Source organism: Pan troglodytes, chromosome 9 (assembly GCF_028858775.2).
Source record: "Pan troglodytes isolate AG18354 chromosome 9, NHGRI_mPanTro3-v2.0_pri, whole genome shotgun sequence".
Taxonomy (NCBI): domain Eukaryota; kingdom Metazoa; phylum Chordata; class Mammalia; order Primates; family Hominidae; genus Pan; species Pan troglodytes.
Window position 1 is genome coordinate 97,065,658 of NC_072407.2, and position 72,089 is coordinate 97,137,746.

Below are 72,089 nucleotides of genomic sequence, written 5' to 3' on the forward strand. Positions count from 1 at the left end.
CTCCTCTCACCTCCTAAAGTGCCTCTGAGAGCTAGGTCAGGTGAGAGAGAACAGGACATTTTAAAAAATACAAAACTCCTAAAAGGGCCCTGTATAAAGATTTCAGGAACACAGATGTATGTGGAGGCTCTGTGGGAGTGTAATTTAGGAAAGATGCTGGTGACACATCTACAACATCACCACAAATAACAACAGCACCACAAATAAAATGACACCAAGCATTTACTAAAAGATGACTCCGAGGTGGATCCCATTTTTTCCATGCTTGACCTTGGCCAATATCCCACCCTTCCAAAGCTCTACCTGTCTCCTCTCCCAACATGAGTGGCTTAATTTAATTAGTCCTATTTCTTTTCTTTTTTTTTTTTTTTTGTACTTTTAGTAGAGACGGGGTTTCACCATGTTGACCAGGCTGATCTCGAACTCCTGACCTCATGATCTGCCCACCTCAGCCTCCCAAATGCTGGGATTACAGGCATGAGCCACCGCGTCCGGCCTGATTGCCCTATTTCTGTATAAGTACCGCGCGCTAACCGATTGCGCCACTGGAGCTCTTGATTGCCCTATTTCTAAGAAGGTGCCCTAAAGACAGGACAAGCCCTCCCCTGCCCACTGGTGCCTGTGCTTCCGGTATCCAGCAGGAAACTGACCCAGCAGGACCTGATCCTGGGAGTCCTGCCAGGATCTTTAAGTTGCAGCTTTTCCACCCTGCCTGTATGGGTACCTGCCCCTCCCCAAGCCTGTGCCCATGCCTGCACCAGAAGTAGGCAGCAGAGAACCTGTCCTGGGGAGTCCAGGAGGCAGGGACCTCATGTGACCCAAGCCTCCAAGCCCTGACACATGCTCCACTGTTCCATAACATTTTATTACAAAACACACATTCAAAGATAAAATTATGAACAATTTTAAGACAGCAACGGCTGAGCATTATACCCTGAACGTGGGCTCCTCCTGAGTGTGGGGCGTGAGCAACTGCACTGGAGCCAGGATGCTGATTTGGATCCTCAGTTAATACTTTTCCTCTGTTTTAGATGATTGGAAATTTGGGTGAGGAAGACAAAGGAATAATCACCCCCACCCTCCAAGAGCGCCCAACAATTCTATAAACTAGGTACTTGTATCACCTCTAATCTTCAGCTTTTTGGGGGAAGTGTTGTTATTGTCACTGTACAAAGGAGGAAACAGGCTTAGAGATTTAAATAATTTGTTAAGGCCATAAGGCTGTCAAGTGGCAGAACTAAAATTTAATCTAGTTTCTTCAGGCTCTTGTGCTGTTTCTACTCTATTATAATGTTTCCTCCAAAATAGCACATATTTGAAGCCACCCAGTTTTTAGACAGGCCTTGCTGTGTGCCCAGCATGGTGGAGAAGATGCAGGTACTGCCCCTGAGGAGTCCGGATTTACAGCTGCAGTATCTTTGGTTTCCAGGTTTTATGTAACATGTACAGCTGAATATGTCAAGAGATTGTACTGTCAACGTCTTCCTGTCTGTGCCCACATTTGTTCCAGGTAGCCGGGTTCCTGCCCACTGCTCACAGGACCAGCTTTGTCTCAGGACACAGAGGCTCTATTGGCCGGTGGAGCTATAAAGACATGAAGTCCTTCTATCAAGGAAGCCAGAAGCATGAATGAGTGACCTCCATTTTTGTGGTACAGAAACCAAGTCTTGCAGAAAAAGTGGAACAGACAAATAGAGGGAAACCAAGAAAGAGCTGAACAGAGGAAATGCCTTTTAAGTCTTCTAAAGGTAAGTCTTCATTTTACTTGAGTGCTATGACTGAGTTTCTAATCCTAGTGACCAGGCAATGCCTGTCTCGGCCATACCTATGGCCCAACCAAAGTTCTGAGGGGTCAGGGAGCCTCTTAATTCAGAATCAAACTTTATGACAGAACAAAACAATAGGCTTTTGAACTTTTACACAGCCTCTGCTAAATGCTACTAGAGATAGGTGAATAGACATGCATGAAGTTTACTATGTGCCTGCCAGATATTTAAACCTTGTTATTTAATCCTCACAAAACTCTCTCATGATTGTCCTATTACTATTGTTCCATAGGAGAGAAAACAGTCAAAAGGGCTCATTAACAGAGAAGCAGTCAAGCAAAGCAATAAAGTGGATGGGCTTAGAATAGAGTTCTAGGTTTCAATCTTGGCCCACCTTCCTTACGTTTATGACTTTGCTTGTTTTTAAACTTCTTACAAATGACAGTTTCCTTATCTATAAAATGGGGAAAATAATATCAGCTACCTAATAGGGAGTGGTGTCAATTAGATGAGTAAAGTACAAATGCAGCTGGTGAACATTCAATAAATCTTAGTTCTTTTTTTTTTTTTAATTTTTTTTTTTTTGAGACGGAGTCTCACTCTGTCATGCAGGCTGGAGTGCAGTGGCACCATCTCGGCTCACTACAACCTCCGCCTCCTGTGTTCAAGCAATTCTCTTGCCTCAGCCTCAGTAGCTGGGATTACAGGCACCAGTCACCACGCCTGGCTAATTTTTTTTGTATTTTTAGTAAAGATGGGGTTTTGCCATGTTGGCCAGGCTGGTCTTTAACTCCTGACCTCAAGTGATCTGCCCGCCTTGATCTCCCAAAGTGCTGGGATTACAGACGTGAGCCACCACACCTGGCCAATAAATGTTAGTTTGAATAAAGCTTGAAGTGGCACAGATGGCTTCACACCATGTCCTCCTGGTTTCAAAGACCTCTCTTTCCAATCAGCATCAGCTTTTGAAGGGATAAGACAGATTCCACAACCACTCCAACAAGAGGTATTTTACAAGGAGGGTGCAAGGCAATTTAGCTAAGTATGTTGTTACTCGCGCTGTAAATCTGAAAGCTAACAACACATTTATGTATCTCCTGGGTCTGACTCAGGTTATAGGATGTTTTACATTGAGAAACCACAGGGAAAGGAAGAAAGAAATCAATGAAATCAGCTTTACTCTGATTCTTCCTAAACCTTTCAGGCTCAAATAGGGAATCTGAAACAAGTGGACCCTGGAGAAATAGTGCACCTAAGTCAGACCCCTGGCCCTTGAGATGCTAAAAAGTGCAATTCCAAGAACCACAGTTTTAGAAGTCTGATAATGCCCATTACATCTATAAGCATATTTTTATGTAATTGTAAGGTGCTCATACATGATCCATCATGCATTAATCCTAAACAAGTTACGTGGCTTGAGCTTCATTTTCCTCAACTTTGAATAACACAGCACTTCCTACCTAAGGTTGCTATGAAGATAACCAAAAATGAATGTAAATTCATTTTCTTTTTTAAATTTTTATTATTTTTGAGATGAAGTTTCACTCTTGTCATCCAGGCTGGAGTGCAACGGCACAATCTTAGCTCACTGCAACCTCCGCCTCCTGGGTTCAAGCAATTCTCCTGCCTTAGCCTCCCAAGGAGCTGGGATTATAGGCGCCTGCCACCACGCCTGGCTAATTCTTGTATTTTTAGTAGAGACAGGGTTTTACCATGTGTAAATTCATTTTCTAAGCTGTAAAGTTGGAGATAAAAAGGTTTTAATATTAAAAGCTTCTTAAAAACACTAGCTGAAGTATCCAAAATTTTGTTTAGGAGCTCAGTTTGAAAAAATTTAGAATATAAATGTGGAATCCAGACCTGGGCTCCATTTCCAGCTCTACACCGGACTCAGGATAGTTATAACCAATGTCCAAGCTTCCACTGGGAAAATGGAACTTTCCATTTAATTAGGAAATGAGGTATTAATGGACTTAAATAGTAACATATTATTTTGCTTTAAAACTTCTATCTTTAACCTTAGGAACCTCAGTATTTTTCATGGCTGAGGAAGCCTATGAATGAGTCTCTATCTATAAAAGGCTCAATTTCTGGTCTCAAATTTTCTATCAAAAGTGGCCTTCTTAAATCACAGCCTAGGTTCACAAAAACTTCATTTTCCAGAACTACTGCTTTTAGTATAGCCTAGTCTTCCTCTCACTTCGCATAGATACATCCTCCAAGATGATAAAACTGTTATTTCCAAAGGTTTTATTTTATATATTGTTTGAAGCTTTCTCAGGCTTTGCACTAAATGCATGTCAGGTGCATATTCAATCTCTTTCAAAGGAACATGGCAGTTGAGTATCCAGAACACAAGTGAGTACCGTATACTTTAAAAGAATGCTTACAGAGCTCTCCTCTTCGGCCATGAGAAAAAAAAAACAAGTACCTGCAGAAGTGAGCGATACCCAATGCTCTCCCAGACACACGCTTGGGGTGCTTACTGTCAATGACACTCCTCCACACCAACATGTGGTCCAAAATAGAATCCCTCTCATCTTCCATTATACTCTTTTAAAAAATGCAGAGAAAATATGAATTAACTCATCTTAAATGTGAGAGAAACAGGGGGAAAAGGGCAAGTTAATGCACAAGCACAATACACAATGGTAATTTTTCTTTTCAAAAGAAATTATGGAATGTATTACTAGCAGCATAAATTCCAACAAAAAGTTGGGCACCCAGATTTGGTTATTTAGATTAAAAATATTTATTACAGGCAGATTTGCTTTTCCCAGGAAAACATATCACTGGAAACATTCGGAGAATGCAAACTGGGTTAAACCTATTCCCAAGTCCATTATCAAGTAAGGTATCACTAAAGAAAAAGATAGGAGTTTAAAACTGGGGAAGCCCACACACAATTTAGACAGGGGAAAAGAAAAAAAAACTCATAAAAAAAGTCAGAATGATCCTTTACGTTTTACAGTCTTTAATTAAGCACATAAAACTGTACTATTTAATATATTTCTCCATGAACTTTTTGTGAAATTCAGATCGCAGTGTGTCATTTACAAATCTTTTGTCTTTCTTCTGGTCATCTACACCTTTTGCACAGTTCTTGAAGACAACGTCATCATCCCACCTGAGGAAGAAAAAGCAAACAGAACGTCTGAAAATGTTTGTATCAGGAGACAAGAATACTACCTGCACTGCAAGGCTTAGTCAGTTACACAGAAAGATGCTCAACATGTGTATCATCTGATGCAGCAATTACACTCAAAAGAATAATGTCATCCTTAATATATAATCTTGCTTTCTTATAGCAAGAATGGCAATTCCTACTTAGAACATTAAAACATTCTTATTATTTCTCCAGTAAAAGAAACTTTTGAGTTAAAAAATAGAAATATATAGATTTTAATTGCATAAATATTTAATGTTTTTAGGTCTAATAGAAAGAAGCAGCACCTAGGTCTACCCTAATATTAGTGTAGGCATCTGTACATGATAGTAGCCAATCAATTTAATGTAGTTTAGATTATGTGGTTTTGAGGATTGTAGATATTCCTCTTTTATCAGTTAATGTTTAGTAATCATCTACTGTAATATTCACATTATAGGCCAACAAAAGGAGAAGGAATCATTGGGGTATAATAATTAAGGCTCAGATATGGCCCACATGTACATTAACCAAGGAGAAGTACCAGCTGAAGAGCTCAGAGCAGAACTCTGGTTGGATTCCATAATGTATAAGCACGAAAAAAAAACACCCATAAATAAGTTATAAAATACATGTGTTATAGAAAATAAAAAGCATGATTTCAGAATATCACCTAACATATAAAACACAGGCCCATATACATAATATTGATACCCTCACAAATATATATAAAACACAAGCCCATATAATGTGTGTGTTTATGTGTGCGTGCGCTTACATGTCAGGAGAAACTGCACATGGGAACAAATGTGGGAAAGTGCACAATGAGCAACAAATGTGGGCACCTTTGGAAAACAGTGCAGTAAAGTCATCACTGATGCAGTACACAGAAGCATAACAAGCTGAGCAGATCAATATGACTGGGATATAAGACATGTTTCTATCTCCAATTCCATTTACATTCAAAAAAGGCAAAAGAACAAACTATATAGCTTTATTTTTGTATATAATCAGTACAGTTTTTTCTGTATCCGGTCTTTCCTCAACTCCAAACAGGCTTTTTGTCCCTCCTTCCCAACACCAAAATGCTCTTTCCTGACATTAGTATTTGTCCTCGATGATCACTCCTCTCCTCCTGAAACACTTTGTTTCACTTCTTTCAGTTCTCCTCCCTTCCCAACTGGCTGCTCCTTGTTAGCCTAGACTTTTTCATTCAAAATTAACTCAATCAATATTTATCAGGCACTTGTATAATGTTTAGAGGTTGGCTAGATGATTAGAACAGGTACTGGTAACTAATAATCTACCTAACCTCTAAACATACCAAGCTCAGTTCTGACTTCTCCTCTCTAGCTATACCCTTCCCTAGGTGACTTCATCCTGTCTTATGGCTTTAAAAAGTTTATCTGAGCCGATAACTTCCAAATCTACTATCTCCAGCTTGGACTAATTCCCGAACTGTATCAGGAGTACTGCATCACTCCAGAGGGGAGAGCAGTCAGCAGTACTGCATCACTCCAGAGGGGAAAGCGGTCAGCAGTACTGCATCACTCCAAAGGGGAGGGCAGGTAGCAGTAATGCATCACTCCAGAGGGGAAAGCGTTCAGCAGTACTGCATCACTCCAAAGGGGAGGGCAGGTAGCAGTAATGCATCATTCCAGAGGGGAAAGCGTTCAGCAGTACTGCATCACTCCAGAGAGGAGGGCAGGTAGCAGTACTGCATCACTCCAGAGGGGAAAGCGTTCAGCAGTACTGCATCACTCCAGATGGCAGATAACAGCAGTAGAGGTGGTGAAAAATAACGAATATGGTTTAAAAATTAAGCACTGTGGTTCCTTGACGAATGCATATAAAATAACAACCAATCTTCCTCCCTCAGCATTTCCTGTAAGCTTTTCTGTTTTATTTTATATATCACCATCTGAAGGATTTACAGTATTTACAACTTATATTTTCTCCCTTTTCAGCCCTCCTTTTTTACCCCTCCAAACACACACACACTGTACAGAATTTAAAAAGCAGACCTAGTACTACAATCCTTAGAAATGCCTGCTTGCAAGGCTGGCCCCTGGGTGGCATTTGAAAATTTGGATCTAAGAAATCTTCTGTTACTGTGCCTATAATTTACAAATAATGTGGTTTACACTGAACACCTACTATCCTTTTAGGAGTCCGGACTTTGGTATGTGCTAAGCAAAAGCTGCGTAAATGACTAGCCACTCCCAGTAAAAACCTTGGGCGCGGGATCTTTAATGGGCTTCCCTGGGCAGAAGCACTGCACACGTTGCTGCACTGTCCTTGCTGGGGGAAACAATGTGCTGTGTGACCACTCATGGAAGGGACACAGCATAGCGAAACCTGCACATGGATTCCTCTATTCTCTGTGTGTGTCTTTTCCCTTTATAATCTAGCTGTGTGTCTTTATTACCTTAGCCAAGCATATTAACTATACACCAAGTCCCCTGAGTTCTTCTAGTGAGTGTCTGAATGTGAGAGGCCATCTTGAGGACCCTTGATATGCGCACCTAAAATGTAAGGGCCTCAGTTTATTACTCTGTCCCTAGTGCTTACATCATTATCTAGTACACAGCTGGTTATTGCAACTATCTATTGAAAATAAGTTTATTTTCTTTCATTTGGCTTCTTCCATTATTCCTAATTGAACAGAGAAGAGTATCAGTGAATGGACGGTGGACTTTTAGAAGCTTTTTACAATGCACCTTGCTATCCAACTTATAATCTGCATGCCTGTGTGTATACACATACACACACACACACACACACACACACACACACACACACACACTCCATTACTCCGTTACTGTATAGTACCTTCTTTTAACTTTGAAGTTGGCCTGAGGCTGGGATGGGCCAGTGAGATTAAGGAGAGGGTTTCCGCTCAGAATGTTTTCCATACGAATCCTCTCTTCTTCAGCTTTTTGTTCTTGTTCCTGTCAATGACAAAGGAAGATTAACACTTACTTATTTTAACTCTGGGTTCAATTTTTTTTATATTAGCTCACTGAAAAAAAAAAAAAACTGATCATTAGGATTTTATGGCAACAAAAGCATCAAGGCAGGCTTTTTTTTTTTTTTTTTTTTTTTTTGGTTTTCGAGGCATACTAGAAAAGTCTCCCTCATCAAAATAAAATAATTTAGCATTTTTATTATAAATATTTCATGGTTGATATCATACAGTAATTAGTCTCTTCCAACTGTGAAATGCTACAGATCCATATTTAAATCTATTTTCTTTCTTGAAGTACATGTCAAATTAATTGCTTTAAATTTTAAGCATATATCAATAAGCATATTCTAATAATTTAAGAACATATTGAATATCAAAAAGATACATTTAGCAAAACTATTACCTCCATTTTAAAGGGTCATACCTAACTGTGATTAATTTTAATCTTATTTTGAATTACTAATAATGTAAACTTGCATCTCTAGGTTTGGTGACAAGTTATGAATGAAGAAGTAACTCCTAAAATAGGACAAACTACCATGTACAAAATTATATCCAGTTAACATGAATTTCTACTAATTTACCTGAGGTTGATCTGTTTTGTTTTTATTGACTTATCGAGTTTTTCTTTTTTTTTTTTTTTGAGACGGAGTCTCACTGTTGCCCAGGCTGGAGTGCAATGGCATGATCTCAGCTCACTGCAACCTCCACCTCCCAGGTTCAAGTGATTCTCCTGCCTCAGCCTCCGGCACGTGCCATCATGCCCGGCTAATTTTTGTATTTTTAGTAGAGACGTCATTTCACCATGTTGGCCAGGCTGGTCTCGAACTCCTGACCTCGTGATCCGTTCACCTCGGCCTCCCAAAGTGCTGAGATTACAGGCGTGAGCCACCGTGCCCGGCCTCAGTTTCTATTTTTATACCTCCCATCCTTTATCAGTTACAACACTGTCTTTCTTCACTTTTATTTTAGCATCAACTTCTTCAAAGTCAAATCACCCTGAGTTTCCTTCTCAGAATGTGGAATATAAAATGTCTAAAATCCTTAGCTATCACTTCTAGATCTACCTGTTAACATGTTATCTTAAGCCAAATATAAATCCCATTTTGCTGTGTTTTGGGGATAACAGAAATTGATGACTTAATAGATCAAGGAAAAACAGATGGTATGGAAGTCATTTAAAAAAGTTATTATTTTAATAATCTAATTTTTCACACAGGTTACTGATACTTCATTTCAATATTCAAATGTAAACAATGAATTTCATTTTTATGAAGAAAAATAAAAATCAAAATGGGAGGTGAGAAGATCTAACTTGTAAGGAAATAGGAAAATTCCTTTATGTCACTGGTCAGAACTTAAATCAGGAACTATACATCACAGAACAGGTGGCTTTCTAAAAGCTATATATTTATTTGTAACAAATTATACCGATGCTTAAAGGGAAAAGATATTTCTCTGAAATACTAGAAAAATAGGAGCTTAAGTATACCATATATCCAAACTTATAATGTGTATGACATATAAAGGTTATGGACATTTTATGTTTGGAATATTATTTCCTTTGGGGTTACTGAATGATTGCCACACACAGCACTGGGAAAAAAGGCATAAACTCTTTCTATATTCAAACAGCAGGCATACTATGTTTCATAATATAGGCTATTCATCAGATGGCATGTAGGTCAAATCCTAACTAACTGTTTTTGTAAATATTTTATTGGAACATTGCCACACTTGTTCACTTATGTACTCTGTGGGTGTTTTTATGTTATAACAGTGGAGGTGAGTAGGTGTGATAGAGGCTCCATGACCAGCCAGCCTAAAATATTTACTACCTGGCCCTTTACAGAAAGGGTGCTGACCCCTGACAAGGGCTAAATGGTTTGAAAATCTTAAATTTGGAACATGGCAAAAACCAGCCAATAGAAAGGGAAACAGGGATAAAAGAAACTATCATTCAACCGCAAGAAATATCAACACATTTTAATACAGATATTAGATGAAACTCACAAAACTGCAAGGCCTTCTGTCTAAAATGTTTATCCTCCCTCAAGGTCAACCAAAAGCATTTAAATTGCTCATCTCTATGTGTCCAGAACTATTAGGCAAGCTAAAAAAATTTGGAACAATTGCCCTCTAGTGGTATGCAAGTGGGACTGGGAATGTTTTTATAATTCTTTGACTTGTAAAAACTAGATGTAAAAACTATAAGCTATTACAGGAATTATGCTCTCTTATACAAAACTTTGATGAGAATTGTATTTTGAAATGCTTTTCTTCTTCCAATCTGAATTCTAAGTCTTCAAAGTCTATCCCAAATTCTACCTGTTTTCTGAATTCTTCCCTGGTCCTCCTGATTCACATGAAGTCTACTTCCCTAGATTCCTGGTATTGACCATGCAGTATATTTTCTTACTTTCTTTTTTAAAAACAGAACAATTCTTGCCTCAAATAAAATTTTACACAGAAATCTATGAAAAAGCTGTGCTGCTCTGGTTGAAAACAGGGGCAGACAACCCTACCTGAATGTCTCACAATGTGTCAAATTTAACATGTTCAAAACAGAACTCATCAACTACCTCTTCTCTCTGCCTAAATATGGCAATTCTTTTGCATTCCCTGTATTGATGGCACCAACATTTACCTAGAAAGTGAGGGTCCTCTCTGCTGCTACAATCAATCAGTCACTATCTGTCAACTCAACCTCCTTTTTTATTTTTTCCTGCTCCCCTTCCCACTTTGACCTCCTTGATAATCAGCTTTATCAGCATGTAATTACTTACCTCAATTCCAACTCCTATCATACAAGCTAAGAGTCTCTTAATTGGGAGGATTACTGGAACAGCCTCCTAACTCAGTTTTTTTTCCAATCCATCCTGCATATTTTGCCAGAGTAATCTTTCTAAAATGCGTATCCAATTTTATCAATCTCCTGCTGAAATCAACCAGCTCTTCATGTCCTTTAGAAAAAATCTAGACTCCTTCAGTATTGTTTTGCAAACCTCTAATGCTCTGACTTGCACTTGCCTCCTCAGTTTCACCTCTTATTATCACTCTGGGTAATTTATTCAGAATTTTAACTATCTTTGAGTTTTATATTTTTTCCTCATATTGTGTAAACAGAGAGACTGTGGGGGCTCAGAGAAGTTAGGTAGCTTGACCTAGGTTATATAATATCTACTGACTGATTGCCTTAATAGTACCTAGGCAGTAGACAAGCAGAGAGATAATCTTTGTAGACCACAACTATATCTTGATCATCTTTGATTCTCCTGTCAATTAACAGATATCGACTAAATGTTGAACAAATGAATAAACAAGTAAATGACTAGCAAGCCTGTGAATATTACTCAGTGCATCTGAACTATTTGGAAAGAATTTCTTACATAACGAGGATACCTAGGATGTCATAAAAATAATCACATTTATAGATCTACAAGTGCTATAATATTTAGACACGGTAAGGGAGATTTCTAATATAAGAAGATATTACTTATATTCAAAAAAATTTCTACCTTAGTGTATGTGAGAAGATAGATGTAAATATTTAACACTTTGGTTTTACCTTCCTGGCCTGCTCTTCAGCTCTTTCTTTTTTAATTTTTTCCAGTTCTGCAAGAAGAGCTGCAGTATCATCATCATCACTTTCTTCTTCAAAATCTTCATCTTCCTCCTAAAAGAACAGTGAGAGCCCAGAAGATTGGAGGGAAAATACACACTACCAAAACACAGTACATATGTACAACGTATCACCCTAAGAAAGTCAAAACAATTTTATGTAGCTCAAAACAACTTTAAGCTAGCAGCAAAGATACTCAAAAGTGCAAAAAAGTGTGCTAAATTCTCAGAAGAAAATAATTTCAAATGAATAATCATTAAATTTCAGTTGAAATTAGGTTTCCTGTTTTAACTATTATGAGTAACTCCATCAATTAACTCTAGAATTAACGGCTGATATGTATACATAGTTAGATATTACTCATTGGATGCCACTCAGGTTTTTCACTGTCCTGTATGTAGAAAACTGCAAATTGATTATAGGCTCTAGGGTCCCACAGAATTTTAACATTAACTGATGTGCTAATCCTTAAAAACCTTCTGCTTAGATTACTTCCCTCCCTAAGCACAGTGGGAACCATTAAGTGTATTGCACTTATAGAAGGGGACATATCTAATATGGAAAGGCCTCCAGGTACAACTCTAGAGGGCACTGTTTATAGGAAGCCCAGTATGAAGAGTGCCCTGGAGAGGTGAGGTGTGTAACACAGCAGTAGTGCAGTAGTTTAGTACAGGACATTATTTTGGGGGAAAGCATATCCTTTTATAGATTCCTTCCATATTTGGTTCTCTAGAGATCAAACTTGTTCTTAAAGTCCCACAAAATAATACTTTTGGTTTTAAAATCAACTATAAAGTTTAGCACTGAGGTCAGGGCTATATTTGAATAACAGTAAGTAAACATAAATATATGTCACTTCTTAAAGCAAAGACATAACAAGTATTTTAGAAAAACATGGTAAATCAATTATTAGAGATGAAAGGAGGAAACAAAACATACATCTGTTAGAGGGTCATCGGCATCAAGGTTGGCGGCAGGAATCTGGTCTAACCGTGGCTTTTTTGACACTGAAGAGGAGGTTGTATGTTCTGGGGGGAAACAAAAATCATTTAACTTAGTAAAACAAATACTTCATTTCTTAAAATGTTTTAGGGACCTGTGGGCACAAGGAGCCCACATTAAAAGCATTATCCACAGTGAACTCACATCCACAGCGCCTGGGCAAATAAGCCTTTGGTAAATATTTGTTGTTATTATCTCTAATGACCTAAGAAAGTAGTACAGCTCACATCAATCTGTAAAAGTAAATGGTTAACATTTTCCAATTGCTACATAATGAAAAACTATCAACAACATAATTTTATGAGACAAATGTCTTGGATAGTGTTGGTACCTCGGGTTGGACGATCCCTATTTTTCTCTCTTGCAGCAGCTCTCTCTCTTTCTTCCAACTCTCTCCTGAAGTCACGGTTACGAACCTCTTCAGGGGCATCCTGAGTAGTCTGTCTAAAGTAGAAACAAACCAGGGCAAAAATGTTACTTAAACACACACACACACACAGAGACTGTAGTAATGGAAGACAATTCAGGAATGAGACTTTGTCCTTCGAGCAGAAAAAAGGGAAGTAGACAAGATCATAATTTAATGTGAAGGTTACTAACAGCCACTCTTGTGATGTTCCCAATATTTCAAGAAGTCCAAATTCAATCACATATTTTCCTATAATAAGGCTTTACAGTGATTAAAATGTCTTTAATTTTTATTAGGATTATATCAACTCAGAACTTAACAGTAATACTTTTAATATACTGATTGGTGCTCATAGTGCATAATCTCTCTGAGGCATTATTATTTCTATTATTTATTGTTCTATCTACATATGAAAATTCCTGGTTAGTAGGAATTTCACGTTTTAAAATCACAGCAGAATTTTAGTGTTAAACATCCTATTGCATTCTATTCCTATGAAAATAGATAAGTGACATAACTCAAACATACTACTATATCATGACCACGCCATTTAACAGATCTGGTCTTGTTTTGTGAACAATAAAAAAAGAAAGTCTTACTACCTGTATTTTATCTTTGTATGAGAGGGTAGGTCTCTGCTTGAATACTGCTTTGAAAGTTGGCTCAAATCACCTTCTCCTTTTCCCCTTCCACCTCTTGCAGGTTCAAAGGTTGGCCTGGCTGCTGTTGTCATCTTTTATGCTTTGAAGAAAAATATAATCAAGTTATTTCCAACATTACAAACACTCATTTTATAGAGTATTAATCAATATCCATACTGGTAAAGTAAGTTCTAAAACTCATTCCCCAAAACCTGCTTAATCTTCTTAAACAAAAGTTTTCAAGAAAACAAATTATGAGGCTTAGGCTGTACAAGGAATATGGCTTCTCAGGCTTGCCTTAGTACAAAAAATTCTGTCATGAAGATCTGAGTTTGCATCCCTATTCTCCTTCTGACTATATGGGCTTGAGCAAGTCACCTGGCTTAACTTTGTCATCTGTGGAATGGAGATATTCCTCATAGATTATAAGAATTATGACACTTGACATGTCAAAACCCTAGTAAAATACAGTACTGCCATGACTGAGTTTTAAAAATTTCCAACTCAACCTTACTCTACCAGACTCTGTAAGGTTTGCATTTTATCTAAACTTCACACAATAGCAAATAGGCTAGTAGAAACAAAAGCTAAAAACAAACAAAAAATATCACTGACAAAGTTACTAAATGTCCCAGAGAAAAGTGTGTTAAACTTCAATGACAGTTACACAGAAAAAAATTCTTAAACAACCGTTTGTTGAGCCAATTTTCTCCTACAACAGGCATCATACTATAAATCAGATCGTTTGTGGGTTATAATTTAAGGCCTGTTCAAAAAAAACAAGAACCTCACCCCCAGAGGATTCTGATGCCAAAAATCAGGGACTCATTCCTCAAGTTACTTTCTGCTTGGAGCAGTCACAAGAATACTGTGTAGCAGATGCAGTCACTAAAACCCTGTTAGTGTCGGAAAAGCAAGTGTGTGGGGAGGGTGGGCGAATTGGGAGGATTTTTTGGGGTGGGGGGGGGCGGTGCTAATTCTCTCAACTTTCAAAAAGGGTAGAGACATGTCTACAAAGAAGAAAACAGGGTTATCTGGCGCTGGGGGCGCCGCCCCTTCCCACACACCCACGGAATTATCACTCCGGCCTCCCGTGAGCTAGTCTTTGGCTATAACCAGAAACTCGCTGCCTCTTCACCCGTGCCCAGCACTGCAGGGGTGCGAAGGGTAGTGAAGGGAGGACCTGGGGTTCGCTTTACGCAGTAGGCGAGCTGCCTTTACGCTGCGATCTCCTCGGCGGGCCCGAGAGCTCCAGACGCGCCTGACAGGCACTCGGTTCCGCCCCTAGCCCGCTGCTCCAGGGCCTCCACCGCCCGCGCTCTGCACTCTGCCGCCGACTCCGACCCCAACTGCCCTTTCCCGTCCCATCGCGATAAGAAAGATAATCTCCTATCCTCTTGCCGCTCACACTGGCCGAGGTCCGATGCAGCAGGCTCCGAAGATCATACGGACGCCATTACCACTCTTGGCTCCCAGAAACCTCTGCGCCCAGAGCTAGCGCCTACGACCCGGAAGCAAAATCCAAGCGCTTCGGGGGCGGAAGCAACGACCAATCCGCAGTGGCCGAAGTGGAAGTCGGCGTAACGGCACTAAGGGGCGGGGCCGAAGCGGCCCAGGGGGCGGGCGTTTGAATTCAGTGCCTTAGAGTAGACCCTAAACCTCATTTTATACCTTCAAGAACCAATTACTTAATGTCTCTTCCGTCTTTTCCGTCCCCGACCCCCTCCCAGACTCCTTCATTCCGGTACTGCGTGGACGGAAAGCCCCGGGTAGCCGACACCACGTCCCCGGCTAGCGGGAGAGAGCGTGGAAAAGGATTACACCAAACTGTTTAAATCCAACGACTCCTGCTTCCATCCTTTCTCCTGAGCTAGAACCAACAAACCTAGAGAGTTGGGCTTCGGAAAAACTAGTGTTTTCATTTAATTGGATATGAAGAAAGAACAAATATGTACGGGGCAACCACGATCTTTACAAAGGTACCATTCCTGCAAAAATATTAACACTTCAAAGCAAAGGTTGTATTCGTAATGTTTGCTAAAATTTCTTATTTAAAAAACGTTAGTTTTAGTGGGAGGGGAGATGTCAGTATTTACGAGAGCGTTTACAACGGTGGGCCCAACTACCAGGAGCACAAGATGTAATTATTAAGATGGCTACTTAAGTGTTAAGTTTTAATAAGACAACGAAAAGTAGAAAACCCGAAAACCAAAAACCCACCAGTCGTCTCTCCTCCCTTCCATAAAAACAAATTCTGAGAATAGAGATCTTGGTTGTTTAGCTCATCTTGGTATCTCATCACATAGACCTTGACGTATAGTAGCTGCTCAATTAATATTTGTTAAACAAATGAAAATTCAACTTCCCCAACTTAGTTTAAAATGTAAGGAACTCACAAAATTGAATATTTAAATGCTTTCTTACCCCTAAATTCTTTGCAACTTTTTAATGAAGAAAGAAAAGCAGAAAAAGCCCTTTCAGTCATAGAGTTCAAGATGAAAATCCTGATTTTTCTTACCGAAGGTATCCCTCCTCCAGTCTTAACACGTCTCACTAAAAGACGCGATCATCACGCTAGTTACTCAAACCAAAATCCCGGAGTGCCTACTTAAATTCCTTTTCATTCACTCTTCACATACGGTTCATTTACAGGTCTTAACAATTCTACTTTTAAAACTCACCCGAAATTTTATTCTACTGCCACTACCCTTGCCTTTGCCAACACCATCTCCTACCTGGATTGTAATTGCTTCCTATTATATCTTCCTGCGTCATCTTTTATCCTACAGTCAGTGTTGCATATAGCCAAGAGAGTGATCTTTTAAAATTAATAAAATGGTGTTACTATCCTGTGTACAATTTCACTGCACTTAGAATAAAAATCACATTTCTTAATGTGACCTGAGACCCCACGGAGTCTGGCTCCTGCCTACCTTCCAGACTTCACTTCCAATCAGTCACTCGCTTACGCACTAAGCTCTAGACATAGCCAAGTGGGCATTTCTGTTTTACAAAACAGGGCAAGATTCCTTCTATTTTAGGGCCTTTGCACTGGCTTTTCTCTATTGCCTGTGCCCCAAGATAACTGTATCACCATCCTTCATGTCTCAGGTATCACAGTGAGGTTTTCCTACCCCCCACCCCTCCAACACTTGTGTTTGTACACCATCACATCACCCTGTTTCATTTTTCATACCACTAAACATTACCAGAGTCTATTCTATTCATTTTTTATTTCCATGTCTCTCAGGAGACAGCATGCGAAGGTCATTAAGAGAAAAGGATCTTCAGCCTGCCCATTTTTGTTCTAAATTCCAGTTCTGCCCTTTCCTAGCTCTATAACCTTAGGCAAGTCATTTTCCCTTTCTGTGCTTTCAGTTTCCTCACGTGTAAAATGGGCGTAATTCTAGTCCCTAACTTGTAATACTACTCTAAGGATTAAGTGAATTAATACTTGTAAAGTGCTTAGAACTGTCTCAGCAAATAGTACTTGCTAAATAAATGTTAGCTATTATTATTATTAATATTATTTTTATTATTATTGTCTATCTTCCTATATTAGAACATAAGTTCCAGGAAAGCAGGAACCTTGTCTCTCTTGTTCACTGGGTGTATCCTCTGCATATAGAACAGTGCCTGGCACATAATAGGTGCTGAGTAAGTATTTGTTGAATGAATGAATGAATGAATGATGCACTATGAAGTAGAGGAATGACATAACAATGGCAAGATGGTAACACAATTATAGGAGATACCCACAGTTTTTATGTTCCAACTGTCCTCATTAGCCCGGAGTGAATCACTTCGTTGATTTAACTCCCAGCCCACTAACCTAATCTTTTGGTTGCCAGTGGTGATAAATAGCCACCCTATAATTTCATTAACACCAATATACAATATAGTCAATCCACAAAATTAAAAGCTTTTGACTTAAACGAAAGTGCTAATAAGAAAATGAAACTAAAGCTTTTGACTTAAATGGTTTGAAAGTATTAAGAAAAAGAAACTTAAGTTTACTAAAATCTTGAAATTCATCTGATCAGTTAACCTAGCTGGCAAAAATCATATAACCTCCCAAGAATTCTTATGTTAAACCTGTTACCACAAAATCTAGTTTGGCCCTTAATTCTGCCTGCCAGTCCTCTTATGCTCTCCTAATTGTTTATTTTCCCCCTCTGCAATAATATAATTTCCCACATTCCCCTTTCTTCAAGTCTACATGCCTCTTTCACCTCCTTTTCCCTCTGCATTCTCTTTCCTGGCAGTAGATCTTCTCAGTTCTCTGAGAAAACAGAAGCTCTTAAACAAGGACTTCTCATCTCCTTTTTTCCGCAGATCTATCGAGCTGCCTTTGGCTATTCCTGTATCCTCAGATTCCCATGTATTACTGGAGATGAGGTGACCCACACTCTCCCTTGTGCTCTGGGTCCTAATTCCTCCAGGTTTCTTAGTGGCTGGCATTTTGCTATATATTTTCTCTTTCTTATGATCTATGAGGCCATCCCTTTCAGATCATTTTTATCAGCTTTTGGACATGGTATAGTATATCTTAACCTTAAAAAAGGCTCTTTCATTTTAGTATGCCAAAGGTAGCATTTAATTAAATGTGAAAGGGATGTAGTTTGGCCCTTGATTGCAAAACTTACTATTTTTATGGCAGGAGTAGCATAGGAATTCCAGTTTAAAGCTTAAACAAAATCAACACCTAAAAGGGAAAATAGAAACCATAAAAACCTAAGAAGAAAATTTAAGAAACTATTTATAGAACCTAGAATTTGGAAAGACCTTTCAATCAAAGCAGAACACCTTAAGAGCTTTAAAAGAAATACTTTTAAAAATTCATTTATCCAACAATTAATTTTATAGCAGTAGATGCCAAAAACAAGTCAATAAATTCTAGATTCGCAAATAAATTTTGTAATGCCTATAACATATAAAGGATTACTGCTACTGCTAGTGATACACATAATATAAAAATCACAAATTACCCAATTAAAAATTGGACAAAAGATATAAGCAGGCCATTCAGAAAAAGCAATTTCAAATAGACAAGTCAATAAACATGAAAGACACTCAACCTTCTAATGAGGAAAATGAAAGTAAACTAAAAATGGATTATCACATTACAGCATCCGATTGGCAACAATTAAAAAAATTAATAACATAGTTGGATGGGATTGAGAGAAAAGGGGATCCAGTCAGACAGCGGGGGGCATTGGTCCCCCATTACCCTCACAGTAAAAGCCAAGGTGTTCACAATGGTTTCCAAAGTTTTCTATGGTCTACCCTTTCCCCTACCTCTTTGACCTCATCACTTGCTCATGCTTTTCATGGCTACCTCCTTCCTATTGTTGCTTGGACACGCACACAGCTGCTCCTGCTTTAGGGCCCTCACACTAGCTATTTTCTCTGCCAAGGCTATTCTTTCCTGTCTTACTCAAGTCTTTGTTCAAATGGAGGCCAATGAACCTTGGGCATCTCTACTTAAAATTGCAACTGTTCTCCCTCTCTGTCCCCTAACATTCTGTACTCCGTATCTCCCTTCCCCTGCTTTCTTCTTTTTATCTTTTAAAATTATATTATATATAATGACATGGCATTTATCATCTTCCATGACCCTATATAATTTAGTTATGTTACATTTATTGTCTCTTTCTCTACTTCTCCCATGTAGAATATAAGTTCTAAAAGGGCAGGGATCTTTGTTTTGCTCAGTAATATAGGCCAAGCATTAAAACAATGCCTGGCACCAATAGCTACCCAATAAACAGTTTCCATATGAGTGAATAAAAGAAAGAATGAATGGACGAATGAAAGAATGAATTAGTTTTAAGAGGAAAAAATTGTGTTCTGTTGTAAAAAGTTATTGCCTTAATCTATTTTATATTTTAAAGGAAAAAAGTAACTTACATTGTATTAGTCTGAAATCCCGATTTCAAATGAAGATATGATAAGACCCAGAAATATGACTTTCTTTCGGGAGAGAATCTCTAAATGAAAAAAATCATATGAGATCAGGCTTTATATGTACCATCAAAATCCTAATTAAATCAGCCCTAATCCAATCACAACTCTAATCCAACTCTCTTCATCTCTTCCAGTTGAATCACTGTCTCCAATTCTACTAAACTCTCATTTACCAAGTTATTGGCCCACAAAATGTGAACATTTCGCTTAAAAATGTTTCTTTGTGGCTTTTAAATAGGAATATGAAAAAAAAAATGCCCACCTCAGAAATTACATTTTAAAATAAAGTAACATAAATAATGAAATCTACTTCAAATTTTTAACCTGAAAATGACACATTTTCTAATATAAAAAACTAGTGCTTTCTTTGATGTTTTGACAAGTGAGAATATAAAAATAAAGTGTCTAGCCCTCTACCAACAAAATCTTGATTTTAAATGAAGACATTCTAGGGCTTAGAGAGATTATTTCCTGGAGACAGCCTCCAAATGAAATATCATTTGCTGATGGTCCAGGCTGGGTTACTGGATAATGTCATAAGTTACTCACCTCTCATCTAATCTAATCACATAAATACCTCACCAGCTGACCAGTGTACTACTGCGAAGACAATTAAAATCAAACATATTAAAAATAGTTAAAACTAAAAAACTAAAATGTAGAAAATAGAGATAGAAAAAGACATGCCAGGCAAATTCTAATTTAAAAACCTTGATGTAGCAATGTTAGTTAGCAAAAGTATTCTTAGGTTGAATAACATTAATAGGGACAAAGAAGTGCATGTATTACATTACGAAGAAAAATCCACTAGGAAAATTACTATCGGACATGTATGCAGCTAATGACATAACTTGAGAAAATATGAAGCAAAAGTAAGAAAAAGTGACAAATCTAAAATCATGGTGGGAATTTTTTTAAGATAAATTTCTCTCAGACGAGCAGATCAAGCAAACAACAACATTGATCTACTATATAAGTTATATGTGTGTACATATATGTGTGCATTATATATGTATGCTTATTGTATTTCTATGTGCATGTAAAAAGTTCACTGTAATCAGAGCAGAATATATATTCTTTTCAATAAACATTGAATATTTACAAAAAGTAATCAAGTATAAAGCCCCCCCAAAATTTCAACAAATGCCAATGTATGCATTTCCTTTTTTATTTATTTATTTATTTTTTTGAGACAGAGTCTCACTCTGTCACCCAGGCTGGACTGCAGTGGCACAATCTTAGCTCACTGCAACCTCCTTCTCTCAGGCTCAATGGATTCTCCTGCCTCAGCCTCCCGAGTAGCTAGGATTACAGGTGCGTGCCACCATGCCTGGCTAATTTTTGTATTTTTAGTAGAGATGGAGTTTCACCATGTTGGCCAGGCTGGCCTCGAACTCCTGACCTCAAGTGATACACCTGCCTCGGCCTTCCAAAGTGCTGGGATTACAGGTGTGAGCCAGCGCACCTGGCCCAATGTGTGCATTTCTAAATGATAATAGTCTTGCCAATTTTTAAATTTTATATAAACATTCAAAATGTTTATGTAAATGAATATGTATTCCTTTATGTTTTTGCTTTATTCCTCCCACTTAATGTATGCTATCTGTAGCTCTGATATACTATTTAGGGTTTCATTGTATAAAAATACACACCATAACTTGTTAATTCTAGTAATTATCTTTTCATTGTAGTGATAATTGCAAATAATGCCACAATGAACATTTTTGTAAATGTGCAAAGGTGCATGTGTGTGCATTTTTCATATATATATTTCATCAACAGGAGATGAGAGTTCTTGTTCTATAATCTCACCACACTTGATTGTCCGGCTTTTCAATTTTAGCTCATTTGGTGGGTATATAGTGATATATCATTGAGGTCTCAGTTTGCATTTCCCTGATTATTAATTCACATGTTAATTGTCCATTTGGATTTCTTCTTCTGTGAGGTATCTGTTTAAATCTTTCTATTGAATCATCTTTTCTTTATGGATTTCTATGATTTCTTAAGTTTAGGCATAGTTCTCTGTCACTTATTTGTGCTGCATATACAATTCGCCACTTCTCTGCTTCTCTTTTTGGTGTATTTTGATATACAACAATCTTTAATTTTAGAGTGGTTCAATTATCATTCTTTTCCTTTTTGTTTAATGCATGGTATTTCTTGATTATGAATGTCCCTACTTGGGAAGTCATAATGATATTCTCAGGTATTATCTTCTAAAGGTTTCATAGCTGCACATGAAATTCATTTTTGTGCGTGGCATGCTGGAGAAGGGGCCTTGAAATCCAATGGAGCAGATATTCTTACCTTGTCCCACTTTTATAAGAGTGGCTTTGCTATTCTTGGCCCTTTGGACTTTACTATAAAATTCAGGAGCCAATTGTCAAGTTCCACAAAAATACTTTTGGAATTTTAATTGTGATAACATTTAATTTACAGATTAAGAAAACATTCTTAAAAATGTAATGACATTTTTACAATACTAAGTCTTCAAATCTATTAACAGGTTATATTTTTCCATTTGTTTAGGATGTCTTTAGTTTATATTAATATGCTTCTCTAAGTACATTCATATTGTTGTCTTCATAGAAATTTTGCAAATTTTTGTTAGCATTAGTCTTGTTACTTAATGCTTAATGTTATTATAAATGGCGTCTTCCTTAAATTTTGGTTGTCTCATTGTTGCTGGTGTGTAGAAATATCATTGATTTTTATATGTAGCTATTTTAAATTCAGAGAACTTGCTAAGCTCTCTTATTAATTCAAAGGGTCTATTCAGAGATCTTTCAGATTTTGTCACATGTACAATCATGTCATCTGCCAATAGTGACAGCTTTGTTTCTTCCTTTTCTGTTTTCCTTCTTTTTTCCTTGCCTTCTTATGTTGGTTAGGACTTCCAAGATAATGTTGAATAAAAATGCTGATAGCAAGCATCCTTGTCTTTTTCCTGATCTGCAAGGGAAAACGTATAACTTTCATTATTAAGTATGATTTGGCTGAAGGTTTGGATAGATGCACTTTATTAAGATTTTTGCCTACTATTTTTAATTTGCTGAAAGAATGATGAATTGATGAATTTTATCAAATACTTTCTCTGCATCTAATGAGATTCTCTTTAGTTTGTTAATATGTGCTATTACACTATTATTTTTTAAAGTTTCATCCTTTCATTACTGGAATAAACCCATCTAGGTCATGATGTATATATTGCTGGAATCAATTTGCTCAGATTTCAGTTAGGATTTTTTCATCTATGTTCATAAGCGAGATTGACCTATTTTCTTTTCTCATAGTATCCTTGTTGGGGATTTGTACCATAAAATGAATTGGGAAGTATTCTTTCTTTTTCTATTCTCTGAGAAAATTTATCTAAGATTGGAATATCTTTCTTGAATGTTGACTAAAATTTCTTGGTGTAGCCATCTGGGCCTCGAGTATATTTTCTGGGAAGAGTTTTACCTACTGCTTCAGTGTCCTTGAGGGTTATGGATATATTTATTGTTCTGTTTATTCTTTTGTCAGTATCACTGTTATATTTTTCTAAAAATGTATTTACTTCATTGAAATGTTAAACTGTATTGGCATAAAGTTGTTCATACTTCTTTGTTGTCTCTTTTATGTCTGCAGCATCTGTAGTGATGACTTCTTTATCTTTGTTGATATTGGTTATCTGTGCCTTCTATTTTTGTTCTTCCTCATTTTCACCAGTCTTTTAAATTTTATTAGACTTTTTAAAAAAAGCCCAACTTTTGGTTTTGTTCATCATATTTTATATTGGCTTTTTATTTCATCAGTTTCTGGTCTCTTATTATTTCTCTTCTTTTTCTTTCTTTGCTGTTACTTTTTTCTGACTTCCTCAGATGGGTGCTTAGCTCATTTAGTTTTTTTAACCTTTTTCCTTTTCTTAAATATTTATTTAAATTTATAAATTTCCCTTTTAATGCTATTTACCTGCATCCTACAAGATTTGAAATGTAGTATTTTCATTTAGTTCAAAATATTTTCTAATTTCCATTTTTTATTTTCTCATTAAAAATTTATTTAGAAATATACTTTTTATTTTATAAATTTTTGGGAATTTTTTAGTTATCATTTTGATATTACTAACTTCATTGTTTGTGGTCAAATAACATATTCTGACTGTTCTCAACCATTTGACATTTGTTAAAGCTTGTTTTATGGCCACAGTTATGGTTAATTTTGTAAATTTTTTATAGAACTTGGAAAAATATATATTCTGCAGCTCGGCAGAACTGAATTTTATATGACTATTGCTTTTTAACTGCTTGATCAGTAGGGTCCAGATTTATGCCTGTCATCCTTGGGTCTCTGTTATTCTCAAAAGTGTCTCAGCTTAGATGGTAAATGATAGGATATAATTAATGTCAAAGTTTAGAGCCACTCTTATTAAAATCTTAGATGAGTATAGAATTTCTACCAACTCAGTCAACATTCAGCATTTTGCTAGAGATCATATCTAGTTACTTAAGACTTCCCTATTTCTAAAAAAAAAAAAAAAGAGACATGACTATTAAAAAAAGAAGAGATTTAATTTTTATGATTTTTTTCCTAGAAAATATTATCTACGTGGAAAATTCTAGAATTAATGGCCAAGCTAATAGTACTAATAGGAAATAAGAGGTACAAGGTTTGAAAAGGGATGTAAGATCAATAAATAATAAGAAAACTTAATAGAAAAAAATTTCCATGTACAGTACACTCAAAAAATTATAAAGTTCCTAAGGTTTTATCTAAGAAAACAGATTCATTATCTTTTTGATGCAAATCTGAAGCTTCATTGATATACATGCAACAAGATCTGAATAAATGTATAAATATACCAGTTAATTGGTGGGAATGATCAATGCAGGAGCTATGAAAATACACCTCTAATTTTCCTTTAATTTCAATGCATTCCCAATTTAAATTAACAGTATTTGACAGAACCTGACAGATTTATTCTAAAATGAATACTGAAATTTTACTCTATAAATATACCCAAGATAATTTTGAAAAAAGTTGAATAAGTACATGGAGACTTGCCTTACCAATTATCCTAAGTATAAAGCTTTAGTAATTAAAACAATCTAACATTGGCATAGAAATGTACAAATAAATAAATGGACCAGATGAAGAGTTTAGAAAGACATCTATCCTTACATTGTAACTTAGCATATGTGAGAAAAGGATTCCAACTGAATGGGGAAAATGGTGGCAAACAACTGGATTTCTTAAAAAAAAAAAAGTTCTGTTTCTTACAATAACAACACAGTATTCTAAATAGGCAAAACAAATAAAAGTGAAAAGCAAAGAAAACAATGACAAGAAAATATGATCTTTTTGACCCCCAAAGAATACATGGATTACTTAAATAGTACACAAAGGCACAAATCATAATGGAAAAGATCAATAAATTTGACTACATTTAATTTTTTCAAATATCAAAAAAACATAAACAGTAAATGGAGGTGGTGTGCTGAGATAAGTTATTTGCAACAATACAATAGACATAAAATTATCCCAAACATTTAAAGAACTTTTAAAAATCACTAGAAAAAGAAAGCAATTTAACTGAAAAAATCGGCAAAAGGTATAACTGGTAATTCAGAAAACCGAAACCCACAAAAGAAATAAATCAGTGAAAAATTACTTGACTTCACCAGTAAACAAGTCACACAATAACAACAACAACAACTACAATAATAAAATAAAAGGAGATAAATCATTTTACCAAATTGCCAACAACTGAAAAGTTGACATTATCAAATGCACCTGGAGGTGTGGAGAAACAGAAACTCCTATTAGTACATAGGTTTATTAGGATAGCCACTAGGTAGAGCAATTTGACATTGCCTAGTAAAATTAAAATGTTGTTTCTTTATCATTTAGAAATGATAATTCAAAGTATCTACCCTAGATAAATTGTCACATATAAGAAAGAGAACACACACAACACTGAAAGTAATAGGAAACACTGGAAGTAATGTAAATACCCACCAATAGGAAAGTGCAATAATAAAATATATTTTTATAACAGACCATATATAGTGTATGTATGTGTATGTATGTATATATACATATGTGTACCTATGCATATGTGCGTGTATGTATATATGAATATATCTTGAAACTGTTAATGTTGAATTTAAAAATTGCAGAAAATGAGGCCAGGCACGGTGGCTCATGCCTGTAACCCCAGCACTTTGGGAGTCTGAAGCTGGCAGATTGCTTGAGCTCAGGAGTTTGAGACCAGCCTGGGCAACATGGCAAATCCCTGTCTCTACAAAAAATAGAAAAATTAACTGGGCATGGTAGCCTGTGCCTGTGGTCCAAACTACTTAAGAGGCTGAGGTGGGAGGATGGCTTGAGCCTTGGAGAGGGAGGCTGCAGTGAGCCAAGACTGCACCACTGCAGTCCACCCTGGGCAACAGAACCAGTCCCTTTCTCATAATAAATGAATAAAAATAAAAATTGTAGAAAATGGGCATATTTAGCCTAAAATTATTTATATGAAATAAAAATAGCAGGCCAGGCATGGTGGCTCACACCTCTCATCCCAGCACTTTGGGAAGCCGAGGCGGGCAGATCACCTGAGGTCAGGAGTTCGAGACCACCCTAACCAACATGGTGAAACCCCATCTCTACTAAAAAAAAAAAAAAAAAAAAAAAAAAAAAAAAAAAAAAAAAAAAAATTAGCCAGGCTTGGTGGCAGGCACCTGTAATCCCAGCTACTTGGGAGGCTGAGGCAGGAGAATCACTTGAACCCGGGAGGTGGAGGTTGCAGTGATCCGAGATCGTGCCATTGCACTCCAGCCTGGGCAACACAGCAAGACTCCATCTCAAAAAAAAAATAGCAGATACACAAAACAGTATTATTGATGGACACCCAAACATGGACAGTGTAGCCTATTCATGACTGTAGTTGCTTATAGGCAGGGGGAGAGAGAACAGGATTTAAGATTCAGATCAGAGAAGGAATCCCATTTCATCTGAAATATTTATTTATTTCTACTTAAAAATACTTGTAGCAGGAGCAAGATTTTTAATGGATATCTGTTTTTACTACTTTATGCAGCATTACACTGCCAGGGTAATTAGGCATGAGAAAGAAGACATTCAGACTGAAAAGGAAGAACTAAAACTATCTTTATTGACAGATTGCATGATCTTATATATAGAAAGTCCTAGGTAGCTTGCTAAAAACCACTAAAACTAAAAACGAAGTCCAGCAAGGTTGCAGGATACAAGATCAATATACATAAATTGATTTCTGTGCATTAGTAGTGAACAATGTGAAAACGAAATTTAGAAAACAGTTCCATTCACAATAGTGTCAAAAAGATCAAAATGCTTAGGAATAAATTTAACAAAAGAAGTGCAAGACATATACTGGGGACTAGAAAATATTGTTAAGCTAAATGGAAAGACATTCCATGTCAATGGATCAGAAAACTTAATATTATTAAGATGGTAATGCTCTACAAATTGATCTCCAGATTGATGCAATCCTACCATCATTCCTACTGGCTTTTTTCCCCCAGAAATTAAAAATCGGTCCTAAAATTCATATAGAAATATGAAGGAACCAGTATAGCCAAAATAATCTTGAAAAAAAAGAAAAGACTTTGGAGGGCTCACACTTAGAAAAGCTCTAATAGACATTGCTAATTGCTATAAGGATAAACATGGTTCAATGGAATAGAATTGAAAGTCCAAAATAAACCCTTAGGTTTATGGTTAACTGATTTTCAACAAAAGTTTCAAGACAGTCAATGGAGAAAGAAAACAAATGGTGCTGGAACAACTCGATATCCACATACAAAAGAATGAACTTGGATTCCTACCTCACAGCATACACAAAAATTAAGATTGATTGTGAGCCTGAATGTGAGCTAAAACTATAAAACACCTAGAAGAAAACAGGAAAAATCTTTGTGACATTGAGCTGGGCAATAACTTCTTAGACACAAAGCCAAAAGCACAAGCAACAACAAAAATTGATAAGACGGGCTTCATCAAAATTCAATTCTTGTGCACTTCGAAAGACATAGTCAAGAAAGTGAAAAGAACACCTGCAGACCTGGAGACCACATTTTCAAATCATATATCCAGTAAAGGACTTGTAACCAGAACACATAATGAACTCTTGCAACACAGTAATAAGAAAACAAAGAATAAGCAAAGGATTTGAATAGAAATTTCTCCAAATATATATATGAATGGCCAATAAGCTTATGAAAAGATGTGCAATATCATGAGTCATTAAGGAAAGGCAAATGAAAATCACAATGAGGCCAGCCTTGGTGGCTCGCACCTGTAATCCCAACACTTTGGGAGGCCAAGGTGAGAGGATTGCTTGAGCCCAGAAGTTCAAGACCAGCCTGGGCAACGTAGTGAGACCCTGTCTCTACCAAAAATTAAAAAAAAAAATTAGCCAGGCATGGTGATGTGCACCTGTTAGTTCCAGCTACTTGGGAGGCTGAGGCAGGGGGATTACCTGAGCCTGGAAGGTCGAGGCTGCAGTAAGCTGTGATCATGCCACTGCACTCCAACCTGGGCAACAGAGTGAGACCCTGTCTTAAAAAACAAAAAATTAAAAACCACAAAAATTATGACTTTTTACCTGCTAGAATTGCTGTAATGAAAAAGACAATAACAAGTATTGATGTGGATGTTGAGAAATTGGAACCCTCATATATTGCTGGTTATAAATGTTACATTTACTTTGAAAAACTGTGTAGCAATTTCTTAAAACGTTAAACATGGAGTTATCACATGGCTCAGCAATTATACTCCTACGTATCTACCCAAGATAAATAAAAACACGTTCACACATAAACTTGTACATGAATGTTCATAACAGTATTATTCGTAATAGTCTCAAAATGAAAACAACCCAATTGTCCATCAAATGATGAATGGATAAGTAAAATGCAGTATATCCATACCATAGATTATGATTTGGTCATAAGAAATAGAATACTGATATATACTACAACATGGTTGAACCTCAAAAACGTGGAGTAAAAGAAGCTGGACACAAAATATTACCTATTTTATTATTCCATTTATATTAAATGTCCAGAGTGGGCAAATCTATAGAGATAGAAGGTAGATTAGTGGTTGCCTGGAGTTGGGGGTGGAAATGAACTGTGAATGCAAATGGAACAAGGTTTGATTTTGAAGTGATAGAAGTATTCTAAAATTAGGTTTTGGTGATGGTCACACAGCGTTGTAAATATACGAAAAATCATTGAAGTGTACACTTAAAATTGATGAATTTTGTGTTGTGTAAATTATATCTCAATAAAGTTGTTTAAAAACTACTTGAAGCAAATTTGATAAAATATTAAGGTTTCAGTTCTGGCTGGTTGGAATGCAGGTTTTTGTTTCTCAAAACAAAAACTCGGACACCACAAATTTGGGCCCCAATATCAAAGGAGATAAACATATAAATGTAGAGTCTTTTCATTATAGTCTTATCTTCAACTACTGACAGGTGCCCCCATCTTCAAAGGAAATGAATAGGTTCCTGTAGGAGCACTCTCAGTGATGCCTACCAGTCATACATAGCAAACGCAACTCTTCAGTGCCTGACTCAAATACAAGCCAAGAATAACTAGACATACGAGGAAAACGTTTAACATGAAAGACAGAAACAAAGACATTGTGGAAGGGCAAACTCAGAGGAAACAGACACAATGTAGAGAGCAAATAAAACTTAAAAATTCTTATAATACTTAGAGAAGAGAAAATCTGCAGCCATGGAAAATTTCAGAAATACATGATGAAAGGAATATTCAGAGAACAAAAAAAATTCCTGGAAATTAAAAATAATTGCCAGAAGGTGTGGAAAATAGTAACAAAAGAAAAAGCATTAGGAAATGGAGAGTAAAGAAAATTAGAGGATCAATCAAGAGGTTGCTGTCTAACAGTATTTGCTGTCTAATGGTATTTCCAGAGAAGGAGAAAACTGAAAATATAGAAAGGAATGCCAAAGGAATAATGTGAGGCAATTTCACAGCAAGGAACAACATGAGTTTCTATATTGAAAATTCTAGCACAATGATTGACAAAGAAGACTTACCAATTATATCTTAATGAAATCTCAGAAAACAAGGAACAGAAGAATATGCTAATACTGTTTAGAGAGTAAAGACAGATTACAAAAAGGAACAGAAAACAGGTTTTGGATTTTTGGAAGGTAGAATTCAGCAGAACAATGTCTTGAAAATCCTGAAAGAAAAGCATGAGGATAGAACAAAGACATTTTCAGACTCAGACATGCATACTTTGGGAGAGAGTTGTGATATTTGTGGCCATCAAATAACTTTAAAATTCCCTTTTTATTTTTCGGTAAACCTCCAACTTTATGACCCCTGCCTCATCAAGGTCAAAGCCGGAACTCAATTATCCAGCACCTATTGCAGTGAAGACATAGAGATATGACCTAGACTCTTCCAATCAGACATTCCCATGGAGGACTATAATGTAAAGAAATATGAGGAAGTAGATTTCATGAAGGATCTGTTCCTGGAGAAGGGTAGTGAGAGACAGTGACCTTTCAGAGGCAGCAGTAGCTTAGACTCTAATTGGAAATGTCCCTTGCCCAGAGTCTTTGGTGTCTTTGACCAGAGGATGTATAGGAATATCTAACTATTGTTTGTTGGGTAATCTGGATATTGTTCCTGGATACACAGGCTCCAATCCCTAGTCTCTGGTCCTGCTGAAGATTCTGTGAGCTACTTAATAATCTCTAATGAAGCTTCTAAGGATGCTTCTGGTAGACATGCTTTACCAACACAAGGGAGTAAACCAGGAAGGAGACTTGAGATGGGGGGAATCAGGATCTAACATAATAGAGAGGGAAAGGGAACCCCCAGGATTACAATGACTAGAAACCTCAAGATGCACGTCATGCAACAACCTGAAGACTCATCAGTCTAGATTTAAGTAAGCATCTGAGGGCTCCAGTAAGAATATTTCTGAGAAAAGAAATCTGATTCAGTACCAGATGTGTTTTATGCATTTAGAAGAGATTTACCTTTCTGGAAATGAATCTGGGAATGAATTAATATAAAGTGTAAAGCCAAGCAAATGAAAGAATGAGACAATTATTAACTGCAGAATAAAGAAAAATTTATACATGTATATAGAATTCACTTTAAGCCAAAGGGGATTTTTTTAAAAAGCTAAAAAAGTTATTGAGTAGTTTACAGAATCTCTGGGAGAGTCCATGTAAGTCCAAACTTACATGCTACTCAAGACATGTATTTAAAATGTATTGACAGTCCAAAGAAGCATATATTAGATAATTCCTTAAAACTCAATGGAGTGGTGTGTCCTTGTAGATGGATTCAGCAGGAAGACTTCTGGCTCCTGCCTCTCTCTGCTGCCAGATACCACTGTTACTGCTGCAGTATCCATGCAACAGATGAAAATAAAGATGATTTGAATGAGGTTAATAATCCCATGTTCAATTTATTATATGTCAGAATGAAATAATAATGCTGCACTTAAGATGCTGGATTTAAAGGCCAAGTCCCAAACTTTGGGTTTTATGTCACAGTTTATGCTGTCCATGCCTGATACTTGCTGCCGTGTGTCTTTCTCCTTTATATCCACACTCCTCTAGATGTTCATAAAAAGAAGTCCACACCAAATATTGGCATTTGTAGGCACAAAAGGTACAGGAAAAGTTGCCCTTTAACCTTCTTTCTCTCTCTCTCTCTCTTTCTTTTTTCTTTCTTTTTTTTTTTTTTTTGACAGAGTTTCACTCTTCTTGCCCAGGCTGGAGTGCAGTGGCGTGATCTCAGCTCACTGCAACCTCCGCCAGGTTGAACCTCCCAGGTTCAAGTGATTCTTCTGCCTCAGCCTCCCAAGTAGCTGGGATTACAGGCCACCACCACGTCCAGCTAATTTTTGTATTTTAAGTAGAGACAGGGTTTCACCATGTTGGCCAGACTGGTCTTGAACTCCTCACCTCAGGTGTCCCACCCGCCTCGGCCTCCCAAAGTGCTGGGATTACAGGCGTGAGCCACCATGCCCAGCCTTACCTTCCTTTTCTCATGCAGCTTATCAGGAAAGGTCTGTCAAAGCTTTTGGGTCAGAGACATGCAGATATTTTGGAGAGAGAAGCAAGCACATCTCATGGAAGAGACTTATTCCCTTAAGGCAAGTGCCCATTAGAGATGAAAGCTGCTTGTCAAGTAAGACACATTCTGGAGAGCTGCCACCTCAACAGCTTGTATTAAGCACCAAATAAATGTAGCACTCATGGAGTATAGAAGATAGAATTCTCACCAAGGTCTGAGGTTGGTATAGAAGGAACCCTGATGTAGGAGAGCCTCAGATTGGTCTGGAAGGCAGAGTTTATAACTTAGAAAAGAGAAGGAAGAGATAAGTGAAGCAAGGGAAGAAAAGCATAGAGTCAAGGACAGTGATTAGGACCATTTGACTGGAACTACGTTTGTATAAGAAAATTGAGAGAGAAATTTGGGAAACAAGAAGCAATAAAGATGTGGTTTAAACACAATCATTTACTTTGTTCCCTTTCCAAACCTCACTAAAGTGACAGTAACAGGATTTTTGTTTTAAGAAATGAACTTACAAAGACAGAAAATGGTAAAGGAAAACAGGTAGTGGCCAGTTTTGGAAATTGGAAAGCAGATGGACAAGTGTAAACTGATTTATCAAACACTGGAAAGTTGAGTCCTAAATTGGCAATGAGGAAAGCCAAGAAGCAACACAATTGTCTCTACAGAACCCAAAAGGCTTAGGATGTCATGGCATTAGGTACCTCTGGGAGTGACAGTTAAAATGAGGCTAAGGAGAATTTGTTGAAATCTGTCTAACAAAACAGAGCCCTAGGTTCCCACCCTCCTCTAAGCAGCTGGATAAACTGTCCCTCTTACACCCTGGCAGAAGATTGAGCTTCATTTTTTCTAGAGTGGGGAAAAAGGTGGCCTCTGGACTGGGAATTTCCAGATACTTTTGAGAGTGTGGTTGTCATAGGGAAAATAAGTTGATAAAGTGAACTGTACAAGTAGGGTACTTTTAGAAATGTGTAGCCTCTTTTGCCATTTGGGAGGGAAGTCAGACCTGTACTCTCCAGGAGAAAGACTGAAGCATCTTTTGCATTGAATATGACCAGCTCTAGAAATATCAGTGTTAGGAGTTCACCTAGGAAACAGCCCAGTTAGAATATCATGCAGGGAAGCATAATCACTAAAACAATTCATGTACCCTGAGCTTCTAATCTGCCTTTTTTGTGCTGTACTTTTATATATAAGGCAATTACTAAAGGCTACCAGACATGTGAGGAAAGCCTTAAATATGAAAGAGACCAAAGCAAAAAAAAAAGAAAGATAAAAAGGACAAAAGGCAATTTCAAAGAAACAGACCATGCAGGGAGAAAAACAAAACAGAATTTCAAAAACCATTGAGATTTTAGTATTTCTAGAGAGATAAAAGAAGAAATGCTCCCATGAAGCAAGAATAAGACAATAAGAAAGAAAAGCAATGTACATACATGCAGGAACTCTCAGGTAACAGAAATGATCACTGGAAATTAAAAATTTGATTGGAGAAATGAAAAAGACAAAGAGAAAGGAAGTTTAGAGATAAAGATGAAGAAATTTTTTAGAAGATAAAATGTAGTGATAAAGGAATAGAAAATTTGGGGGAGGGGAAAACAGGTAAACATTAGAGGTCTAATCCATGAAAGGTCCAATATCTAAATAAGAGGAGTTAATACACAGACGAAAAGGAGTAGAGGAAATCAAAGAACTAAAAAAAAAAAAAAATCCTAAAATTAACTTCATTTTTGAGATGGATAAAATGTAAGAATATGGGTTCAAAAAAAGCTTCTATAAACGTTGATAGAGAGACAAACAACCTAAAATAAACAACACACATAATGAACAGGTCATCTGTAAAGAACCAAGAATCATATTCATATCCTCTTCATACTCATGCTCACACCAATACCCACACAATAATTTCAAAAGTTAATAACCCCCCCTCTCCGAAATACAGAATTAAAAGTATAATTAAAATCAGAATTAAAGGTACAATTAGCATATACAAAGGAAAAAACTATAGGATAATATTTATCTCCATCTAGATGAAGAAGTATTGTAACTTTCTAAACATGAAAAGCATGAAAAATATTACAAAGGAAAATAAAATATTGTAAGTCAAAAACATTTTTGTTAAATAAATTTAAAGAAATACAAGTTAAATGACAAACTGGCAAAAAAACTATTAACATATCTAACAAAAGGGTTTAATATGTAAAATATTCATGTAATTAATATGTAAAATGTTTATATAAGTAGGTAAGAAAACACCCTGGGACCCTATTAGAAAAAAACAGGCAAAGGATATGAACCAATACATAAGATGAAATCCAAGAGACTAATATTTATGAAAAAAATCAAAATCAACCTTAGTGGTTGTCCAAGAAATGTAAATTAAAACTTGATCTAACTTTTTAACTTACCAAAATTAGTAAAATATATATTTTTTCAAAGTAAATTTGATCAGTGTTCAGGATGTAAAATATATTTTTTCTTTAAAGTTTTGGCAACGTGTATTAAAGATCTTAAAATATTTAAATTCTATAACTTATAAATTTCATTTATAAGTATCTAATCTAAGAAATTTCATTCATTCAACCAATATTTTACGGGATGTACTATTTTAGATACTGAAATACGGACTACATATTTAAGTAAAAGTGATTAGTAATAATCGTGCAAAAGTAAAAACAAAATAGCTGTCCAATAATACAGGATAAGTTTAATCACTTGTCTACACAGAGTAGAATTTTTTCAGTTATCAAATATATTATGCTTATAAATTATTTTAAATAAGTAGTAGATTTTCTAACTGAGAAAAAAATTTGATTAAGCATAGCATTTAGATATTGACTGTCAGAAGAAACAAGGGCTGATGTCTGAGGCATTTTGTTAACAATCCCCCACTTGAAGTAATAGATTTGAAATACATATGCAGCAAGAAACACGAACAGTTTGGGCAAGGGCTGCAGTGAAAGGGACTGTTAAACTTACTCAGCTTCACTTCTTAACTTGCCCAGTTTAACACCCCCCAACACACACACACAGCAAGAAGCTTAGGAGGCATTATTTCTAAAAGACCCGAAGAAAGACTTTCTAATTTCCAGAAATCCATTAATTTTAAGGGATCAAGTATTATTTTTAAATTATTCTGATAAGAAGAAAATACTTTTTCTTTGGTTGTCAGAACTGTCAAGTTTTCTTAGATGACGAATTCTGCCTTATTGTGATTACTGTGGGTAAGGGTAAAATGGAAGAGTATCAAGTGACAGTGTAATTATTCTCTACTGGTAGCTATGGTTCCAGTTGAAAGAAGCAAGTAGTCTCACAACAAAAGCAACCATTGAAGACTCATAGAGAAGTGACACATTTGGCTAGAACACTGAAGGATCACTCCATCATTGTACCTGGCAAATTCTAAGCAGTTTTTTTTTTTTTTTTTGGAGCGCAGTCACACTTACAAATTGTAGTATTTTCTTTTGATATGCAACATCTGAAGACTATATGTATAAGGAGACATTGCATCATTCTTCCTAGAATCCTTAGAAATGTAGAAAAGAAGTAACGCAGTTTATAAAACAGATGCAAAGTGCTCAACCCAAAGCTTATTTTACTTGTATATTCAAAAAAATATATAGGTTTGTGTGATTTTCATAGTCAGCATTTTGTTACTTCTTGAGGGAAAGACCCTCAGCATGATATTTAAGTTTCTGATATTTAATTATCCTTCTAAATTGTCTCACTTTTCTCTTTTCTTTTCTTTAGAGCAAGTTTTCTAATAGAAAGAATGAAATATTTTATTTTATATTCCAAAAATATAAAGAATTTATAATAAAATCATTGTAGAATAATTTTTAAGATTAAAAAATTGGGATGAGATTGGGAGACTATCATATGATACAGGTAATCTTGTCACTTGTACATCCTCAGTGTCTCGCTTGAGTGGTGACAGCTTTAAGTAGGAGAGGAAGACAAGCTGGATTCTTGGGTTCTTCTATAAGGAAGATAAAGAGAGCACACCCTGGGGTGTCTAGATGTCCTTGGGGCCTCATGGAAGACTATCATTGGATCCTCTGACAGGCACTGACCATATGTCTGGGAAAAGGGAGATGTAATAGTCAGTGGTGACTACGATAACACATTATTGCCCTTGATAGAAATAAAAGACATATAAAGGAGTAACTTAGTTTCAGGAGAAAGATCATCAATTTGTATTAAACCAGTTGACTTTCAGGGGCTCACTGGGCCATCTAAGTTGGAGAAGGAGAGCAGAAGCTTAGGAGAGAGTCAGTTATTGGAGAAAGTTATGACAATAAATAACATGTTTAAAGGGAAACAGCATGGTACTAACAGAAACCCTGAATATAAATAGGAAATTTTAAGAGAGAAAGAAAGTTAAGAGGGATAAAAATTGAACTTTGAGATGTCTGCATGTGTGTGGTAGAAGAGGAGGTAGAACCCAGAAGAAAGAAAAGAACCAGTGTTAAAAGAAGTATCAGTGCCCTGGAGGTTGTAGGAGTTTTAGGAGGAAGGGGGAGGTGTTCCGTGAACCAGTGATGTTCTGTGAACCAGATGTTCACAGAACCACTGGTTCTGTGAATCAGTGAAGTGTAACCCCTGGAGCAGAATTTGGGAGGCAGTTTGATGATTTATGGAGAACAATGTCAGTAGAAAGGTGGGGGCAGGACCTGGGGTTGGGTGGGGGAGAGAGAGAGAGGAGCCTGAGAGGAGGGAGAGAGGGAGTAAGGACAGTAGCTTAAATTAGGAAAGAGATTGATGACTGATGATTTAATAAAGAGAAAAATAACTGATTATTTAATTCAACATAGTCCTGGACCAAGTGGTAAATGTTGATTTAAGGAGTTCAAATGGAGAAATTAGCCCTAGAAAGCAGTGTTTTCTCCTGAGAGGACGGAGAACAGTGAGAAACATGGGGTGTAATCAATAGGTGACAGAGGGAAGTGTGTGCCAACTCATTTAATTATTTAATAAAAATGTTTTGGGTGCCTACAATATATAAGAAAACCAATATTCTTGGAAAACACAATAGTGAACAAGACACAGATCATGTTCTCAATACTTTTATATGGAAGATAAGTCAAGGATAGACATAATTGTAGAGACTGAAAACACAAGCTATTGAGTTAGTTATAAATTTCTCTATACCTTGGTTTCTTCCTTCATAAAATGGGGATAATGATAGTACCAACTTCATAGATTAGTTGTGAGTTTTGAATAGAATACTATAAAGTGCTTAATAAGGGGTCTGTCTAAATGAAGTGCTAAATAAAAGTGACACTGTTCACATTATATAAGGTAGAAGTGATAAGTGGCAAGAGAACTACAGGATATGAAAGAAGATGTGCTGTTTTGTTGGGACAGTAAAGGAAGATGAACAGTCAAGTTCATCTACTTGGGAAGGAGTGGAACTTAAGAACTGACAAAGAAGGGAAAGTTTGGGAGAGAGAATGTGGGAGGGGAGAAACAGTTTGAAGTTGAATAATAGCATAAAGTCAAAACTCAGGAAGATGTCAAGACATCAGTAAAATAGGCACTCAGTTAAAAACTGCCCCTAGTTTAAAAAATCTGTTTCGAGCATCCCAATCTTTTTTGAGCTTCCCTTTCCTAGTGTCCTAACAGGACTATTTGACCAAATAGAGAAATCTAGCCCACGAACCTCCCTCAAGTTCTTATTTCCTTTTTTATCCAGGATAGATATAATGGTTCATTCTCCATTCAACCCATCAACAACCTTATCCCTTTCTCACTGAGGTATACTTGCCTGGAAAAATCCTAACCCTGATGGAACCTTACTATCTGCTTTCTTCATCTCTTTTGAATGGCCCTTCTCTATGGGGAAAATTCCTGTCATGCTAGATTGGTCCATGTAGGGCTGATACCAGTTGTGCGAGGGATAGGGGACACATACTGCAAAGTCACACAGTATGAGTTAAGGAAACACATCATCTTTATTCTTTGTTAGTTCCGTACCTTTCCTCTTTCTTTCCCTTAACTCTAATTTGCTGCCTTTATCACTTGAATGTATAGTTTATTTTCAGTCGTTCTTTTTTTTCCTTTTAATACAATGAAATATGCCTCTTAGTTGTCTTTAACGCTTTTCCTCCTAAACCCTATTTTTAAATGAACATACAGAAATTTGTGAAAATCATCATACCTTGATGAATTAACACAATGAGTTATTCTGATGGGTATGAAACTAGCACCCAGGTTCTGAACAGATTAACTTTACTCAAGAGATCCCCTCAAGCCCCCCTACACAACAACCCCTCTTTTCCCAAGGTAGCCACTACTCTGACTTCAAACATAGATTACTACACTTGATCTTAGCCAAGAGGCCAAGAAGCAATTCAAACATAGATTACTTTGCCTCCTTTTCATCTTTATATAAATGCAATTGTGTAATAGGTATTCTTTTGAGTCTTGATAATGTTACTCAATATTGATCTTTATAAAACTGCATTTTCATGTGGCTTTGGTTTATCTTCATTGCTATATGGTATTCTGTTGTGTGAATATACTGCAGTGTACTTATTTATTCTATTGCTGATGGACATTTGGGTTGTTTAAGTGTTTGGCTACCAGAAACAATGTTGTTATGAACATTACTGGATGTGACTTTCAGCTCACAACCATACACATTTCCTAGGCATGTGGAACAGTTGGATCACAGAACATATGTATGTTCAGTTTTAGAAGAAACTGTCCAAATAGTTTTCCAAAGTGATTATAGTGCTTCATATTCTCTGTAGTAGGGTATGAAAATTCCCACTGTTCCACATCCACACCTCCACTTGAATTATCAATCTTATAAAATTTTAGCCTCTCTTTGTAATATTAGTATTCTATTCTGGTATTTAATTTCTGGATGCCTAATACTTTTTTCCAAATATTAATTTTTATTCTCTGTGTATTCTTTCTTTTAGATTTTGTTCTAAACACTGAGGACATTCTCTGCTACATTTGGGTCGTACCCCCAGGTCTGAGTAATTCAATAGACTTAAGAAGACAGAGCCCAGCAGCAACCGAAACATAACAGAGTTGCAGGGTCAGCTAACATCAATGCCTGGGCAAAGCTGCTGCCCAGAGTGGAATCTCACTAGTGAATAAACAAGCCCAAGAAAGATTATCATCTCATTTGCAGAAAAAAAAAAGTACGCTGGTAGATCCTGCTACCTCATAGATAACACCAGTCAATTTTTTTTTAAAGTAGCATTTTCCTACATTGTCAACTATCTAGAACATACCTAAACACTAAGAGTTTACTGCTTATTAAATGGAAACTATGAAGTCTAAGGCCAACTGTGCCCAGAATCCAAATTGTAACATAATGATATTTCATCCAACCAAAGAAGAGTTTAATGATTTTGATAAATATATTGCTTACATGGAATCCCAAGGTGCACACAGAGCTGGCTTGGCTAAGATAATTCCACCCAAAGAATGGAAAGCCAGAGAGACCTATGATAATATCAGTGAAATCTTAATAGCCACTCCCCTCCAGCAGGTGGCCTCTGGGCGGGCAGGGGTGTTTACTCAATACCATAAAAAAAAGAAAGCCATGACCGTGGGGGAGTATCGCCATTTGGCAAACAGTAAAAAATATCAGACTCCACCACACCAGAATTTCGAAGATTTGGAGCGAAAATACTGGAAGAACCGCATCTATAATTCACCGATTTATGGTGCTGACATCAGTGGCTCCTTGTTTGATGAAAACACTAAACAATGGAATCTTGGGCACCTGGGAACAATTCAGGACCTGCTGGAAAAGGAATGTGGGGTTGTCATAGAAGGCGTCAATACACCCTACTTGTACTTTGGCATGTGGAAAACCACGTTTGCTTGGCATACAGAGGACATGGACCTTTACAGCATCAACTACCTGCACCTTGGGGAGCCCAAAACTTGGTATGTGGTGCCCCCAGAACATGGCCAGCGCCTGGAACGCCTGGCCAGGGAGCTCTTCCCAGGCAGTTCCCGGGGTTGTGGGGCCTTCCTGCGGCACAAGGTGGCCCTCATCTCGCCTACAGTTCTCAAGGAAAATGGGATTCCCTTCAATCGCATAACTCAGGAGGCTGGAGAGTTCATGGTGACCTTTCCCTATGGCTACCATGCTGGCTTCAACCATGGTTTCAACTGCGCAGAGGCCATCAATTTTGCCACTCCACGATGGATTGATTATGGCAAAATGGCCTCCCAGTGTAGCTGTGGGGAGGCAAGGGTGACCTTTTCCATGGATGCCTTCGTGCGCATCCTGCAACCTGAACGCTATGACCTGTGGAAACGTGGGCAAGACCGGGCAGTTGTGGACCACATGGAGCCCAGAGTACCAGCCAGCCAAGAGCTGAGCACCCAGAAGGAAGTCCAGTTACCCAGGAGAGCAGCGCTGGGCCTGAGACAACTCCCTTCCCACTGGGCCCGGCATTCCCCTTGGCCTATGGCTGCCCGCAGTGGGACACGGTGCCACACCCTTGTGTGCTCTTCACTCCCACGCCGATCTGCAGTTAGTGGCACTGCTACGCAGCCCCGGGCTGCTGCTGTCCACAGCTCTAAGAAGCCCAGCTCAACTCCATCATCCACCCCTGGTCCATCTGCACAGATTATCCACCCGTCAAATGTTAGACGTGGTCGTGGTCGCCCTCCTCAGAAACTGAGAGCTCAGGAGCTGACCCTCCAGACTCCAGCCAAGAGGCCCCTCTTGGCGGGCACAACATGCACAGCTTCGGGCCCAGAACCTGAGCCCCTACCTGAGAATGGGGCTTTGATGGACAAGCCTGTACCACTGAGCCCAGGGCTCCAGCAGCCTGTCAAGGCTTCTGGGTGCAGCTGGGCCCCTGTGCCCTAAGTCCACGGGCTGTCTTTATATCCCACTGCTCTGCTGTGTGACAGTTTGATGAAACTGGTTACATTTACATCCCAAAACTTTGGTTGAGTTTGCAGGACTCTGGGCATGCATGAAAGAGCCCCCCTGGTGATGCCCTTGGATGCTGCCAAGTCCATGGTAGTTTTCAATTTTGCCATACTTTTGTTCTTCCTACCGGACCCTGGAATGTCTTTGGATATTGCTAAAATCTATTTCTGCAGCTGAGGTTTTATCCACTGGACACATTTGTGTGTGAGAACTAGGTCTTGTTGAGGTTAGCATAACCTGGTATATGCAACTACCATCCTCTGGGCCAACTGTGGAAGCTGCTGCACTTGTGAAGAATCCTGAGCTTTGATTCCTCTTCAGTCTACCCATTTCTCTCTTCCCCTCCCTCACCCCCTTTTTCTTATAAAACTAGGTTCTTTATACTGATAAGGTCAGTAGAGTTCCAGAATAAAAGATATGACTTTTCTGAGTTATTTATGTACTTAAAATGTTGTCACAGTATTTGTTCCCAAATATATTAAAGGTAACCAAAATGTTAAAATCTGATTTTATTTCAAATATTGTGTTTTCAGCCTGTGTGTGTATGTGTGTGTGTGTGTAGATTATTCTTTATGTACTTCATAATTATTTGAAAACATTTATGGCATTGTGTGGTGGTGAATGAGCTCAGGGGATGGTTGTCGCATTGTGGCTGTCTGGCTGGGTAGGGGGGCTGGGTTGCAGTCATGCTTCGAGGATGGTGGATTTGTCTGTCCTTGCATTGCTGTAAAGAAATACCTGAAACTGGGTAATTTATAAATAAAACAGGTTTAATTGCCTTACAGTTTCACAGGCTATATGAGAAGCATGATGCCGGCATCTGCTCAGCTTCTGGGGAAGCCTCAGGAAACTTAGAATCATGGCAGAAGGCGGCCAGGCGTGGTGGCTCAGGCCTGTAATCCCAGCACTTCGGGAGGCCGAGGTGGGCAGATCACGAGGTCAGAAGATTGAGACCATACTGGCTAACATGGCAAAACCCCGTCTCTACTAAAAATACAAAAAAATTAGCCGGGTGTGGTGGCAGGCGCCTGTAGTCCTAGCTACTCAGGAGGCTGAGGCAGGAGAATGGCGTGAACCCGGGAGGCGGAGCTTGCAGTGAGCTGAGATCGCGCCACTGGACTCCAGCCTGGGCGACAGAGTGAGACTCCGTCTTAAAAAAAAAAAAAAAAAATCATGGCAGAAGGCGAAGTGGAAGCAGGCACCTCATGTGGTTGGAGCAGGAGAAAGAGAGAGGGGGGTGGTGCCACACACTTTTAAATGACCAGGTCTCATGAGAACTCACTTACTATTGCAAGGACAGTACCAAGGAGGGATGATGGTAAACCATTCATGAGAAACCCAATCCCATGATCCAAGTACCTCCCACCAGGCCCCACCTCCAACACAAAGCTGGAGGCATCACAGTACCTTATTGCAAAATCTACTACAAATCTGTAGTATCAAAACAGCATGGCAGTGGCATACAAACAGACACATAGACCAATGGAACAGCGTAATGAGCCAAGAAGTAAACGCATGCATTTTTGGTCACTTGATCTTGTTAAAGGTGCCAAGAACACACAGTGGGGAAAGGACAATCTCTTCAGTGAATGGTTCTGGGAAAACTGGATAATCTACATGGGGAAGAATGAAATGAAATCCTCATCTCACACCATATACAGATATCAACTCTAAATAGTTGAAAGAGTTAAAACATAATACCAGAAACTGTAAAACTACTAGAAGAAAACAGGGGGAAAACTTACTTTTTTTGGTGTGGTGCAGATTTTTAATTTGATTTATTTATATTTTTAAATTTTTTATTTCCATAGGTAATTGGGAAACAGGTGGTGTTTGGTTACATGAGTTTTTTAGTGGTGATTTGTGAGATTTTGGTGCACCCATCACTCAAGCAGTATACACTGCACCCAATTTGTAGTCTTTTATCCCTCACCCCCTTCCCACCCTTTGCCCTTGAGTCCCCAACATCCATTGTGTCATTCTTATGCCTTTGCATCCTCATAGCTTAGCTCTCACTTATGAGTGAGAACATCTGATGTTTGGTTTCCCATTCCTGAGTTACTTCACTAGAATAATAGTCTCTAATCCCATCCAGGTTGTTATGAATGCTGTTAACTCATTCCTTTTTATGGGTGAGTAGTATTCCATTGTGTGTGTGTATATATATATATACACACCACAGTTTGTTCATCCACTCGTTGATTGATGGGCATTTGCATTGGTTCCACATTTTTGCAATTGCAATTTGTGCTGCTATAAATGTGCGCATGTAAGACCTGAATAGATGTTTGTCCAAAGGAAACATTAAAATAGCCAACAAGTATATTAAAAGGTGCTCAGCATCATTAATCAGGGAAATGCAAATCAAACCACTTTGAGATACCCCTTCACACCTGTTAGGTTAGCTATTATCAAAAAGTAAAAAAAGACAGCAAATGTTGACAATGGTATGGAGAAGAGGGAACTCTTATACACTGTTGATGGGAATATAGATTAGTACAGCCATTACAGAAAACAGTATGAAGGTTTCCAAAAGAAATTAAAAAGAAACCTATCATACAACCCATGAATCCCTCTCCTGGGCATATACCCAAAGGAAATGAAATCCTCACCTTGTAAAGATATCTGCATTTCTATGTTCATTGTGGCACTATTCACAGTAGCCAAGATATGGAAACAGCCTGGCTGTTGACTGATGAATGGATAAAGTTTTTTTTTTTTTTTTTTAAGGTGGAGTCTCGCTCTGTCACCCTGGCTGGAGTGCAGTGTCACCATCTCAGCTCACTGCAACCTCTACTTCCCATGCTCAAGGGATCCTCCAGCCTCAGCCTCCTGAGTAGCTGGGATTATAGGCCTGCGCCACCACGCCCAGCTAATTTTTCTATTTTTAGTAGAGATGGGGTTTCACCATGTGGGCCAGGCTGGTCTTGAACTTCTGACCTCAAGTGATTGGCCCGCCTTGGCCTACCAAAGTGCTGGGGTTACAGGTGTGAGCCACCATGCTCAGCCAATAAATCCTGATACATAGACACTATGGAATATTTTTCAGTGCTAAAAATGAATAAAATCTTGCCATTTGCCACAATGTGGATGAGCCTGGAGGATGTTATGCTAAGTGACATAAGCCAGACACAGAAAGAAAAATATTGCATGATCTCATTTGTGGAATGTTAAAAAAAAAAAAAGAAAAATTCAAATATACAGGGATAGAGAATAAAATAGTGGTCACCAATAGCAGGAGTGTGGGATGGAGGAAAAATGAGGAAATGATCAGAGGATAAAAGGTAACATATATAGGATGAACAAGTTGAGAGATTTCATGTATCACATGAAGACTATAGATAATAAAATTGTCTTGCCAGATGTGGTTGCAGAGGCCTGTAATCCCAGTGCTTTGGGAGGTCAAGGCAGAAGGATTGTTTGAGCACAGGGGTTCAAGATCTGCTTGGGTAACATAATGAGATCCCCTCTCTGCAAAATAAATAAATAAATAAATAAATAGTGCTAGATTCATGCTAAATGAGTAGATTTCAACTACTCTAGCCACAAAAACACAAAACAATGAAACAATGGGCATGTGAGATGATGGATATGTTGATTTGCTTCACTGTAGTAACCTTTTTATTGCCTATATATGTTCTGTAAAAGCATGTTTTATATCTTAAATATAAATAAAAAATTTTAATAAATAGAACTACCAGCAATCCCACTACCAGGTGTTAAAAGGAAAAAGCCTTAGACTTTTACGTTTAACATAGTTTATTTGAACAAAGCAAAAAACAACCCTTGAGTCAGGCAGTCCCCAGAGCCAAAACAGGTTCAGGGTACTCCGGCCAACAAGGTGATCTGGCAGCATTTATAAAAAATGTTATTGAGGTCTAGGGACAATTTAATTGGTCACAGCTTCATTGGTTTATTGGTTACAGAACCTCCTGCAATTAATTGAAATACAGCTACTATGATTAAACTCTATATTGGTTTGGACTGTTGAGCTGAATGCAGGAGCTGAGTCTAAATCAATGGCCTTTTACAATTTTGCTTAACAATTTCCCTCTTTTGGTCATGCTCTTAGCAACTAAAGTGTGACCAAAATTAGGGGAATTGGTGCTACTCTCAGTCACCATTGTCTTGGGTTTCTGGTCTCAACATGTCATTCATAGGTTATGGTGTCCGCATAATCATACATTTATTTAAGTTTTTGTCATTTCAGGCTGAAGGGAAACCATTTAGCATTCATCACATGGCTGAGTGTAGACATTTGAGACTTTTTGAGAAAATGCAGTTCATGAGGGAGACTATTGTGACTTTTAGGAGAATAATACCAAAAATTTGAAGTATGTTCCTTAGCCAGGGTCCTCATCAACCAAGCCAATCAAAATTGATTACCCAAAGAATGAGCCAGATTAGTCTATTCATTTTAGCCTAATAGCCTGTTCATTAATATTTTTGGTAACTGAGTCCCTACAATGCTCAAAGTATTTATTCACAAGCAACAAAAAGTATTAGCAACTAGACAAACTCCTCCTTGTTCAGCTAGTATGTATTCTAGCATCCCATGAATTGGTTAAATTAAAACAGAGTGAGACCAAGTGAGTCTAGAAGTCTGATTACAGTATTGTCCTACCAAGGAAAAGAGGTAGCCATAACGAAGAAAAAATTAAGAAAAGTAAGAGTCTTGTTATGATTAGTCTTGTTCTTGCATTTTGGGAAAGGCTGTTCACATCTAAGATGCTGTCTACTTCTGGGGAAGCTTGTCCCTAGTCAGCTTTACCTTAAAGTCTCCAACAAGTATACAGTTCAAGAAGTCTGGAAGGATTCTCCTGAGTTATGAGATGAAGACCAAAGGCTTGAGGCAACAAACATCCACAGTAGTGTGGGATGAGGTTTTTGCATGACAAGACTTGAAATGTCCATAAATAAAGATCTGATGAGAGTTCATTACAATAATGATGCAATTGACAAGGAAATTCAATTATTTCTGTTGTATACAACATCTTAATAACTACAATTATGACTGACAGCATCCAGGATGATCAGATTTATACAAATTTTATACTATTTCTGAAATACATATGAATAACATCCATACAAATATAACTCAAAGAAGGTCTAGCATCACTTACTATTTGAAAATGCTTTCCATAAAGTTTAATATATCAAATAATCCTAATTAGTTTAATATATCTCTTTCAGATATTTCAGGGGCCCTTCTGGAATGCAACAAAGTCAATTCAAAGTCAAAAGACTTACAATTTAAAATTTAATTTTGGGAAGTTTTTCAAAAATCTCAAAATTTAAAACACTTGATAAAAATGAAGACACAGGCCACTGTGAATAATAGTCATTCTTTTAACAAAAATTACAAAATATTTCAAAGACAAATACAGAAAGCTACACAGTCACAGAAAAATCTCAGCTCTGTTAAGAGAAAACTGTCTTCTTAAGTGACTGAAAACCAAATAACATGAATCAGAAGAAATTATCTTGGTAAACATAGAATCTTTGTTTACCTAGGCCAGTTTCCTAAAATGTAAATGAAACTTCTCACAATTTTTTATTCAGAGCAGATCAATATGCTGACAAAAACTTTAACACAGGAACCAAATTCCAGTTTTTCATTCATGTACTTTTGATATTAATGCTCAATTATTAGAAAAACTTATAAATAATTCCCTTCTAATTGTAGCCAGCTTGATTACTTATAAAATTCCTTTCACGAGATTCATCTTCTGCAGGCTTCTTATGCATTCGACTTTATCTCTATCTTTCCTTCCTTCCTTTATTCATTCTGAAACAAGCTTTAAACAACTTCCAAACTAGACATAATTACTCTTTTCCTGGACAAGAACACATCTTTTATGACTTACAGCTTCACTTACATGTCTTACTTTCTTCAAATAAGGCATGATTATTTCTAGTTCTAATTACCATATGTTAGTTTTTGTTTTGTTTTGTTTTGTTTTGTTTTTTGAGACAGAATCTCGCTCTGTCACCCGGGCTGGAGTGCAGTGGCATGGTTTTGGCTCACTGCAACCTCCGCCTCCTGAGTTCAAGCAATTCTCCTGCCTCAGCCTCCCAAGTAGCTGGGATTACAGGCATGCACCACCATGCCCAGCTAATTTTTTTGTTGTTGTTGTTCTTAGTAGAGACAGGGTTTCACCATGTTGGCCAGGCTGGTCTTGAACTCCTGACATCAAGTGTTCCACCTGCCTTGGCCTCCCAATGTTAATTAGAATTTTAACTCTTAGTAACTTTAGTTTCTAGTGAAAACTTAGGGAGTAAGCATTCTCCCCTTCCCTTCCCTTCCCTTCCCTTCCCTTCCCTTCCCCTCCCCTCCCCTCCCTTCCCTTCCCTTCCCGTAAGCATTCTCCCCTCCCCTTCCCTTCCCTTCCCTCCCCTCCCCTCCCCTCCCCTTTCCTTTCCTTTCCTTCTTTTTTTTGTCTTGCTCTGTCACCCAGGCTAGAGTGCAGTGACCCAATCATAGTTCACTGAAGCCTCAACCTCCTGGGCTCAAGTGATCCTCCCACCTCAGCCTACTGAGTAGCTGGGACTACTCCCATCACACCCAGCTAATTTTTTACATTTGTAGAGATGGAGTCTCGCTATGTAGCAATCCTCCTGCGTCTGCCTCCCCAAATTCAGGGATTACAGGCATGAGCCATCATGTCCAGCCAGAGTGAGCAATTTTGAACTGTTTTATATCAGCATTTTGTAGATGAAGCCCATTTCATAATTTTAGAAAAATGTTTCCTCATAATACAATCCCTTTTATGTTTATTAATACCCAGATACACCTAGCTTCTTTACATCATATAAAAAGATGTATCACTAGTAGAATTTATCTATTTTCAAACATTAACCTGTGATACTAGCACTATGTCTAATAAATGACATAGTGTCATAGCACTGTCTAATAAATGACACTATGACAGATAAATGACAACAAAAATGGCTGACATGAGTTCAATTCAACCATTCATCTATTTGCAGATACTAACACAGAACACAGGGAGTGAATAATACTTTTTCTTCATAGCACTTAAAAAATTATTAATTTTCTGACTTATACTGCGTACATGTGTACATCTAGTTATTCTGTGACACTGCATGATGGAAGAAACTACATCTGCCTTGTTTACCATTACTTCCCTGGCCCTGGTAGGATGTTACACATACTAAATGGTCAAATATCAGTTAAAGAAATGAATATGGCCATGCATTGATTATCAGCCTCAACCAGCTCATCATTTCATTACTCAGTGTTTTCCAACCAGTTAAGACACATTCCATATTTTCTGAATGAAAGCAGTGAACAGTCGTTTTCTCTTCATTACAATTTCTAGTAGCCTACCCCAATCATTAAAGCTAATTGAGAAATTCCCCACTAGTCAGTATCACATTTATCCTCTCTTCATCGGAGACCCTTCTTCCAAAACACAAAATCAGAATGGTTGAGCAGCATATTTCAGCATTTTAATTTACCATGTCAAGTTCATCCACAAACTTCCATCCCATTTATACTCCTCCTAATTTACTCATTCTTAACAATTATCCTTAAATTACTCATTAAACAAAGCCAGCATTGAAGAAATTTAGGTAATGCTACCCTAAAAATATATTGCTTTATTATAATGATTATTTTGAGCTGCAGGAACTTGAAAAACACAAGATGCAAGGCTCTCTGAGGGTCCCTCCATCTGCCTTAAGATAGCTTTTACAAAAGGAACTCAATTGTCATTAATCCTCTGAAAATTAACTCATTGCGGGAAAGGAGACTTCACCACACCCAGACAGACCTTGTTACAAACCATCATCTATCCTTCTAAGGGTCTATTCATCTTTCTCAAAATCTATTTATCTGAGGATATTTTCTTCAACCCCTGAGCGTTTTATTCATTTCAGCAAAAGACTTTAGTCAAAGGGTCCTTGTAATTTCCTTGACTGACGAGCCTAATTATTGTTTGTTAGGTTGTCATTGCATCAGATTTCAGGCCTAAACACCATTACCTCTTGAGACAAAGAAAAGCATATAGGAAGCCTAGTTAGGACAAAATGGTCAAAGGTGAGACTCCTTACACAGACCTAAGTCTTTGACTTCTCCATTCTAAAAAGCTTCCAGTGATTCAATCGTCCTTCTCCTCCAGGTGCAGAGAAGGAGACTCCCTTACAAATGGAGATATACTTTTTAAATTTTTCTTACAACCAAGAAAGAGTTTGGAGGTGCAGAGCAAAGATCATTACAACACAGATCGTTGGCAGTGCATATAGTCAGCAGGGGACTGAGAAGAGAGATTTTAGTCGACTAAGAGGTTCCCATGGGAGAAGCAGGATCAACTAGAGAAAAGGTTCCTATGGGAGAAGCAGGAGCAAATAGAGAAAGAAAAGCAGAGAGGACTAATTAAATAAGTTGATTATTGCCCTAGCAGCAAAATCTTTAGGAGTTTCCTTTAGAGGGGAAATTTAGAGGGGAAATCCAGGCCAAAATGAGTGGATAAAGTAGACACTTTCTTTTCCAGTGGCATGACTGTTTACAATAAAGTCACACATACCAGGGCACAGGGATTTTTTAGTTTAGAAATCCTTGGTTTTGGTTCAAAATATGTACAAGAACCCTCTTGGACACTGTAGCTATTGAAGCTGTAAAAACATGCACCTGTTTGCCCTTTGTAAGGAGGCAACTTTTGATACATTTAATCTTTTAGATGCCAATGAAATAAATAAAAATGCCCAATAGTTTGCAAATCTTTTCTCCCATTCTGTAGGATTAATTTCAAAAGATACAGAAAAGCACTCAATTAAATTCAACAGGGTGTCTCTTCAGTTTGTTAATTGTTTCCTTTCCTATGCAGGAGCTTTTTAATTTGATATAACCTCATTTGTCTACTTTTGCTTTAGTTGCTTGTGCTTTTAAGATCTTACTCAGGAAATTTTTGCCCAGACCAATGTTCCAAAGTATTTCTCCAATTTTTTTCTAGTAGTTTTATAGTTTCAGGTCACACATTTAAGTCTTTAATCCATTTTGATTTGATTTTTGTGTATGGTGAGAGATAGGGGCATAATTTCAATCTTCAACTTTTGGATATCCAGTTTTCCCAGCACCATTTATTGAAGAGTGTGTTCTTTCTCCAATGCACATTCTTATTGCCTTTGTTGAAAATGAGCTGGCTGTAAGTGCGTAAATTTATTTCTGCATTCTCTGTTGTGTTCTATTCGTCTGTATGTCTGTTTTTATACCAGTACCATGCTGTTTTGGTTACTATCCCTTTGTAGTATATTTTGAAGTCAAGAAATGTGATGCCTCCAGCTTTGTTCTTTTTGCTCAGAATTGCTTTGACTATTGGGTGTCTTTTGTGGCTCCATATAAATTTTAGGATTTTTTTCTATTTCTGTGAAGAATATCACTGGTATTTTGAAAGGGATTGCAGTAAAGCTGTAGATCCCTTTGAGTAGTATGGACATTTTAGTAATATTAATTATTCTAATCCATGAACATGAAATATCTTTCCATTTTTTGTGTCCTGTATTTTTTTATCAGTGTTTTATAGTTTTAATTGTAGCGATCTGTCACTTCTTTGGTTAAATTTATCCCTAGGTATTTTATTTTATTTTTTGCAGCTATTGTAAATGGAACTGTTTTCTTGATTTCTTTTTCAGATTGTTTGTAGTTAGCGTATAGAAATGCTACTGATTTTTGCCCGTTGATTTTGTATCCTGGAACTTTATTGAATTCATTTGTCAATTCAAACAGTTTTTTGGTGGTCTTTAGTTTCTTCTAAATAAAACAGTATATAATCTGGAAACAAGGACTATTTGACTTCTTCCTCTCCAATACAAATGCCCTTTATTTCTTATTCTTGTCTAATAGCTGTAACTAGGATTTCTAGTACTATAAAGAATAAAAGTGGTGGAAGTGGGCATCCTTGTCTTGTTCCAGATCTTAAGAGAAAAGGCTTTTAGCTTTTTCCCATTAAGTGTGATGCTATCTGTGGCTTTGTCATATATGGCCTTGGGATGTTGAATTTTATTTAATGCTTTTTCTGTACCTTTTGAAATTCACCTTTGCTTTTCTAATGTGCCTCAAAATTGAAAAACTTTATCTGAATTAAAACTTCCCCACTGTGGCCACAGGAACCCTAACTTACCTTTGGTAAGGTTCATCCATTTATCTATAAAAGCATTCTTGTACTGTATATAAAATTAACTGCAGTTACAGATGGAGGAATTCTTGACTTTTTAGATTCATATGAACTCATGATTCCTGGTCTGCTAGGACAGAGAGTTCTAGACTCCTTAATCCAAATGAACTCCCTATCTTGTAGTCCAGTTTCTGTCTGATCTAGACACGGCAAACCCCAAAGGTTATATGCCTTCTTACAGCACAGGATAATCCTTGGTACCCAGCTCAAGTTCACATGCTCTCTCATAGCACAAATTAACCTCAGATTTGGGCTCAAGGCAAAAAGAAAGATCCTTTATTCATGATTCTAGAATCAACTTCCAAATCTAGTCCAGATCAAAACTTTGCTCAAAGATAGCTCAAAGCACAAATCTGTGGAGCTTTGGAATCCAAGAGAGAACTTACTCATGAGCCCCAGATGCAGCAAGGAAAAAATAAGCACAGTGCAGGTAACTATACCTGGTTACCCAGTGCCCCTGGCAATCACTGGAGTTCTGCTTCAGATCCCGCTGACCACGCCAATCTGTTAAAAGAAAAAAACCCTTAGACTTAAATTTACCGGAGTTTATTTGAGTAAAACAAAATAAAACAATACAAAAAACAATTCTCAAATTGGACAGCCCCCAAAACCAAAACAGGTTCAGAGGACTCTGGCCAAAAAAGTGATCTGGCAGCATTTAAACAGAAGTGAGGTATAGAGACAACTTAATTAGTTATAACTTAGTTGGTTAATTGGTTACAGAACCTTCTGTGATTAACTGAAGCTCAGCTATCATGATAAAACTCTATATTGGTTTGGTCTGTTGAGTCTTGTGCAGGAGCCCAGTCCAAATCCTCTTAGAATTTTATTTGACAGGTATATATCCAAAGGAAATGAAAGCAGCACGTTGAAGAGATAATGGCACACCTATGTTCATTTTCATTGCAGCATTTTTCACAATAGCCAAGATATGGTGTCAACCTGTGTCTCTCAGTGGATGAATGAATGGATAAAGAAACTGTGGCATATGTATAAAATAGAATTCTATTCAGCCTTAAAAAGATTGAAATCCTGTCATTTGCAACAACATCAATGAACCTGAAAGACATTATGCTAAGTTAAATAAGTCACACAGGAGAACAAATACTGCGTGAACTCATTTATATGTGGGAGCAAAGAGTCAAACTCATAGAAGCAGAGAGTTTAATAGTAGTTATCAGAAGCTGAAGGGTGGGAACATTGAGGAGATGTTCGTCAATGGGTACAAAATTTTAGTTTGAGAGGAGTAGGTTCTGGAGATTTATTATACAGCATGGTGACTATAGTTAATCATAATGTATTGTACACTTTACGATTGCTAAGAGGGTAGATTTGTGCTCTCCACTATAAAAGATATGTGAGATAATGCATATGTTAATTAGCTTTATTGACTTATTCCACAGTGTATACACATATCAAACTGTCATGTTGTACACCATCAATATACACAATTTTTATATGTCATTTGAAGAAAACAATTTAAAAAGGAGCAGGGTATTATTCTCCCTATTATTTAGGGTATAGCATTTATATAATTTATTTGGAATTCTGCTACAAGATAGATTTGTCTCTTTTCTTCAATTTGTCAATTTATTCAATCATTTATTTATATCAGTATGAACTCATAGATATTTATTTTGTACTTTTGATTATAATTCAAGATGACTTTTTTTTTTTTTTTTTTGCTAAGTTTGTTCAAGCTTTGGCCATTGGGAGCTGTTTCTGTTCATTCCTGTGCCCCGTTGCCGTACCCCCATCAAGGTTTTTGTTTGCTTGTATTTAAAACATCCTTGTTTTCAAGCACTTCAAGATATCCCAGACTTGTCCAATACATTTCCTTTCCTCGGTCTAGAAATTTCTTTTTCTCCATCAGTATTGCCAATTCTTTATTTTTCTTTAAAGGCATCAGATTTCAGTAACTTAATCATCTCTTTTTTTGTGTATCTTTGTTTTCTCTTTTGTTTATCATTCTCTCATTATTTTAATCTTTCATTTTTATTGCCTAATTCTGTTTTTTTTGGTTTTGGTTTTTACTAACTGCTGAGTTGAGCATCGAGATGAATAGACTTTTACAAACACGGATATTAATTTTGAAATAAATATGGTTGGGTTCAACTCCTTTTTGCTGACTTTAAATTATATTTAATTGTGGTCAAGATTGTGCTCAATATACTGATTGTATGGAATTTTAATTGATATTTATTTTGTACCCTGAATTGCTAAATTTTTGTAAATGTTTTATATCTGTTGTAAAGCATTTTTCTTTGCTTTATGGTGGTGGTGAGTTATATGATCAAAGTTGTTAAGTTTGTTCAAACTCTTATAGCATTATTAATTTTCTTCTCTCCTTTGTCACTTTCAGAGAGAATGGTGTTAAAAAAAAATCAAAACTCCTGCCATAATTGCAGAATCATCAGTTTTACCTTGTAATTCTCAGGATTCATTTTCTATGACTCAATGCCATATGGTTAGGTGTATGATGTTCATCACTGTAATATGTTTCTAGTGAAGTTTTCTTTTTGATAGTTATAAAATGTGCCACTTTGATCCTATAAATACATTGCTATCCCAGGTTTCTTTTTTTAATATTTGTCCTGTTGTGCCTTTTTCAACCTCTTAATTTTCAGCCTCTTAGTTAACTCTGTTTTAAAATTGCTTTTTAAAAAAGGACCTTTATAAGTCAAATCAGGAAACTAGCCCTTGGGTGAAGGACATCAGTTTCGTGACGCTGCTATGGATCGATTACAGCAAAGTGGCCTCCAGTGTGGCTGCCAGGGGACGAGGGTGACTTTTTCCCATGGAAGCCTTTGTGCACATCCTGTAAACCGAGCCCTATGAGCTGCGGAAACACAGGCAAGACCAGGCAATTGTGGACCACATGGAACCCAGGGCACTAGACAGCCAGCAGCTGAGCACCTAGAGGGAGGCCCAGTTGACCAGGAGAGCCGTGTTAGGCCTGAGGCATCTCCCTCTTCACTGAGCTCAAAGCCCCAGTTTGCCTGTGGCCGTGGGTGCCGTTATGTGCTCTCCATGCCTCCGTCCTTCAGCGGCCCTAGGGGCTGCTTCCCATAGCGAGGCCACCATGACCTGCAGCTCCCAGAAGCCTGGCTGGATCCCATTGCTGACCCTCATTCTGTCCACCCCATATCTTCATCCCCAAACTGGCAGACATGGTCGTGGTCATAGTCGTTGTGCTCTGGAACTGGGGGCTCAGGAGCCGACCATTCTGGCTTAGGCCAGGAGGCCCCTCTTGGTGGGCATAGTGCACTTAGTTCTGGGCCCTGAGCCTCATCCGCTGTATACAGATGAAGCTTTGATGGACAAAGTTGCACCTTTGAACTTGGGGCTTCAGCATCTTGCCAAGGCTTCTGGGTGCTGCTGTGCCCCTGATCATCAACCCTTGGGGTCCCCACTGAATCATGATGAACCCATGCACCCTGGCCCCTGTGCCTGCTAACCCAGGGTAGCACTACTCAGAATCTCTCTGACATTGTTCCCCTGACTCCTCCCAATGTCATTGTGTCTTTGAATAAGTTCTGCAGGGATGCTGCTCCAGATTGCACAGCCCCTGTGAATCTGGATGAGACTGAAGCAATGGACCACTCATGCCTCTAGGATCCTGGCCCCTACTGAGGTTGCCAGAATCTCCTAAGCCCCTGACTCATCTCCTGGCGCTAAAGGTAGACAGAGCTGCACCTCAGAATTTGGAGATATTTGCCTTCAATGCAAGATCTCAATCATCTGAACCCATGACTGTTGAATATGTTGCCAAATGTGGCTGCCCCTCTGACCTCAACTACAGAAGCCACAGAAGGCTCCCAGCCAAGCACAGTTCGGGTCTGGACCTGTGTATTAGATTCTTTGACCTTCAAGAACTGACACATTTTCAAGGTTACCAAATGCTGCCTCCTGTTTGTTAAATTTGACACTCCTCGTGTGTATCTGACATGTAAAAAAAGGAAAATCCTGAAAACATATTTTAAAATCACAATTATAAAAGAGATATATCTAAAACTAAGTGATTCAGAAAAATTGAAAACTAAAAGAATGGGGGAAACTGTACCAAGGAAAATGCAAAAGCAAAAGAAAACAGAGGTGGTAGATCTTAATATCAAACAAATGTAGACCAAAGGGACATAGAAGGACTCTTTATAATACTAAAGGCTAAATTTCACAATGAAAATACAGCCTTTATAAATAGCCATGCAACTTTTTCTTCCATTAAACTTTTAATTATTTTTGTTTTGGTATAGTATACATGTATAAATTACAATTTTCACCATTTTAAGTGTATAGTTTAGCTGCTTTAAGGACATTCCCATCGTTGTACAACCATCAACACCTTCTATCTCCAGAACGTTTTCATCATCACAGACTAGGACTCTACCCATTAAACAGTAACACCTCATTATAGCCTGCCCTGGCTGCTGGTATCCCTTGTTTTATTTCTCTAATAATTTCAGTATTTTAGGTACCTCATGTAAGTGCAATGATACAATATTTGTCCTTTCATGTCTAGCTTATTTGACTTAGCATGATGTCCTCCAGGTTCAACTACGTTGCAGCATGTGTCAGATTTCCTTCCTTTTCAAGGCTGAATAATATTCCACTGTATGTATATACCACATTTTGTTGATCAGTTCTTCCACTGATGAACACTTATGTGGTTTCCACCTTTTGGCTCTGTGCATGGTGCTGTTATGAACACTGGTGTAAACATATCTTCATGTGTCCCTGGTAAAACCATCTAATCACCTTTTAGAGTAGGTTACACATTCTTCATTGAACATCATTAATACCCCTGTGCGTCTGCCTTGATTGGAGATCTGATTAAATACCTGCAGTAAATCAGTTTTTAATGTCATCTGAAATTCAAAAATTGTAATTAAATTTAATTAAAATTTTAGATTAAAACTTGTGTCACTTCTCCTGAATTTTAAGAGACTACTGACAGCTGCATACCTTGTACTTCTCTACCAAATATATGCACACCAGCATCTATTACTATTTCAGGGAATTCATGGATCTCTCAGTTCTATCCTAAGTCCCAGGTTTAGGAGTCTAAAGTTTCTCTCAGTATCCCCTTATCACGGATGTCTCCTTGGCTTTGAAACAGCGTTTTCAGTCTTCACATAATCTGCAGAGCTTGGGGAGAGTTGTGCTCCACATCTTTTTATTCCTGCTGGCAGTAACTCACTATGGGCACAACATGGCTCTGTGGGAAGCTGGGCATGGTGACCAGGTGGCTGTGTGAAGCCAGGAAGCTCTTGCCAAACTCACAGCCAGCACTGTACATGCACTGAAGCTCACGGGATCCCTTTACCTGGCACAGGACGGGCAGTGCAAAGCTTGTGTGCTTCTGTCAGAGTGAGCGTGGGTGGGTAGTGGGCACTGCTTCTAGTGGGCTTCCTTCTTCCTGGCCTTCTGGTCTCAGAGGCTGCCAAAGTCCTGACTGAATCCACATAGGGTGAGCGCTTGCCCAGAGAATCCAGAGGCGGGTGTCCCAGGCCCCTGTGCTGGGCTCGAGCAGTGCTTGGGAGACGGTTACCCACGGAGCTTTCCGTGCTGGGCTTGTCTTTCTAGGGGGAAAACAGGAGGGGCAGGCATGGGCTGCAGGGTCCAAAGTGGAATTTACCACAGTTGGAAAAGAAAGTTCTGGTAAAGTATTATTTCTTTTCTATTTTATGGTATAGGGCTCTCCTTTTTATGGTACAGATTTAGGCCAGAAATTTGAGATCCAGCCTAGAACCCATGTGAGTTTCATTAAGTATAAATTGCAGTTTCTAGAAGACAAGTTTGAGTAGTACTTTTAAAACAGAAGAATTTAAGTAACTTTACTGTATTGAAGACAGAAAAAAAGGACAAATATAGGGATATAGAAAACAAACAACATTAACCATAAGGTAGAATTATGTACCCAGTAATAGAGAATATCCCCTTATTTTCAAGTACCAATGGATAATTCACAAAATTTGACAATATATTAGGGTTAAAAGAAAACATGAATAACTTATAATTTCAAAAGAATAAGAAAATATATATATTTTTTGAGACAGGATCTCGTTCTGTCACCCAGGCTGGAGTGCAGTGGTACAATCTCAGCTCACTGCAACTTCTGCCTCCCGGTTCAAGCAATTCTCCTGCCTCAGGCTCCCGAGTGAGTAGCTGGGATTACAGGCATGTGCCACCATGCCCAGCTAATTTTTCGTAGTTTTAGAACAAATAGGGTTTCTTCACCATGTTGGCCAGGCTGGTCTCGAACTCCTGACTTCAGGTGATCTGCCCATCTCGGCCTCCCAAAATGCTGGGACTACAGGTGCGTGCCACTATGCCCAGCTAATTTTTGTATTTTTAGCAGAGATGGAATTTCGCCATGTTGCCCAGGCTGGTCTCGAACTCCTGACCTCAGGTGATCTGCCTGTCTTGAACCCCCAGAGTGCTGGGATTACAGGCATGAGCCACTGCACCTGGCCAAACATTCTTTTTAGAAAAAAAAACAAAACTTTCATTTTAGGTTCAAGGGTACATGTGCAGCTTTTTTATATAGGTAAACTCATGTTATGGGGGTTTGTTGTACAGATTATTTAAACACCTAGGTACTAAGCTTAGTACTATATATATATGTGCGTGTGTGTGTGTGTATATATGTGTATATATATGTGTATATATATGTGTATATATATGTGTATATATATGTGTATATATATGTGTATATATATGTGTGTATATATATATGTGTGTGTGTGTATATATGTGTATATATATGTGTATATATATGTGTATATATATGTGTATATATGTGTGTATATATATGTGTATATATATGTGTGTATATATATATATGTGTGTGTGTGTGTGTGTGTATATATATATATTTGCTCCTCTCCCTCTTCCTACACCCTCCACCCTCAAGTAGACCCCAGGGTCTGTTGTTCCCTTCTTTGTGTCTATGAGTTCTCATAATTTAGCTCCCACTTATAAGTGAGAACATGCAGTATAATTACCATGAAATAAAACTAGAAATTGATTCGAAAACTCTGAAAATATAAAGATGCACTTTCCCTGAAAGTTTAAAATTCTCTGTTGAGCAAGTTTAGATAAGAGGGAAACATAAGCCAAAATAGCCAAACTCCACTGGCGTTTCAAAGCTATAGGTCTATTTGACATTGTTAATTCATTGACTCAGCCCAATAAACAAGTCCCCAGTAAGTGAACAAGACAGTTTCAATCAGGAATGTGTGCTGTGCAGAAACTTAAAGCAGGACTGGATGACAGAGCAGAATAGGGAGGGGCTGATGGAATTGCAGGTCCTGGAAGGCTTCACCAAACAAGAAACCTTTTTGGGATCAAACTGACAAAATTGGGAGGTCCAGGGTAGAGTTTCCCACCTTCAGGGAACAGCAAGTGCAACAGACCTACCATGGAACTTAGTGATTTTGTTTTTCCAGGAATACAGAGAAGCTCATTTGTGCCTGGGGCATAGACAGGGGCATAGACAGAAAGGGGGAGAGAGGGAGAGAGACAGGGGGCAAAGCATGTAGGGCCCTGAGTCTCACGTGAAGTACATTATTTGGTGTGTGTTCAACTTGAAATGAGAAGGCACTGGAAGTTTTAAACAGCAGTTGACGAAATGTGATTTATACATTTAAATAATCAGCTTGGTTGCTCTGTGGAGAGTGTGTAGGCAGAAGAAGCAGTTAGACCATCTAAATAACACAAGTGAGAGTGACAGTTGCTTAGATTTATGTTAACATTGAAAATGCACAGCAGTGGCCAGGCGCAGTGGCTCATGCCTGTAATCCCAGCACTTTGGGAGGCCAAGGTGGGCAGATAACTTGAGGTCAGGAGTTTGAGACCAGCCTGATCAACATGGTGAAACCCTGTCTCTACTAAAAATACAAAAATTAGCTGGGCGTCGTGGTGCACGCTTGTAGTCCCAGCTACTTGGGAGGCTGAGGCAGAAGAATTGCTTGAACCTAGAAGGCAGAGGTTGCAGTGAGCTGAGATCACACCACTGCACTCCAGCCTGGGCGACAGAGCACGACTCTGTCTTAGAAAAAAAAAAAGAAGAAAATGCACAGAAATGGACAAACTCACATATATTTTGTAAATTAAAATTATAGCAAGCCACCCCTCCCCTTAATACTAGCCTTCCTTAATTGCCCCCACAGAATTTTAGTAAGGCTCTCAATTTTAATTAATTTAATCCATTTAGAATTTTTTTTTTAGACAGTCTCGCTCTGTCACCCAGGCTGGGGTGCAATGGCACAATCTCAGCTCACTGCAACCTCTTCCAGTGATTCTCTTGCCTCAGCCTCAGCCTCCTGAGTAGCTGGGATTACAGGCATGTGCCACCATGCCCGGCTAATTTTTGTATATTTATCAGAGATGTGGTTTCACCATATTGGCCAGGCTGGCCTCAAACTCCTGACCTCAAGTCATTCCAATCTCTGGAGGCCGATATCTCGTCCTCCCAAAGTGCTAGGATTACAGGCATGAGCCACCTCGCCCAGCCTAATTGTGCCTGGCCTAATTCATTTAGAATTCTTATGAAAAAGAATTTTGTCACTTCTCAGCTATTTGTTAATTTAATTTTTAATTTACATCAGTACAAACTCATATTTATTTCATGCTTGGATTATAATTCAATTTATATATTTTCTTGCTCGGCTTGGAGATTTGGCCGTTGGAAGTTGTTTTCCTTGTGCCCCTCAAAGTAACCCCATTTTTGACTGTGTGTATTTACCAAGTTTTTATTTTTCACTACTGCTAATGCTTTGGGCTTTGTCTGTATATCACTTGCCTAGGCCTAGCAAGTGCTTTGTTATCAATACTGCTACTTATTTTTTATTTAAAAGTATCAGATTTTAGTTTTATTAATCATTTCTATTTCAGTATACATTTTCCCTTTTGCTTATTTATCCATGATCATTTTTATATTTCATTTTCTTTTGCATATTTTTGTTTTGTTTCATTTTTACTCGCTGCTTGAGTGCAACCTGAAGATCAATAGGATTTTAGAAATGTGAATATAAATTTTCAAATAAATATGGTTGGATTCAGCTTTTGTATTGTTGACTTTCAATTTCATTTCATTTTGGTCAAGATTGTTTTCTGTATATGCATTCTATGGGATTTTAATTTGATATTTACTTTGTAGTCCTGTATTGGTAAATTTATCTATTATAAATGTTTCTTGTGTACTGAGAAGCATTTTCCATTTGCTTTTTAATTGTTGCAATTTTGTTCCTCAAAGTTCTTAAGCTTGTACATATTATTATAACATTATTAATTTTCTACTCTGCTCTATTGGTTTCTGAAAGAATAATGCTAAAAAAATTAAAAACTACATCACAATTGCATATTTTACTGTCTGACTTTACAACAACTCTCAGTCCTGGCTTTCCATGTGTCAGTGCTATGCGTAGGGTCATAAAGTTCATCACTGTACTATTCTGGTGAATTTTTCTATTCAATAACTGTAAAATGTGCCTTTTTAATTCTATAACTACATTGGATGTTAATATAGCTGCTTTAGTTTTCTTTTGTTTGGTATTTGTCAGGGTTGCCTTTTTCCATTCCTTGATTTTTAACTACTTAGCTTCGTTTTCAGATTGGTTTAAAATGCAAAATGAAAGGGAGGGGCTTGGACGGGTGGGATGCCTAATCTGGACCAAGCCCAGTGATTACATTAGCTGGGCCCTGATTGGATTAGGGTGTTGCCCAGGTATAAAGCCAGGGTCTTTGGAACGTGGGGCTTTATTTGGAGTTTAGCTACCAACAGGAAACCTTCTCTTTGGGTCCTGAAGTATTTTCATATGGAATTGTGAGTTTTTGACCGAAGGTAGGTCGTTTTATTTCTCTGTCGGAGCACTTTTGGATATTTGTCCTATTGAGAACCTTATTATCATCAATTTGTTCTAAGATTTTGTTAAATATTGTAAAACATCTCCACCAGATTTTTAGCTATGCTGCTTGTTTCTTACCTCAATGTGTTTTTGTTTGTACTTTCATTTATCTTCATGCCGATGGCTTTTTACTTCTCATCATGTTTTTTGAAAACTCAGTTTTCATTCTTTGTCATTCCTGTTGGGTGTTCTGTTTCCTTTTGCAATGGTTTCTTCTTATGAATTTATTTTCATTGTTTCTATTGATGTTAATGCATCCAGTTTCTTGAATGGAGTGCTCAATTTATTCATTTTCAAACTTGATCATTTTTCATTTTAGTTTGATGCTGCTCTTTTTCTGTTTTATGATTTGACCTGATGTTTGTCTCATGTGACCGTGTGAAGAGACCCCCAAACAGGCTTTGTGTGAGCAACAAGGCTGTTTATTTCACCTGGGTGCAGGCGGGCTGAGTACGAAAAGAGAATCAGCAAAGGGTGGTGGGATTATCATTAGTTCTTACAGGTTTTGGGATAGGCGGTGGAGTTAAGAGCAATGTTTTGGGGGCAGGGGGTGGATCTCACAAAGTACATTCTCAAGGGTGGGGGAGATTATAAAAAACTTCCTCAAGGGTGGGGGAGATTACAAAGTACATTGATCAATTAGGGTGGGGCAGAAACAAATCACAATGGTGGAATGTCATTAGTTAAGGCTATTTTCACTTTTGTGGATCTTCAGTTGCTTCAGGCCATCTGGGTGTATACGTGCAGGTCACTGGGGATATGATGGCTTAGCTTGGGCTCAGAGGCCTGAAATTCCTGTCTTCTGATAATAAGAAAAATAAAACAAAATAGTGGTAAAGTGTTGGGACGGTGAAAATTTTGGGGGGTGGCATGGAGAGATAATGGGAGATGTTTCTCAGGGCTGCTTCGAGCAGGATTAGGGATGGCGTGGGAACCTAGAGTGGGAGAGATTAAACTGAAGAAAGATATTGGGGTAAGGGGTGATATTGTGGGGTTGTTAGAAGGAGCATTTGTTGTATAGAATGATTGGTGATGGTCTGGATGCAGTTTTTTATGAATTGAGAAACTAAACAGAAGACACAAGGTCCGAATAAGAGAAGGAGAAAAACAGGTATTAAAGGACTAAGAATTGGGAGGACCCAGGACATCCAATTAGAGAGTGCCCAAGGAGGTTCAGCATAGCCCTGCCAGCAAAGATTTATTTACTTTAAGAGGGAGTTAAGAGTGGCGGTTTGGGGATAGCACCAGGAGATATCAGCTGTGATGGCTTGGAGAAACAGTGTAAACCAGCAGTGTAAACAAGAGTAGGGCATTTATGAGTAGTTGAGAACAGTGAATAGGACTATGACTAGAAAGAAGATAGTAGGGATGACTATTTTTTGGGGCTCAGTCCAAGTAGTGGGGGTGACTGCATAAAGCCCTGTTGTAAAAAGTAGGGTAAGGATGAAGAGACCTAATAGAATGAAGGGATGTATTAGGCTCATAAGGGTTATTACTGTTCTTCAGAAATACGAGTGAGTTTAAGGGAAGTAGGGGAGAGTACTTGTGACTTCCGGGAGGAAGAGGAGAGATTAGGCTGGCTGTCCAACAGACACAGCTTTATCCTGGAATGGTGAACCCAGTGGGGAGGATCCTGCAGGTGGACGGCAGTTGGGGTACTATAGATGACTAAGTAGGGTCCAGTCCATCAAGGTTGTAGAGTTTGAGGGGTCAGATTCTTAACAAGAACTGATCGTCCAGCTAGGGTGTCTTCATATGGCTGGGGATCTGGAGTAGGCAAGAGAAGATTAGCAGCCTGGCGAATTTCCTGTCTAGCCTGCTGGAGGACTGGAAGATAGTTGCCTAGAGGACTGGTGTCTGGGACGAGATTGGGGCTGAGCAAGAAAGTGCATCCATATAAAAGTTCAAATGGACTGTACCCTGTAGTATCTTGAGGACAGGCTCTAATTCTGAGAAGGGCAAGAGGTAAAAGTATTGTCCAGTCCTTTTAAAGTTGGTGGCTAAGCTTGGTGAGGTGTGTTTTTAAAAGACCATTAGTCCGTTCTACCTTTCCTGAAGACTGAGGACCGTAAGGGATATAAAGGTTTCACTGAATACCAAGAGCCTGAAAAACTGCTTGGCTGATTTGACTAATAAAGGCTGGTCTGTTATCAGACTGTATAGAGGTGGGAAGGCTAAACTGAGGAATTATGTCTTATAGAAGGGAAGAAATGACTGTGGTGGCCTTCTCAGATCCTGCAGGAAAGGCCTCTACCTATCCAGTGAAAGTGTCTACCTAGACTAAGAGGTATTTTAGTTATCTGACTCGGGGCACACTGAGTAAAGCTAATTTGCCAGTCCTAGGTGGGGGCAAATCCTCGAGCTTGATGTGTAGGGAAGGGAGGGGGCCTGAACACTCCCTGAGGAGTAGTAGAATAGCAGATGGAACACTGAGAAGTTATTTCCTTGAGGATAGATTTCCAGGATGGAAAGGAAATGAGAGGTTCTAAGAGATGGGCTAGCGGCTTGTAACCTACATGGAAGAGGTTATGAAATGACAACAGAATAGAATGGGCCTGTGAGGCTGGAAGGAGATATTTTCCTTGGTCTAAGAACCATTTGCTTTGTGTAGGAAGAGATTGATAGGTGGAAGTTTTAGTGGGGGAGTAGGTGGGAGTGGCCAGATAAGAAGGAGAAAAACTGCCGTGAGGGATAGAAGTTGGAATGCTAGGCCTTGAGAAGAGTTTTTATTAAGGAGGCATTAATGATGGAGGACCCTTGCATAGTGAGGAAACCTCTTTCAGCCCGTATAATAGCATGGTGGTGCAGGATATGGAAGGCATATTTAGAGTCAGTATAAATATTGACGTGTAATTCCTTTGCAAGAGTGAGGGCTCGAGTTAAGGCAATGAGTTCAGCTTGCTGAGAGGTAGTTGAGGGGGGCAGAGCAGTAGCCTCAATGCTAGATGTGGAAGATACTATAAGCATAGCCTGCCTTTGCTGGTGTGTGGTGATTATGCCTGGTGGAACTGCCATCAATAAACCAAGTGTGATTAGGGTGAGGAACAGGAAAGAAGGAAATATGGGGAAATAGAGTGAATGCCAGGTGGATCAGAGAGATACAGTCATGGGGGTCAGGTGTGGTATCCAGAATAATGTGGGAGGCTGGATTGAAGTCCTGGCCAGGAACAATGGTAACTGTGGGAGACTCAACAAAGAGTCAGTACAGCCAAAGGAGCTGGGGAGCAGAAAGTGTATGTGTCAGGTGTGAGGAAGAAAATAGATTTTGGAAGTTATGAGAACTGTAGGGAGTGAGTTGAGCATAGTTTGTGATTTTGAGGGCCTCTAAAAGTATTAGGGCAGCAGCAGCCACCACACACAGACATGAGGGCTAGGCTAAAACAGTAAGGTCAAGTTGTTTGGACAGAAGGCTACAGGGTGCGGTCCTGGCTCTTGTGTAAGAAATCCGACCGCACAGCCCTGCACTTTGGCTGTGTGTAATGAAAAGGGTTGGGATGAGTTAGGGAGAGCTAGTGTGGGGGCAGTTTCTAGGGCTGTTTTTAAGGAACAGAAAGGAGTGGCGAAAGGATTTAGGATCTGTGGGATCAGCTAGGTTTGCTTTTGTGAGTTTATATCATGGTTTAGTCAGGATGGTAAAGCTAGGTATCCAAAGGTGGAAGTACCTAATCATGCCGAGGAAGGAAAGGAGTTGTTTTGTAGAAGGGATTGGGGTTTTGGAGATTAGCTGGACACAATGAGGAGGGAGAGCACGTGTGTTTTCCTGAGAATTATGCCGAGATAGGTAACAGATGAGGAAGAAATTTGGGCTTGACTGAAGTAAAGGGGGCTGTCCGTGAAGCCTTGTGGCAGTACAGCCCAGGTAATTTGCTGAGCCTGATGGGTGTCAGGGTCAGTCCAAGTGAAAGCGAAGAGAGGCTGGGATGAAGGGTGAAAAGGAATAGTAAAGAAAGCATGTTTGAGATCCAGAACAGAATAATGGGTTGTGGAGAGAGTTATTTAGGACAGGAGAGTATATGGGTTTGGCACCACGGGGTAGATAGGCAAAACAATTTGGTTGATAAGGTACAGATCCTGAACTAACCTGTAAGACTTGTCTGGTTTTCGACAGGTAAAATGGGGGAATTGTAAGGAGAGTTTATAGGCTTTAAAAGGCCATGCTGTAACAGGCGAGTGATAACAGGCTTTAATCCTTTTAAAGCCTGCTGCGGGTTGGGATATTGGTGTTGAGTGGAGTAAGGGTGATTAGGTTTTACTGAGATGGTAAGGGGTGCATGATCGGTTGACAAGGAGGCAGTAGAGGTATCCCATACTTGTGGGTTAAGGTGGGGAGATACAAGGGGAGGATGCGAAGGAGGCTTTGAACTGAGGGAAAAGGCAGCAATGAGGTGTGGCTGTAGCCCAGGAATAGTGAGGGAAGCAGATAATTGAGTTAAAATGTCTCGACCTAATAAGGGAGCTGGGCAGGTGGGGATAACTAAAAATGAGTGCATTAAAGAATGTTGTCCAAGTTGGCACCAGAGTTGGGGAGTTTTAAGAGGTTTAGAAGCTTGGCTGTCAATACCCACAACAGTTATGGAGGCAAGGGAAACAGGATTATAGGGTGGGGGAGCAGAGGCTGAGGAAGAATTGGGACTTGGCTTGGCCTGGCAAGGAGCAGCCTGGGGAGGAGGGGAGAGGTCAGATGAGTCTGTAGAAAAGAAGGATTCAAAGGACTCAGAGCTTGGGGTGGAGACTGAAGGAACAGACAGGAGAGAAAGAAAAAAGATTTGAGACAAGTCTCTTTGGGAGCAGAGACTAGGGAGGGACCAATGTATAAAAGAATGCCTGGATGTCGGGCACCTCAGACCATTTTTGCCCATTTTTCAACAAAAATTGTCTAGGTCTCGTAGGATGGAGAAATCAAAAGTGCCATTTTCTGGCCATTTAGAACCATTGTTGAGTTTGTATTGGGGCCAGGCGGTGTTGCAGAAGAAAATAAGATGCTTAGATTTTGGGTCAGGTGAGAGTTGAAGAGGTTTTAAGTTCTTGAGAACACAGGCTAAGGGAGAAGAAGGAGGAATGGAGGGTGGAAGGTTGCCCATAGTGAAGGAGGCAAGTTTAAAAAATAAGGGTAGAGACACGGAGAAGGGGGGTGGGGAGCAGCCCTGAGCTGCAACGTAGGGGAGCAGCCAAAGCAGCTGTCCCCACAGTTGATTTGCCATCAGGAGAATGTGGGTGAATGATAATGTGGGTGAATGCGGAGATCAGACACCAATGGAACATGGGTGAATAATCAGAGACACATCCCCACAATGATTAAACACCAAGGGAAGGCTGCCTTCCCGAGCCCGTGACTGGCGCCGGAGTTTTGGGTCCATGGATAAAATGTGTCTCCTTTGTCTCTACCAGAAAATAAAAGGAATTGAAATTAAGAGAAGAGAGAGATTGAAGGGTGGCGCCAAGATTGAAAGGAGAAAGAGGTTGAGGGATAGTGAGAGAGGTTGGAGAAGAGAGTAAAAAGAGGCTGCTTGCCCGATTTAAAATCAGTGAGATGTTCCTTGGGCTGGTTGGTCTGAGGACTGGAGGTCATATGTGGATCTCTTCAGAGAGTGAGGGTGAGGACAGGGGACTGGTCTCCCAAAGGAGTCCCGCTGACCCAGGTCTTCGGCACGAAATGTCTCACGTGTCCGTGTGAAGAGACCCCCAAAGAGGCTTTGTGTGAGCAACAAGGCTGTTTATTTCTCCTGGGTGCAGGCGGGCTGAGTCCAAAAAGAGAGTCAGCAAAGGGTGGTGGTATTATCATTAGTTCTTACAGGTTTTGGGATAGGTGGTGGAGTTAAGAGCAATGTTTTGGGGGCGGGGGTGGATCTCACAAAGTACATTCTCGAGGGTTGGGGGAATTACAGAGAAACTTCTTAAGGGTGGGGGAGATTATAAAGAAACTTCGTAAGGGTTGGGGAGATTACAAAGTACATTAATCAGTTAGGGTGGGGCAGAAGCAAATCACAATGGTGGAATGTCATCATTTAAGGCTATTTTCACTTCTTTTGTGGATCTTCAGTTGCTTCAGGCCATCTGGATGTGTATGTGCAGGTCACTGGGGATATGATGGCTTAGCTTGGGCTCAGAGGCCTGACAATGTTAACATATCCTGATGTTAGCATATGTTTTAGCTTAGCTTAATGCTAGCTGCATATTTCTTTTGTCTGGTTATATACTTATTTAAAAAATATGAATATTCTGTATCTTTTGTTGTTGTTGTTTAGGTGTATTGTTTCGACTTCCTGGAAGAGACCCCCAGGTACAGTGGGACACTAGCTGCTACTAGTGCACCCAAGCCTGAGAATCAGGAGAAGCCTCACAGTGACACCCCCAACTGAGGAAACTCACAGAGCTGGGACATACTCTACTTCTTCAGAAAAAAGTATACTGACTAGAGTGGAGTCCCCCTGGGGAGTCAGAAAGCCTGTGAAAGATCTCACTTGTTCAAAAGTCCAAGTGTGAATTACTGTCTCACAGATAAACCAAAGTATTTTGAAAAACAAAGGGGAGAAAAGAAATTACTCCCCAGAACTCTCAGGCATCTAGAGGACACCCAAGAACTTGGGAGTCAGCTGCTTCTTGTGTGCAGCCATGAAGTCTGTGCACTCCAGTCCCCAGAACACAAGTCATACCATCATGACTTTTTACCCAACCATGGAAGAATTTACAGATTTCAACAAATATGTTGCTTACATGGAGTCCCAAGGCGCACATCAAGCTGGCCTTGCCAAGGTAATTCCACCCAAGGAATGGAAAGCCAGACAGATGTATGATGATATCGAAGACATCTTAATAGCCACTCCCCTCCAGCAGGTGACCTCTGGGCAGGCAGGTGTGTTTACTCAATACCATAAAAAGAAGAAAGCCATGACCGTGGGGAAGTATCGCCGCTTGGCAAACAGTAAAAAATATCAGACTCCACCACACCAGAATTTTGCAGATTTGGAGCAACGATACTGGAAAAGCCACCCCGGTAATCCACCAATTTATGGTGCTGATATTAGCAGCTCCTTATTTGAAGAAAGCACTAAACAATGGAACCTAGGACACCTGGGAACAATTCTGGACCTGCTGGAGCAGGAATGTGGGGTTGTCATCGAGGGTGTCAACACACCCTACCTGTACTTCGGCATGTGGAAGACCACGTTTGCTTGGCACACGGAGGACATGGACCTTTACAGCATCAACTACCTGCACTTTGGGGACCCCAAAACTTGGTACGTGGTACCCCCAGAACATGGTCAGCACCTGGAACGCCTGGCCAGGGAGCTCTTCCCGGACATTTCTCGGGGCTGTGAGGCCTTCCTGCGGCACAAAGTGGCCCTCATCTCGCCTACAGTTCTCAAGGAAAATGGGATTCCCTTCAATTGCATGACTCAGGAGGCTGGAGAGTTCATGGTGACCTTTCCCTATGGCTACCATGCTGGCTTCAATCACGGCTTCAACTGCGCAGAAGCCATTAATTTTGCCACTCCACGATGGATTGATTATGGCAAAATGGCCTCTCAGTGTAGCTGTGGGGAGTCGACAGTGACCTTTTCCATGGACCCCTTTGTGCGCATTGTGCAACCCGAGAGTTATGAGCTCTGGAAACACAGGCAAGACTTGGCCATTGTGGATCACACAGAGCCCAGGGTTGCAGAAAGCCAAGAGCTGAGCAACTGGAGAGATGATATAGTACTTAGAAGAGCTGCTCTGGGCCTGAGGCTTCTCCCAAACCTCACAGCCCAGTGTCCCACACAGCCTGTGTCCCCAGGGCACTGTTACAACCCAAAAGGCTGTGGCACTGATGCTGTGCCTGGATCCGCATTCCAAAGCTCTGCATATCATACCCAGACCCAGTCACTTACCCTGGGGATGTCAGCCAGGGTTCTTCTCCCTTCCACTGGAAGCTGGCATTCTGGTCGTGGTCGTGGTCAAGGCCGAGGTCGAGGTTGCAGTCGTGGTCGTGGTCGTGGTCATGGTTGTTGTACTCGAGAACTGGGGACTGAGGAGCCAACTGTTCAGCCTGCATCCAAGAGGCGCCTTTTAATGGGTACAAGGAGTAGAGCTCAAGGCCGCAGGCCTCAGCTCCCGCTTGCCAATGATTTGATGACTAATCTGTCCCTTTGAGTGGTGGCCTTCCGCATCTTGCCAAGGCTTCTGGCTGCTGCTGTGTCCCTGATCTTCAACTCCTGGGGCCCCCACTGGATCGTGATGAAACCATGCACCCTGGCCCGTGCCTGCTATCCCTCAACAGCACTACTAGTAATCTCCCTGATGTTGTCTGCATGACTCCTCCCAATGTCATTGTGCCTTTAAGTTTTCCAGGGACACTGGTGGGGACTGGAACTGATTAAGTTCACCAGGGACACTTGTCTGGTGAACATGGGCAAGGTTGTAGCAATGGACCACTTTTACGGCTCTAGGGTTCTGACTCCAACTAAGTTTTCCAGAATCTCCTGGGCTCCTGACTCATCTGCTGGGGCTAAAGACACTTGGGTTTAGGGATATTTTACTCCAATACATGATCAATCCTCTGGATCCATGGCTATGGAATATGGTGACAAATGTCAGTGTCTCTCTTATTCCAACCCCAGGATCAGAGAAGATTCCTGCCAAAGACAATTGTAGCCTGGGTCTCTCCTCAGTGAAGATTCTTTACCTGCAGTAACTGACACATTTCCAAGGCCCCCAGATGCTGTCTCCAACTGTGACAACCAGGGCTCCCAGAGGCCACAGAAGTCCCCTCCCCAAAGGTTGCCATAGGATGTTGTAGTACCTCTCAGGGATTCTCTGTCTACTCCACATATTTGCCTGTGGCCTTCACCATGGCCAGATGCCATGGACAGCACTTGTTTCTGATGTCCTCCTTAGGATACCTCCCTTATAGTGCTATGGGTCCAGATTCCATTGTAATTTAGGCCCACATTGGATGATGCTGAGAATCTGACTGAGCCTCTCATTTTTATTTCTCATCTGGTCCTCTATGTCTCTGACTCTGGATTCCACTGGACATTGCTACAACTCCAGTAAGGTTCAGGGCTTCCCACAATCCTTCAATTGCAACATGCCCTTTATCCTAGGCCACCATCCACTGCTCATGTACAAACTAGACCTTTTGACCAACTGAGTTACTTAGCCACTTATGGCTTCAGAGGTATTTTGTAACTATACTGATGTTAACTAAATTTGCTGTCTCTAATGTATATCTCCAAAGAAAATAAAAGTCTTAGTGCATGTTTTTTAAATTAGAATAATATAAAATAGATATATCAAAAAGAAAGTGATTTAGAAAAGTGATTGAGATAAAAGAATGGGGAAACTATACCAAGCAAAGAACAAACATAAAAGTAGATTTACAGATCTTAATATCAGGCAAACCTGAATTGAGACCAAAGGTACATAGCATGGATCTTCACAATGCAAAATACTAAATTTCACAATGAAATTATAGCAGTCATGAATATTCAAGTTCGACATAGTATAAGACAAGTTTAAAGAAACAGATTAAAAATAGGAACATTAAAGTCACCAGTATGGTTTGGATATGTGTTTCTGCCCAAATCTCATGTGAAATTTTAATCTCTAATGTTGGAGGTGGGGCCTGGTGGGAGATGACTGGATCATGGGGGTGGTTTGTCATGAATGATTTAGCACTATCTCCATAGTGCTATTCTTGTGATACAGTTCTAGGAGGATCTGGTTGTTTAAAAGTGTGTACGACCTTCCCCCTCTCTCTTCCTCCTGCTCCAGCTATTTATGATGTGCCTGTTTCCCCTTTCATCATGATTGTAAATTTCCAGAGGCTTTCCCAGAAGCAGAAGCTCCTATGCTCCCTGCACAGCCTGCAGAACCATAAGCCAAATAAAACTCTTATCTTTATAAATTACCCAATTCCAGGGATTTTTTTTTTCGATGTAGTTTCACTCTTGCCCAGGCTGGAGTGCAGTGGCTCAATCTTAGTTCACTGCAACCTCTGCCTTCTGGGTTCAATCGATTCTCCTGCCTCAGCCTACTGAGTAGCTGGGATTACTGGTGCCTGCCACCACACCCAGCTAATTTTTCTATTTTTAGTGCAGATGGGGTTTAATCATGTTGGCCAGGCTGGTATCAAACTTCTGACCTCAGGTGATCCACCTGCCTCAGCCTCCCAAAGTGCTGGGATTACAGCCGTGAGGCACCACACCCAGCCTTCAGGCATTTCTTTACAGCAATGTGTGAAGAAATAGTCACTCATCCAAGGCAGAAAAAAATGGAGAAATATAAGGATATGGAAAATTTAAACTACATTAACAATAAGGTAGTATTGACATACTAGATGATAGAAAATACTTCCTCTCTTCAAGTGCCAAAAATGCTGAATTTTCACAAAACAATAAATATCTATTACATGCATAAACTCTGCAGCAAGAAAGCCTGATTTTGTTCTCAAGTTTCTCTTATCAGCTTGTATGACCTTGAAAATTACTTAACCTTATGACTCAGTTTCCTCAACATAAAATGAAGATAGCACCTACCTCATGTGTGTAGTTGACAGTTCTATGAATTAATATATGCAATTTGTTAACATCAATGCTTGGGACACAATAGCATTATTGGAGTGTTTCTAGATGTAAAACTTAATAAAATAAATAAAGAAATATATGAGATTCATTTACAATAGTGCTGAGGAAAATCTGCAGCCTTAAGTATTTTCTCCATCATATTCAAATAATGAAATTAACTGGATTAAACTTCTAATGTACAAGTTAGGAAAAGATAAACTGAAAGTAGTTGGAAGGAATTGATACATGTATACACAGAAATTAATGAGTTAGAATAACTGTAAAATGTATACTAAATCAACACAAAGCACCAATAATATGGATTTTTTGTTAGAAAAATTAACTTACTAGACACAAAAAATTTAAGACTAAATTTCTGTGTCTGAAATATAGAAAGAGCAGAAGATCTGCCTATTCAAAAATGACAAGGATTAGACAAACTTGCAGAGGAATTGTGTGACGTCTTCATTTCTAGTATACCTAGGCCTTTGAAATGAGAAAAAAAATTCACATTTTAAAATAAATACATCATTGACAGAAAATCCTGATGAATTGCAGAATGAGAGAAAATTATGGACAAAACTTATTGAGGAACATCAATGTAAAAATTTTAACTTAAATATTAGCTAAGAGAATCTAAATACGTTAAAAGAGTAACATATGATGACTACATGGGATTTATTGCAGGAAGGAAACAATAGTTTAAAGCAAGGAAATCTGGAAATAGAACTTATCTTGTAAATATATCCAGAAGTTATATGATTATGTTTACAGATGCTGATAGTCATTTGATAAAATTCAACAGTCAGTCTTGGTTTGCTCTCACCCACAAGGAAGCAATGAATCCTTCCATAAAATAAAATACAAAATTGTTTATCTAATAGTGAGATATTTTAGACCCAA

At 38.7% G+C, this 72,089-nt stretch overlaps 3 protein-coding genes and 1 pseudogene across 5 annotated transcripts; 3 read left to right on the top strand and 1 right to left on the bottom strand.

The window, feature by feature from the left end:
* Positions 1-4,723: 4,723 nt before the first annotated feature.
* Positions 4,724-15,087, bottom strand: CWC15 (CWC15 spliceosome associated protein homolog). Of its 3 annotated transcripts, none has more exons than XM_001144223.7 (7): positions 14,962-15,087; positions 13,515-13,653; positions 12,835-12,947; positions 12,441-12,529; positions 11,448-11,555; positions 7,744-7,862; positions 4,724-4,893 (listed from the first exon to the last, which is right to left on the bottom strand). In XM_001144223.7, the coding sequence occupies exons 2-7, from the start codon at positions 13,643-13,645 to the stop codon at positions 4,764-4,766; spliced, it is 690 nt and encodes a 229-aa protein (XP_001144223.1). In that variant the 5' UTR covers positions 13,646-13,653; positions 14,962-15,087; the 3' UTR covers positions 4,724-4,763. The 3 variants fall into 3 exon arrangements, with proteins under 3 accessions (XP_001144223.1, XP_009422292.1, XP_054518615.1); XM_009424017.5 differs by lacking the exon at positions 14,962-15,087 and adding an exon at positions 14,737-14,862; XM_054662640.2 differs by lacking the exon at positions 14,962-15,087 and adding an exon at positions 14,346-14,449.
* KDM4D (lysine demethylase 4D) lies at positions 15,059-41,042 on the top strand. Its single transcript, XM_522154.7, has 3 exons — positions 15,059-15,532; positions 17,116-17,210; positions 38,548-41,042. The coding sequence occupies exon 3, from the start codon at positions 38,898-38,900 to the stop codon at positions 40,467-40,469; it is 1,572 nt and encodes a 523-aa protein (XP_522154.1). The 5' UTR covers positions 15,059-15,532; positions 17,116-17,210; positions 38,548-38,897; the 3' UTR covers positions 40,470-41,042.
* A 12,708-nt stretch (positions 41,043-53,750) lies between these two features.
* On the top strand, positions 53,751-54,610 carry LOC134807405 (probable lysine-specific demethylase 4F; annotated as a pseudogene).
* A 12,641-nt stretch (positions 54,611-67,251) lies between these two features.
* KDM4E (lysine demethylase 4E) lies at positions 67,252-68,772 on the top strand. The gene has a single exon (XM_522155.7). It carries the CDS (start codon positions 67,252-67,254, stop codon positions 68,770-68,772), a length of 1,521 nt encoding a protein of 506 aa, XP_522155.4.
* The last annotated feature ends 3,317 nt before the right edge of the window (positions 68,773-72,089 follow it).

Excerpts from the sequence above, each read along its gene's own strand:
- CWC15 (XM_001144223.7), bottom strand. The coding sequence starts at position 13,645 with ATGACAACAGCAGCCAGGCCAACCTTTGAACCTGCAAGAGGTGGAAGG. Across the intron at positions 12,530-12,834 it reads TAGGGATCGTCCAACCCGAG|AACATACAACCTCCTCTTCA; the intron begins GTACCAACACTA and ends GTTTCCCCCCAG. Across the intron at positions 11,556-12,440 it reads CCGATGACCCTCTAACAGAT|GAGGAAGATGAAGATTTTGA; the intron begins GTATGTTTTGTT and ends CTGTTCTTTTAG.
- KDM4D (XM_522154.7), top strand. The coding sequence starts at position 38,898 with ATGGAAACTATGAAGTCTAAGGCCAACTGTGCCCAGAATCCAAATTGT.
- KDM4E (XM_522155.7), top strand. The coding sequence starts at position 67,252 with ATGAAGTCTGTGCACTCCAGTCCCCAGAACACAAGTCATACCATCATG.